At 42.1% G+C, this 72,089-nt stretch overlaps 1 long non-coding RNA gene across 1 annotated transcript; it reads left to right on the forward strand.

The window, feature by feature from the left end:
- The first annotated feature begins 27,997 nt into the window (after nt 1–27,997).
- LOC121040805 (uncharacterized) lies at nt 27,998–45,517 on the forward strand. Its single transcript, XR_005795457.1, has 3 exons — nt 27,998–28,174; nt 28,932–29,061; nt 45,361–45,517. It is a non-coding gene; the product is annotated as an uncharacterized LOC121040805 (long non-coding RNA).
- Nucleotides 45,518–72,089: the final 26,572 nt, after the last annotated feature.

Here is a 72,089-nt window from a genome sequence, read left to right on the forward strand (position 1 = left end):
TGTGATCTTTCTTTTCTGCTGACGCGGTGATGCCCACCACCGAAGAGTGTTTCCAGGGCCCTGGGAACAGTGTTGACGGTTTACCCCTGATGAGAGGATGGTCCGGACGTAGGGCACCTGCACATTTTGTGTGGGCAGGTCTCGGAGTAATGTGCGCGCTATTTACAGTCTTGTGTGTGTGTGTGTGTGTGTGTGTGTGTGTGTGTGTGGTTAACAAAGGGAAAGAGGCTGGTAACACTTCGGTGCTTTCATTCCCCAAAAGGAACCTTGGACAGCGTTTCTCAGCTTGGACGTGTGATTACAAAACACGTTTACTTCAGAAATACCCAAAAAGGACAGAAAAAACTTCCGTAGGGGGGATTAAAATATTTTTTTTTTTCAGTCATTTGAGTGTCTTTCAAACATCAGATCACCTGTATGTTTTCTGCATGTTTCTAATCGGGAAAGCACCTTGGCATCCCTTCGCTGAGTGAGGGTGGGCCAGCCCTGCAGGATCCTATCTCCCCCCCCCCCCCCCAACCCCCTCCCCCGGCCCCCTTGCAGCCCAGCTGATTGTGCCCAGGACAGCACCGCAGCCCCTGGCACTTTCTCCCCCCTGAACGCGGGCTCCCTCCTCCCTGCCTCAGGGCTTGGTGAGGCCCCAGGAGGGCATTCCCTGGGGCAGTGAGGGCAACCCCTCAGATGAATTGGGTGTCCCTAGGTTTTCCCCCCCCTGCCCCCAGGTCACGACCCAGTAGAGGGTTACAGCGGACTGTTCCTGAGGCGGCTGCTGAAGCACCCTGAGCTGCAGTGTCCACGCCTCGCAAATCCTGGGTATTTGTGCCCCAGTATTGCCCCCTAAGAGGGACCTCATGTGCCCCTGAAAAGATTCTGTGCCGCGCTCGGGGAATCTGAGGCTCTCCAGGAGCGTTAGTCGCTTGCTCAATAATCAGCCTTACCATCTGACTGCTAGATCAGAAGGTATTCACTTAGCAGTAATTAAGAGGAAAAGCTGATTTTTATCGGTTGCAATTGTTAGGGAAGATTTGAGTCGCACAGGCAGCCGCCCCCCTGCCCCTCAACGGTGCAAATGTTGTCCTATAGCGCCACCCACCGGCGGGTCCTGGGAAGCCGAGGGCTGCGCGGCTGTCTGAAGACTCCGCCCCCGCCCCCCATCGCCACCAGGTTCACCCCCCAACCAACCGCTTTCATCCCCTAATGGGGACTGTGAAGTCCACGCAGCTCACAGAGGAGGGGAAAATGATTCGTTTAAAAGACGTGATGGGTCTGAAAGTCTTTGGCCAAAAGCCAAGCAGATTTACAGTGGGGAGAGCAGGTGAGGGAAGAAAATGGAATGTTCTCTGTGTTTCTGTATGTATCGTGATCAGATTCCCTTCCGCTTTCAGAAGGTGTGTTTTAATTAAGCCCCTGAGCGGTGATGAGCTGACCAGTGCTTTTGAATTCTATGCATCAATACAAGTTAAATGTTAAGCAGTATGTTTCAGGGAAATAGTAAATCACAAGAATATTGGAGGGTTAGCTTCTCTTCAATTACAGCCGGTAAAGTGAGCGGTAGGGGAACCGCGTTGGAAATTTTCATTTTATCGTGTTAGTTCCACTTTCTCCGTTGAAATAGAGGGATATCATGCCACTCAAAGGAAAATTAAAAAAGAAAAGATACACCAGGAAAAAAAACCCTTCAAAATATTCTGAAACACCTAATAAAACCAAAGAAATTGCTCTTTAATAGGCCGTGGAAAATGTTGCAATTATTACCCAGTGAACCACATAAATTCTTTCAAGTTACATTTTAACTGTACAGTTTCGTTTCCCTGCCTTAGCAGTAGGGAAGGGAAACAATCTGGAGTAGAGCTCAAATTGAAGAAAAGAAAATGTGTTCTTTGATTCAGCCGCCTCCCATAGCTGCGCTGGCGAAAGAGTCTAACTTCGGCATAACCTGTATGTGCCCCATCTTGAAATAGTTCGGGAAACCCTCAACCTTGTTTTTTTCCCTGTTCCCGGGCTAAGACCGCAGCGGCTCAGAGCAGCTGATGTTACACCCAGACGGTTTATGCAGCTGTCATGAGGCCGAGGCTCCCGTCCAGGGGTCTCTCCCCTTCACTAAACTCTCTGGAACAAATACCAATATTTTTGTACTCGCTTTGCATGAGTATTTTACAATTATACAAAGTAAACATAATCTTTATAAATTTTGGAGACGACCCTCTGATGAAATCAAAGACAAAATATTTTGGGTTATAAAATTTAGTTCCAGATTTATAGTGGTCCTTCTGTTTACATCACCGTACAAATGATATTTTCCTAAAATCTTTCAGAACGCCATGGACTTCTGGTCTTTGGCTGACCGTTCTCAAAGCCCTGGCACTTAGAGGTTTGGCACTGTTGTTTTTCCAAAAGGGATTACAGGTAACCACAGGGTCCGAGAATAAAGAGCATTAAGACAAACCATTAATTCATTCCTATCCTCATGATGATAGCAGTATTTGTTCACTGTAATTTTTTTAGGAGACAAAAATACTGAAAAGTGTAAAAATATGATAAATACAATCTGTGATTGTTACTGAGCTTACCCAAACAAACCATAATTCCAATTTTGGAGTATTTCCTTCAGTCTCTAGATAGATGATATATGGAAAGATTGATTGGATACATACATACATACATACATGGACAGATATGATACATGACAGATACATACGTAAATAGACAGATGATAGATACATATGTGCATACATACATACATAGACAGGTAGATAGACACATACATACTTAGATAGATGATACATACATATGTACATAGATAGATGATAGAAACCTCAATCTCCATATTGCCCATATTGTATTTCCTCATAGTAAATAGGATAAGCTTATGGTGATGGCTCCAGAAAACATTCTTATTTCAATCTTTCCTACCTTAACATACGACCATCAAAAGCAAATAGACACAATTTCCAAACAAAAAGACTGGGAGGGGGGACAATTCACGCATTTCCTGGGCAGGCACAGACGGGATCTGAAGGGAGTGGGGATTCTCAGGGTCTTTCCACTGGGAATCAGTATTCTCAAGAGCAAGAGAAATCTTCATGGGAGCAGTGGGTGTGCACGTGTGTGTGTGTGTGTGTGTGTGTGTGTGTGTGTATGCATGCATGCAAGTGTGTATCAGGGGGTCTCAGACCCCAGGAGTCAGGACTTATTAAAGTCTTCAACAATAGGCTCTTTGTATCTTACTTTTTAGATTGCATCATGTTTTGTTAAATACTGATTTTCTTAATCACTGAGTTATTGTTTTGTGCAAATAGCGATACTTTCTTTTTGGATGATGGTGGGGATTTTTTGAGGTCCAGAAATTAAAATTTGCATAAACAGATCTATCAAAATGTTTTCACATCTTCCTGTTGGGGTTTTTGGATTAGCAAATTCCTCCTGACCCTGGTAACTGTGTATGCTCATTCATCTGGTCTTTGTGGTTCATTAATAGTTGTATGAAATATATAGTTTAGCTGGAATTTATTTTTGAATACTATAAAAAATAAATTATCTAAAATTATTTTTTTCTAAGTAGTTAACCTGGTGTTTTTTTTCAATGCTCATTGTTAGAAAATCATAAACAAACACAAAAACCAATTTAAAAGTATTAAGTTGTTAAGAAAATATATTTTTTTTGTTCCACTGTTTTCTTCGGTCCAATCCACTCTCATTTCTTGTATCATTTACACACTGTCTGATAGCTACCATACTGCCAAGAGCTCTTAATTGTTGTATTTATTTTATAATTTTTTTTTATTTGAGTATAGTTGACACACAGTGTCGCATTAGTTTCAGGCATACAACATAGTTGATTGTTATTTTTAAAATGTTGTTTCCTGACAGTTTATTTTACAGATAACTTGTACAGTCACATTTTAATGGACCTCAATAAAAAAGGTTTTGATGGGAAATAAACATTAAAAATTTAAAAATTGTACTTGTTTACAAATCTGTATAACATTTGAGGCATAATTTTAATATTTTAAAGCATGTCATGTCTTTCTATTTAAGCCATAATTAGCCTTCAGATAAGATTTAAAATTTTCCTCATGTGGATCTTATGTATTTTTTGTTAAATATCTTCATGGGTATTTTCTACTTTTGTGGCTATTGTAAATATGATTACGGACACCATTATATTTGCATAAATTATAATCTGCAGTATTAAACAATGCTCAATTTTGTCAAATCATTTTGCATAATAGATCCCCTGATCGAATTTTACATCATTTTATATTATGCTTTTTTTTTTTTTTTTTTTTTTAGCAGTTTTTCAGAATCTCATAGCACCTGCCTGGACCGACATGCTATTTTCACCTTTATGGAAAGGTGTGCTTTAGTTGCTTTTCTTATTGTATATGGTTCTCTAAATTTTCTAAAAAATTAGAAAAGTGATCAATGATAAACAGGAGGTTCCACATTCTTTCTATTTTTTTGCTTTAATGGAAATTAACTGAATTCTTAAGTAAGATGTCGGTTCTTTGCATAAAGAGAGGTGATTTATAATTTTAAGTAATTTCCGCTTGCAGTTTCCTAAGTGATTTTCATTTGTTTGTTGGCTTGTTTTAATCACGAAGGAATATGGGATGTGATCAAATCTCGAGCTCTGTTGAGATTGTCACATGTGAACGCGTGGGTCACAGTGAGGCATCTCCTGGCTGATTCTGTGTCTGCATGGTCAGAACGCCTTCCTTCCTTCTATTTTTATACACATGTTTTAATCTGTTGACTTTATTAGCATTTTAGATCAATATTGCAAACCTATTATTATTTGTATTTTACTTCCCTTTTTCCTGAAGCTGGCATCACCAAATTTATCTCCCTCCTTTGAGTTTGTCTTCTTCAATAGAAATTTTTAGTACATTTCACTGAATCGTTTCTTGTTCAACTATGAAACTAACAAAAACTTTAGGTTTGCCTCAGATACAACAACAAATACAAGTTTTGATAAGACATCTATGTATGGATAAAATTTTGCCTCTTAGTACTTTATTAATCACAACTCATAAAGATTTTTTGTAGATAGAATTTTTCCTGTTTTTCATGTAATTAATAGATGTTATGTACGTTTCAGAAAACGTATAGTTGAGGTGATTCCATCATTCGCTTTACAAAAGAGTCCCAGCAAGAAAATTATTTGCATTTGGGTTGTCCCATGCTGCATAACAAAGTTAGTGACTTAATCACTACAATCACTAGGATTTTTCTCTGAGGTGACTGAGCTCAACTGGATGGTTTTCTGTTCCATGTGATGTTGGCTGAAGTCAGAGTCATCAAGAAAATCATTTGGGATGGCCTTGTATATTTACACTCCCTATCACAGCATGATATCACTTGTTGTTTCTAGAGGAACTTTTTACATGAGGACCAGGAAACATGGACGAAGACGTTTAGGGGAGTGATATATGGCAGCAACAACCAAGAACAACTTAAATGCCCAGTTAAGAAGAATGGATAAGAGCATGTTCTTATAATGGAAAATGAAATAACAGTGTAGGTGAATGAACTACAATTACATGAAGAAATATGCAGGGATCTTAGGAATGTAATTTCGAAAAACAAGTCCCATGGCATAATCTCTGATATATATATTTGTATTAAATCCAAAAACATTGAGGCATAGAGTGATAGGTGATCAATCTTGTTTTAAAGTAAGGGGATGATGAACACACTGATCGGACAGAGGTTGACCTGACTAGTTGAGGGTTGGAGGAGGGTGGATGGGGAGCAGCTTCAGAGCTGCTATATGATTGGTGATGTTCTAGTGACTGAGTTGAGCGGTGGGCTCATGATGTTATTAAATCAACTGATTGCTTAATTAAATTCAAACAGAGGCATGAGCCATGGGCCAAGGAAGACTCTGTGTGACCTCATTGTGTGCTCTCTGTCCAAATTTTCACTGCACCTGTTCCTACAACAGCCAGCTACTCACACTCATTCATCCTTTCCATCGGTGCATCTCAGCCGTCCCTCCTGGGGACTCCACCAACTCACTCAGCCATTCTAACCCATGCACAACCTGGAAGAACAAGGGAGTTGGTACCTTATGGAGCCTCCCTGGACCAAAAGAGGCTGGGAGCCAGTGGACAAAGGTGGAGCTCCCAGCGTCTGCATTTCACTGGTTCTTGGTTCACGTTGGAGCCGAGCTCCTCCTGTGCCCACAGTGCTGGTTGGCTCCCTAACACACCCTTGATTTAACTTCCCTTGGCCCTCTGCTTCTTGGGTTCCTGGTGCCCCACGCGCCCCGGCACACAACCTCTTCTCCTAGGCTCTGCTTTGGGAAGAAAAATAGATACGCCAGTTGAAAACCAAAATTATTACTAGTCCAATCACATACACCTAAGTGTCACAATTTTTTCTGCACCTCCTCAGTCTACAGTATTTTTCAGCATATTTGATACATAATAAATTGCACATAAAGGGCATGGTTTAATGAGCTGTGGCATGGGAATACAACAATGAAACTGTAATCACAACCAAGAATATTAACCCCCAAATTTTCACCTTCCTTCAACACCACCTAAGAACATTGATCTTCTTTATGTCATTGTAGATTGGTTTGCGCTTCCTAAAATTTTTATGTTAGTGAGCCCATATGATATATAGTCTGGGGGGACTGTATTCTTTCACTCAGCATAATTATTTATAGATTCATCAGCTGATCTGTAATCTATCTTTTTGCCAATATCACACTGTGTAAGTTATTGCCGCTTTATCGTAGAGCTTGAAAACCAAGTCGTACGGTCATCCAATTTCATATTTCTTTTTCAAAATTGTTTGGCTTTTCTAAACTTCCACATTCCCATATAAATTTTAGAATCAGCTTGTTAATGTCAGCAAAAATAAGTTTCCCGGAATTTTTATTGAACCTATATATCAATCTGATGAGAATGGAAATCCTACCAAGTTACTCAATATATGACTATAACGTGTCTGTCCATTTATAGCTTCTTTGATTTATTTCAACCCTCTATTTGCACTTTCAAGCTAAAGATTTTGCACATCATTTGTTAGACTTCTATCTACATATTCAGGATTTTTTGTGAATGATGTAAATGTCACTTTTAAATCTAAATTTCAAATGGAGGTTGTTGGTATACTGATCTTCTGTTCTTTCACCTTACTAAACCCAATTATTAATTTCATTAGTGTTTTTATATTCTTTGGCATTGTCCGCATAGATGATAATATCACCTGTGGATAGATGCAGGTTAATTACATATTTTACAAAATTTGTGACTTTTTCTCCTTTACCTCACTATGCTGGCTTGGACCTTTAATTAGGACACTGAACAAGAGAGTGAGATTAGACACCATTGTTTTGTCCAATCTTAAGGGAAAACACTTGGCTTTTTACTTTAAATAAAATTTTAATTGTAGCTTTTATATAAATGCTTTTTATCGGCTTGAGGAAATTTCTTTATATTCCCGGTTTTCTAAGAGACGTTAGCACGTAAAGACTTTAATTTGGTCAGTTTGGTTTTTTTGCATGTATCAAGATGTTTATATTGTTTGAATAACTATGGTAAACTACAGTGACTGATTTTTGAAATGTTGGATAGACTTTGCATTCTTATGGAAAAGCAAGCCGTGTGTATTGTTGTATTATCCTTTTTACATATTGCTGGCTTTGATTTGTCAGTATTTTGTTGAAGATTTTTGCACCTCTGTTCATGAGAGATATTGGTTTGTAGCTTTCTTTCTTTCTTTCTTTCTTTCTTTCTTTCTTTCTTTTTTCTGCAGTGTCTTTGTCTGTTTACATATTAGGATATTCTCCCCATAAATCATTTAAGGAATTTCTGTTCCTCTTTTATTTTGTGTGTGTGTGTGTGTGTGTGTGTGTGTGTGTGTGAGAGAGAGAGAGAGAGAGAGAGAGAGAATTTGTGTTAGCTTTGATATTGTATTTTCATTAAATTGTAGAATTTTCCAATGAAGCTGTCAGGCCCTAGAATTCTCTTGTTGAAGATTTTTAAATTGCAAATTCAATTTCTTTAAAATATTTGTGACTATCTATTTCTTTTTAATGAGAATGATAATTTATTTCTTTAAGATAATTTGTTTATTTAATCTAAGCTGGCCTAATTCTTAGGCATAAAGTTGCTGTACTATTTCCTTGCAATCTTCTCGGTGCCTGTACTATGATGACTTTTCTTTATTCCGGATGCTGGTAGTTGATGGCTTTTTTCTTGTTCCGCTAATCAATCTGCCTAGAGAGTTATCAAAGACCCAGGCTTTTGCTTCATTGATCGTCTCTATTGTTTTTCTTTTTGCAATTTAATTGAGTTCCGTTCTCATCTTTATTATTTCTTTCCTGTAGCTGGTTTTGGCTTTAATTTGCACTCCTTTTCCTGGTTTCCTAGGGTGCAATAGGCCAGTGTTAGGACTAGAAAAAAGTGAATAGTGTCCCACATTCCCGAGTGGCCTACAAAAGACTCTCCTGCCATCCATTTAACTACAGCTGAGCATTTAATGAGCTCAATTTTTTAGAAGAGTGCTCTATTCAGAGAGGACCGTATTTCCATTTCTCTCACACTTATTTTTACTTTGCCTGTAGAATTTGGGGATTCCCTTCTTTTTAGGGTTGAAATAACACAAATCCTTTTACAATCTGGCTTTCCCCACCCACCCCATCTCTCTGATTCCACAATATGTATCTCATGAATTGAACAACCTATTTGATATCTTTCCTGCCCATCATAGAATGGATTTTCTGTCCGGTCTCTAGTAACTCAACATATACTTCTGAGACAACTTCTTGTTATCTTTGAAATTACGACATAAACTACCACTGCAACATATTCATACATATTTGGCTTTTTAGAATCGCCCTCTGTTCGGGTATTTGACAAGGACTTTTCATCTTCAGGGTAACTCTGTCTTCAAATGGAGAAACCAGTGTGTGTGACTTTATGTTTTTAACTGTATTTGAATACCATCCACATAGAAACGAGTCTCTCATTCATGGATCTGCATCCCTCCAGACCAACCTGAAACCTCTCCTTCGCCATCGTCTTCCGCAATCTACTCCCTAAAGTGTATGTCTCTATGTTCCCTGGTGAAGATTCCACTCTGCCCCACACCATCAGGGAATGTCAATTCCATCAGGGAATGTCAACCTCTTTCAGACTCTTCCGTTTCTTCCGTTTCCTCGGTGCCCCATGCATTCTTTTCGGCTAGCTTGGTTTCCTCTTGGTTTTGTGCTTTGTCATTTGTTGGGCCAATGTTCTACACATATTGTAGTTCTTGATATTTCCAGTTGTGTTCTTTTTTTCTTACAAAATTCTTCTTTTGAATTTTTTAATTTAATAAATAATATATGCTTGTACACATGAGACAATACAAATAAGTATAAAGTAAAAACTAATGTTCTTTATCCCCATCTAAGGAAAATCAGGTTAACAACCTGGTATGTTTGTGTGTCATAGGATGTATTTTTCCCTCAAGTGACCACAGCAACATAGCTGATCTATATGCCCTTCCAGATTCTTGCTGATCTCAATAAGAGTGGCTTCTATCTTACTCTTTTATTCTTTTTTTTTATTTGGCAGGTGTTTGTGGTTGCTTCAATTAATAGAATGTGGGGGTGCCTGGGTGGCTCAGTCAGCTGAGCATCGGCTCTTGATTTCAGCTCAAGTCATGATCTCACACATTGTGAGATCGAGTCCCGTGTCAGGCTCTGTGCTGACAGCATGGAGCCTGCTTGGGATTCTCTCTGTCTCCCTCTCTCTCTCTGCTTCTCCCCACCTATCTCAATCATTCTCTCTCTCTCTCTCTCTCTCTCTCTCCCCCAAGATAAATAAGTGAACTTTAAATATATTTATATTTATATAATGTTTTAGAAGGAAAACAACTTGACTTCCAGGTTTAAGTCATAGGGCAATATGAGTTCCAGATAGTTCTCTCTCTTTCTCTCTCTCCCTCCCTCTCTCTCCCTCCCTCTCTCTCTCTCTCTCTCTCTCTCTCTCCCTCTCTCGCCCGCCCCCCCCACCTCCATCTCCTCTGCCTTTGGAACACATCCACATGCAGAAAAAGTAAAAAGTGAGTCTCCAGTCAATAGCCAGAAGCCAACATGAATTTCCAGGCGTGTGAACAGATGAAAGTTAGATGCTCCAAGCTTCCAGCCCTCACATGTCCAGCTGGAACTCCAGTCACCATGGAGCAGAAATGACACAGCAGGCCTGCCGTGTCTCAATTCCCAATCTGCGAATCCGTGAGCGCAGTAAACAGCTGTGATGTCGCTGCTTTGGCGACCATTTGAGGCAGATTCGTTATTCCGCTGTAGTCTTTTATTTTCTTTTAACTGAAGTCTTACTGCTCAGCTTTCTCCCCAGTTTACCTTCTTTCCTGAACAAAGTCTCAAAGGCCATTAATACGGATGTAATTCTGACTGAAAAATCCCAGGAAGCACCATTTTCATGGTCCCTCTACAAAACTATGGTGTGGCGGGAGAAGCCAGAGGCATATAACCTGCCAGCTAATCACTTTCTTCCTTTCTGTCTTCCATGTTCAAGTGACGCATGCAAACACACACTTGAGCAACACTTATACACCTGTGCAACACTCACACACCCGTGTGACACTTACACACCTGTGCAACACTTATATCTTTTTGTGTCTTTGTCCATTTTGTAAAAACAGGGTCATATTCTATTTATTTTTCATATTTTATGTTTTACTTTCATTATACTTACATTGCCGAGTGTAATGCCGGTCTTTACTATATAATTGTATACTTATAGGGCCACAAATCCTGAGGGATCTATTGCTGAAAACATTGTTTGAGCAGTTTAGCTGGTAAAAGAAACACAACTCTGATATTTGCAATTGTAGAGATTTCTGAAATGGCAGACATAAACCCACCATAAGAATGATAGAAATGTGGTTGGCAGGAAGAATTTGTTCCCAGTGGGGTCAAAGATGCTCTATAACCCCCAAAATGGACTCTGTATGACACGGATTGACCAAACAGAGGACTAAGTGCCAGCCACGTGGGTAAGTCCCTCTGGAACAAGCTCACGGTTCCCCATAGAGGAAAGACACTATCAACTCCTTCCCTGAACAAAAAGCAGAAAGGCATATGAACCAGAAGAATGAGCCACAATGAGAACCACCAATCAGTCCAGCCTCATCAGCCGCGGAACACACACCGATCATCTTGTCCTTTCATTTGTTGTCGTCATGATTTTGCTCATTACTTGAGGTAAGAACATGTCCAAGGCACCAAAGAACATGCAATAACGTCGGTGTATCATTTCACAGTATCACCGTTTTCCTTTGCAATGGGTATTGGAAAATCAGAGTCTCGGTGTGGCGATGTTTTGCCAACACCCCACACGGCTACTGAATGGCTTATAGAGTTTTGTGAGGAGCACAGTCAGGTTGAAATGACTGATTTGCTATCAAAATCCAAATTGTCTCCAATCCCAAATTATTTTATGAGGCATGTTTAAGGATCTTCCTTCCACAGCCAAACAAAACAGGCCACACACAGTTAGAGAATTGTTTGCGTAGGCATATGTTGTGGGAGAATTGCCCCGTTTTCTGTCTGAGAGAGGAGAAGGGAGATGGAGGTACCCAAACCGGCCAGCCCTAGCCCCTTTCGCTTCTATCTTTTTACTCCACTAAATTCTTCTTCGTTGGGTTTTTCACCACCTGAAATCATGTTAAGTTTCGGTTTTCCATTCTTTCTTCCCTTATAAGAATATACGCTCCATGAAGTTATTCAAAACACGCATTTCCTTTTTCAGCATTATACCTTCAGTATATGAAACCTCTTCCGGGGCGCCTGGGTCGTTCAGTCGGTTAAGCATCCGACTTCGGCTCAGGTCATGATCTCGCAGTTCGTGGGTTCAAGCCCCATGTGGGGCTCTGTGCTGACAGCTCAGAGCCTGGAGCCTGCTTCAGAGTCTGTGTCTCCTTCTCTCTCTGCCTCTCCCCTGCTCATGATCTCTCTCTCTCACAAAATTAAACATTTAAAACAAATTTTTAGTTAGCTTCATCAAAGCTGGGACTTCAAACTACCACTTTTTGAAGACACTGAGAGAATGAGCATCCCAGAGAGTGTTTTTGGGTATTGGACTGACTGAAATTCTAAGCAATAAGAACAGGGTAAAACCGATTTCATAAACAACGGAACAGGCAAGAGCCCGTTCACACACTGAGATTCTTGAAGTATTTCTGGACGTAGGAACAAGGTAAACACTTGGACCCAAAGGCTCTACAGTCAAATCACGCGTAAGCGGTGGCCTCGCTGACGATTTAGGAGAAGTGTGGCAGCAGAAAACGGGGTGAACTCTTCAGGGCTCAGCGCAATGCTGCTTGAGACAGGAAAGATATGATCATTTTGCCGGGGGTGGAGATCCTTAGCCTCTTTGAAACTGTGGAGAATTATTTTCTCAATTTGTCTTCCTGGGGAAGATCTGTGTTTGATTAAAATGTGAATCTGCATGCAAGGCCAACATCACCAAAGGTGGACAGTAAATGGAGCCATGGACAAAGCAAGTGAGATGATATAACTTAACTCCAGAGGCTTAGAAGATTCACGTGTTTCTTGAATTAGTCTGACCCTTTCTGGCCAAGAAACTTAGAATGTTTATAATTTCATAAAATATGACTTTAGGAATGTACCTATTTTTGATCCTCAAAAAGAAAATGTGAACCTGATTGGATAACAAAGAGAATGCCATGAGATTTTTTCTAAGGCATCTCCAAAATGTTAATTTCTTATTTAATCCAAACATCAGAATTAGGCTTATTTGTTTGGATATAACTTTATGCAGAAGTAAATTTCCTTTTGGGGTTGTTGGGTTTTTGTTGTTTTTTTTTTTTGCACACACACACACACACACATATATATATATACACACACATATATATACATATATAATTCTTTTATTCAGGAAGACTGCATCACATTTTGTCGTGAAAAAGGGAGACTGATTTTTATAGTTACATTCTCTCACTAAAGGACTCAAAATAATACCGTTCAAGTGAGTTGAAAAGAGAAACATTCTGTATTTTCCCACAGTTTCTAAACACATGTGTATACAATAAGTTTATCGTGGCTTATTGCAAAATCTGGTCTCAGTTCTGTTCAGGAATGGGTTTTGTTATTTCTACAGAGAGCAAAGGGCAAAGGTCCTCTTTACATATTGTTGAAAAAAGGTATCTGGCCCAGAGGAATTTAGAGCGAATGTTCAATTAGTGAAAACCTTCACGCGAAGCATTGCGAATGCCAGATACTGTGAGGCAGGATCCAGTGAAAAATGATCTTCTAATTCATATGCGCCGTCCCGTCTACAGCGAAGCTTGGGACGGCTGTTTAATAAATCCGAGGCACTAAGTAACTACGGTTTCAAGCACTGTGGTAGACCAACTGTTGGAGAACCTAGCCCAACGTTCTCACTGTGGGCGGGGCTTTCCCGGACAGCCCATCCCCCCCGCCACGTGCAAAAAAACAGGCAGACAGTAACAGAGGAAGGTCATTGTGGTCCCTCCTTCCCGCTGACGCAGCGTCTCCTCCCTTGATTCTTTTTAGTCTAAAATCCACTCTCAGGACGGAAGACACAAGCAGTCTTTTCCCTCTGCACCGTCAGACATCAGTCCTACTCCTGAGCCCTGCAAAGAAGCAGTAAATACTGAAGAAGAAGAAGAAAAAAAAAAAACATAAAGAACCTATTTAAAAATATAAAGAAAACGGGTACAAATACTGGTGATAAAAATGTGTTAAAGAACAGAAAGGAGAGAGTGTGTGTTTCTAGGTACCTGACGCACAGTACAGAGGCTAGAAGCAAGCAGAAGGATGATATTCATCACAGAAAAAAATGAGTTTCCTTTAAGGCTGCGCTCAGCAGGGAAAACAAAAAAAAATTACACATTTAGGTCAGTCTTGAGGGGTTTCTGAGATTGTTTCAGGCTTAATATTTCTCCCTCTAACTCAACATTATACTCAATTAATCTGCCCTTGTCCAGAAGTAAAGAGAGATCTTAAAGAGTCTCATTCTTCCTTGCTGTGAGAAACTTTTTCCTTAGAGAATAAGACACACAGATTGCAAGATTAAACCTTCTTTTTTGGCTTTGAAACCTAAGCTGATATAGCGAGACCTTGCAACGTGTTACGGAGGAAAATGGGTAGAATGAAATCAGGGAACATAAATTACAGTGACTGAAAGCATTCACAGCCGATCCACAGGGCTGGGTGAGGTGTTTCTTACTTAGGAGAACTTACCAAAGAGAGTGATGTCCAGCAAATTCAACGCTAGCCTGGTCTAGGAAGAGAATAACAAGCTTGGCAATTCCAAACACCGCTGGCCTTAGAAGACATCATCAGAACTCCCCAACGTCCCAGACATCTTATTTTTCTCTGGACTTTGACCACTAGGGGCGAGTGCGGGGGTTAAAAGACACATCACCATGGTGAGCATTTAGAAATGCATACAACTGTGGAAACAGGAGACTGGATGCCTGAAACTAATGTGATATCGCATGTCAATTACACTACAATAAAAATAAATTAACTGATGTTAAAAATCCAAGTACAAAAGGGAAGCAACAGCACAAATAGTACTGGAAAAAAAATAATAACCAATTAGAAGAAGAAAGATAAAAATTCCCCTGGACAAGTGCCCAGAAGTGAGGGACCTAAGTGTATGCAGAAGGAAATGCCCGGAATAAATAGCAACATTTAAAAAAAAAAATGCAAACCCTCATCAGCAATCAAAAATGAAAACGCAAACAAGTTTGAAATACTGTCCCACGCTTACGAAACCGGCAGAAACAAATTTAAAATAAAGATACATGTGAGTCTTGGCACTGACCTTTCACAATAACAACTGTAAGGGAAATTTTTGCTGGGGTTTGTAGCCATTCTCTGCGGTGCTTTCCACAAACGATGACCTTCAATGTATCAAGTGTGCAGTTGCCACATAATGTCAGATGTTCAGGATTCTCAGCGTTTGTAGTGGCAGGAAACGCCAGAATTCTGCAGACGCTCTTGACTATTTCATTCAATGCTAATAAAAGGGAGATAAGTGAATTCTATTGTTCAGTGCTTCTACTCAGAAAGACAATCTTTCATTTTGCAAATGCACCAACCCTTTCACTGATCACTCCCTGTTGATTTGCCTTGTGTTTCCTCCAATGGTCAGTGTTCGAGTTTAGATTACTGAAAGGACCCACCTTCCTTCAGTTTTCTAGGTCTCCAAACCCACCGTACCTGACATGACTCAATAAATGTGGGCTCCCTTTCTGGTGACTGGCCCGTAGCGAGGTTTCTAAGTAAAGGGAGCTGATCGTGACCAGGTGAGCGTGGGAGACACGCACGTGCTCACGGAGTGATGTGAGGTGCTCCCAGGTAGTTTGAGCACCCACAGTCACGGCTGTGGTACGCAGGCACAAGCCTGCGAGCTTTTATTCAAACATTCAAACACTGAATGAAGCTTAAATGGTTGCCAAATTGCTACCATATTTCTCCAAATGTAACAAAAAATGTGCATGTACTGAATAATAGAATATCTGCATTTGAAATCTACATATTTCTCATGCAAAATAATCACATAGGAAACTTGTATTTGTAGTTGCCATGGAGAAAAATTCCAGAAAGCTTAAATACATTATTATTTAACAAGTCGGTAGGCTCGACGACAGGAAAGGTCAGGGCTTTGTCTGTTTTTTTTTTTTTCTCTCAATGAAATTGAATAAAAACCAACACCATACCCCTGTGATCATACTTTCAGTGCTAATAGGAGCAAATAAGCATGTAAGTTAATAATCCTAATAAATCACTTTTGGAGCAGACTGAAGTAATTCGGATCGCCGATATGTCTTGTCTGAGAATTTTACTCCGAGTAAGCCTTGAAACGAAGATCTCGTAAGAGTAAATATTTATAGGATCCTATCAGAAAGACACCTAGCAGTTTCCGGAGTTTAGATAGTTGAGCTCTGTTTGTAAAAAGGCAAGAAAAGAATTTATACTAGATGCTAATACATAAGAGAGACCCACACCCATCTTTGCAAGATTGCTACGATTTATACGTATGGCTGTATCTCGGAGTGGCCACCCGCAATCACTCTCAAGATGCTTGAAATATGTATTTTAATTATATTTAACCTGGGGGGTGGGAGGGGGACTCCTGCTTTTTACAAGCCACTTCACCAACATGCCCAAGCTTACTATGTGTGTTTGTTTCTCTGTGTCTTATTTTGTGTATTTATTTATGCCGTTTTATTGTTTTATTTTCCTGTTCAACTATCCCAGATTTCATCTCAAACCAGTAACTCGAAGAGTGTGTATTCTTTCCCATAGGCTGTGCCCTGAAAGTTTGTTCTTACTGATTTTCAGCAGCCAGCGAAAGTGGTTTTTAAAAATTCTCTAATCAGCCTAACGGAACCCGCTCTCGGAGCTCACAATCATTTACCGCTGTGGGTGAGCTCAGGCACAGCTCCCGTGGGAGTGAGGAAGAGGGGGAAATGTTCTCTTCGGACAGAACAGGAAACATCCACCCTGTGGATATCCCAAGGCTTGTGAACCCGGTGGGCCCCGGGGCCGAGGTGACTCTTCCCTTCACGGCGGTCCCCACCGTGTGGCAGGGGACCTCAAACACAATGACTTCATTTCAGGGAGTTTTAAGGAGTTATTAAAATAAGCCAACAGATTGGAGGTATTGGAATTAGCGTACCGAGAGAAAAGCTAAATATATTAAGTTTGCAATGTAGAATACGTAAACTGTGCCACATTGAGCACATACTGGACATGGCAGTAATTACTGGGGGCAGCAGGCCCCCTGACGGTGGTGCGAAAGAGATGATGTAAAACATCTCTCAGTATAAAATCATGCACCCCGTGAATCTGAGCAAAATAGAGATGTGTTTCAACAAAGAAAGCATCCAGGTCATATTTTTTTTTTTCTGTAGGAATTTCTAAAGGATGAATTTTGAGGAAACCAAATAAAGATAGAAGAATAAGAATATGAGAAAGGAAGATAATCAAATGTGAACAAAGACTCTTTTCCCCTAATAAATCCAGGGAAACATCATCTTGGGGGAAAAGAAGCCACAATAATAACATGAAGGTATTTCTCAATATTTTTTTAAAAGCTGCAAATAAAATACTAAACAATTATGACATGGAAAACAAGAGGGTGTTCAGAATGACATCTTCCTATGTGCCTTTTACCTATTACCAGTTAGGGGAAGATTTACTGTATTTATTTATTATATCGATTAACTTTAGACACAGTCACATGAGTATGTTAATCAATTAAGATTACTTAAATTATAGGTAATTTATAGTTTCAAACTTGTGTTTGGAAAAAATAAGTGGATGGGTAGACAGATGATAGATAGATAGATAGATAGATAGATAGATAGATAGATAGATAATAGATAGATGATAGATGCATGATAGATTGATAGATGATAGGTTGATAGATTGATAGATGGATAGATGCATAGATGGATAGATAGATAGATAGATAGATAGGTGATAGACAGATGACAGCTAGATCCAACAGATGTGAAAAAGCAGGGGAAAAATAAAACGACAGGAAAAAGAGGACACATAAGACAGTAGAACAGATCAGTGTGAGTGAAACCGTGGGGTCTCTGCCCACAGCCTCATGGATCCTTTTGGTTTTTTTTTTTTTTGTTTTTTTTTTTTTAATTTTTTTTTCAACATTTATTTATTTTTGGGATAGAGAGAGACAGAGCATGAACGGGGGAGGGGCAGAGAGAGAGGGAGACACAGAATCGGAAACAGGCTCCAGGCTCTGAGCCATCAGCCCAGAGCCTGACGCGGGGCTCAAACTCACGGACCGCGAGATCGTGACCTGGCTGAAGTCGGACGCTTAACCGACTGCGCCACCCAGGCGCCCCTCACGGATCCTTTTGTGATGTCCAGCCCTAAAGCTCACAGCCCTGGGTGTTCCTCTCTGAGCCGCCCCTCTGTAAAGACCAGGGGGTTACCTGGTCTGTGGGTTACCTCGCCCCCACCCTCCTGTCCCTGAAGGACAGCCCTTCACCAACGAGGACTAGGTGTGTGAATATAAAGTGATCCAGCTCTGGGCTCCTGGTCACACAGCTCTGAGCCCTGGTGCTTTGCTCTCAGATGCCCCTGAAAGGACTGAGCTAAGCTGACGTTCCGTCAGGCTCATTCCCACCCTTGCTCGGCCTCCTTCCCCTCCAAGGTCTGCTACTGAGGAGCCAACCTAAGACAATTCGTGACAGCAATACGGTCAGCGGGTGGCATTTGCTGTTAAAACACGGGGACTTCCCAATAAAAACCAGAAAAAATTAAAACGCAATCCCTCCCAGAGCTCTGATCTCAATCCAGCGAGTAGGGACCAAATGGAAGTTGGTGGCTCTGTGCTAGACCAAAGAGACGTGTAAGCACAGACCCATCCTGGCAGATGGACGTCATTACCTTGTCATAAAAGATTTGTCTGCTTCCAAGTATAGCTTTCCTGAGTCTGTATGCATCTAACGGAAATAACAGAAAGCAGAAGACTAAAAAAGTTACAAGAAATGGACAAGTTCAAACTCATAGTGTACATTTCAACATAACTTTCCCAGAAATTGATACACTAAATAAACTGAGAACACAGTAGATACAGAAATTCTGAGTATCATACTTAACATTTATGTCATAATGGAATATAGAATGTTCTGTACTCAATATTTAGAGAACAAGCTTATTTTTAAACAGTTTTTAATGTTTATTCATTTTTGAGAGAGAGAGAGAGAGAGAGAGAGACAGAGACAGAGACAGAGAATGAATGGGGGAGAGGCAGAGAGAGAGAGGGGGACACAGAATCCAAAGCAGGCTCCAGGCCCTGAGCTGTCAGCACACAGCCCGACACGAGGCTCGAACTCACGGACCGCGAGATCATGACCTGAGCTGAAGTCAGATATTCAACCAACGGAGCCACCCAGGTGCCCCTGAGAACAAGGTTGTTTTGAAAGCAGATGCAGAGAATTTACAAAAATGAACACAGAGTAATCTGCAAAAACAATCTCAATTATCAAGTTCTCTATAATCTACCTTGAGCCTTTGTAATAATACATATCAATACTGAAAAAAGTAACAAAGACATCCTATATTTTGTTAATATGAAAAAAAAAGCTTATAAATTTCTAAGCCTTTATCAAAGATAAACCGATAATGGAACTGTGAAAGAAAAATGTGGTTTCTACTACAATTTCATCGATGTAAATATTATGATCCCATTTCATAGCCAAAGAAGTTGGAAAGTAAAGGCACACTTCAGTGTTTTGCTCACAGACATACTGCTGAGGAAACAGCCACACTAGAAAATAAAGTCTCATCTTCTGCTGTGAGAAACTGTTCCTTTTTAAAAAAATTTTTTTTAATATTTATTCAGTTTTGAGAGAGAGAGACAGACACAGAGCATGAGCAGGGGAGGGGCAGAGAAAGAGGGAGACAAGACACAGAATCCGAAGGAGACTCCAGGCTCGGACCTGTCAGCACAGAGCGCGACATGGAACTTGAACCCACAAATCTGTGAGATCACAGATCTCTGAGCTGAAGTTGGACATTTAACCAACTGAGCCACCCTGGTGCCCCAAGAAACTGCTCCTTTCTATTACAACGCTATTATAAGTCATAAAATGACTTTATTTTATCTAATGAAGTTAATTCTTGCGATCTGTGTCTATTTGCACGGAATACCCTGGGATGTGATTGGCTCATCACAGCAAATATATGCCGGCCTAAGACAACCCAACTTCTCTCATGTTTGAGTTCCCAGGAGTTGTGTTAACATTTGCCATGTGGAAGCGGGAGCACTACAGACTGGGTATCTGTCCTTTTCTGTTTACACTCGTGAAAAACAGCAATCACCGTCCCGAATAAAACCGTATTGCTTGGTAGATTCCTGATTACATACAAATATCACTGATTCTGGGTGAATGTGGTGAAATTTAAGGTTTCAAAGAGCGTTTGCAATGTCTTCACACGGCTGCACTTCTTTCCATGGTGACCTCGTCCTCTCCGTTGGCTTCCAACGTGCCAAACGCAAAGGACACCCACCTGCTGTGCCCTGAAATCTCCCCCTGAGCCCCAGACGGCCCGGGGCCTGCTCGTCACCCTGGCCTGGATGTCCGCCAGACTTTTCAAAACAGGCAGGACCCAAACTGAGCTCTCGAGCCCCCACCGCCCTCCCCATGCCCAGACCTGTTTCGTGGCCCTTCTTTCGGCAGAGGGCAGTTCTCTGGCCAGAAGGCTTGAAGCCATCCCAACGCCTCTGTTCCTCGCACCCCACAACCAGTCGCTGAGGGAGCCTCTTTGACTCAACCACCCATTATCGTCAGCATCGGACTCCCTGTCACCTCCCGGAGCTCTTACCCACGTGTGACCCAGGTGTGGGCTGTGACCGCCTGCACCTGGGCGTCTGCGGCAGCTCCCAAGTAGCCTTCCTACTTCTGTGCTTGACCCTCAGCGGCCAGATGGCGGGCTGCATTTCACTTGGCGGGTGTTGAAGTCCTTGCACTGGCCCTCGGGGCGCCTCCAAAATGCCCCCAGGGCAGCCCAGCACTCTCCCCTGTCTCTTGCTCCTTTCCTGCGTGGAGTCAGCACCCACACTGGCCCCTGATGACTTTGATCGGACCTCACATGCTCCTGCCCCAGGGCTCTCCCTGAAACCCTCCACCCCCACTCTCCGCACTGCCTAAAGGCTTTGCTCGAAGGTCTCCCCCCCAAACGCCTCCACCCTGAGTACACGAAATGGTGTTATGACCTGCCCGCCCCTGCTCAGGCTCTCCCTGGTACCCGGACCTGGCTGGAGGTACTCCTTTCCTCCCCATCACTTACCACGCTGTAACACACATTAAGGTCTACTCGTCGTCTGCCTCTTGTTTACTCTTCCTGCCTCCCCTTTCCAAAAGACACAAGACAGGATTTAGTCTTAAAAAAAAAAAAAAAAACCTGCATATCTATGATTTTGAAATACCCCTACACTTTACCCAATTACCCCGGTTTTTAGCTAAGACCAAGTGTTGTTCTGCATATGAATTGCAATCCTCATAATCTATAATCAATGTTGTCTTAGCGTCCCGAGCCTCTGGAGGAGTCGGCCTGAGCCTGCCGGACTCTGACGAAAAACACATCTGATGAAAAGGCGTATAGGCACACTTCTTTCACTCAGCACCACGATTAATGTGTCAGTCACCATTTTAATTTTGTTAACAAAATATTACACGGTGATATCCTTTTTGGACTAAGTTAATAGAAACAATTCTTTTTTTACCCGTTTTCACTGAGAGGCTTTACTGGAACATACCTTACAAATATATTAACTTACACATCTTTCGTTTAGGCCGAGAAATATCTAGACAGGCTTTTTCAGAAAGCAATTATTAGAGGCAGTAACTTAATTACTGAAGCCTCTTGGAAGGCACAGCATTAATGTCCTAAATGCCGTATCAGTAGATACAGTGTGGGATGTGGTACACACAGATTGAATCACAATAGGAGGTCACAAGGAAGCAGAAAGAGACAGCTATATATCTTTCCTGCTTCTCTTTAAATATCTATTTTTCATTTCAGAGTTTCTCATTCCCTTAGGTGCAGTATGAACTTAAAAGCCACCTAGATTCTTCATAGGACTTTTAGAGTATATGATAGATCAATAATTTGTTGGTTTGTTTATGAAATATGCCAACTTACTAGGACAGAGTCATTTTTAAGAGGAAGCCAAGATCAATATATATGTGCATAGATTTATGGGTGTTTTTGTTACAATCAGAATAAGTCTGTTTAAAAAACTCAAAACGGCAAGGCTGGCTGTTTTCAGTATGATCTATTGGCTCATCGGTGCCACTTTAATTCCAGAGACTAAAAATATCACGTCTGAGACTTTTATTCTGATAAACTCCCCTTGAATGTAATTAATTTTAACAGCCAGGATTTAAAATTGCAGACAAATAACAACCCAGCTGTAGCTTAACGGCATAATCTCTAGGATCCGCTCTCTTTCTTGGGAATGTCAAATATTTGTTCGTGCCGATGAATTTTAGAGCTACAGCCTTCTGAATTTTCATCCTGCATCTTTCCCTTCAGAGAATTAAAGGAAAGAAACGGAGAGTTATGGCCTTAACTATGGGCGATGACTCAAAGAGCAAAGCGGAAATTTGTTGCCATACAGCCCAGCGTGTATACTTGTCTTTGTACAGCTGGTTGGACAAAGCCATGCCACTCGGGGCAGAGAGGGAGGAGACCCAAGTGAACGTCTTCGTTCTGTCCAGTAATTTCGGTGATACTTTCCTTTTGTGGATCTACTGAACCCAAGGACCTGGCCCCCCCAGTATGGCAGAGTTCACCCAACCACACTGATCGGCATCAGATAAGTCAACTAGGTTGAAGCAATAGGACGAGAGACATTTCGATGCGACGTCTGTATTCCCAATCACCCTTCCTGATACAGAGGAATCTCAGGGATACCAAGGGAGTAGATTAGCACTCCCAACCTACAAGGTGGGGAATGTGGTGGTGACCCCGTATTGGTTGTTCCTAAGCATTTGCACAACGCTCTTCTGTGAGTCTCGCCTGGCACGTCAATAAAACACAGTTTCTCTCACATGTCCCCATCCTCAACTCACCATAGATCGCCCAACAATAAGGTAAACAGAGCTTCGTTTTACTTTCCAAGTGTTAATCACAAATCAAAGGGGCAAGACTGTTGTCTTTAATGCTTAAAACCTATCGCGACTAATTAAAATTGTGAACACATCCAGGGAATATGGACTCAAGGCCATTTTAGCCATAATGATGCTGAATAAGCCACTAAATGATTTCTTTCCATTCTTTTTATTCCTGCTGATTTAATAAAAGGGTGATTTGCCAATTAGACCAACCCCTTTGGGCGCCAGTGAACAGATCTGTGCCCTCTTCTGTTTATGCAAGGAAAGATGTTCCTGGCTGTTGACCTGAGCTCCCGCCATGTCCTCTGGGTCAGAGATGCTCATGCGCCTGCACTTTTTCCTCCAAAAACAAGCTAAAACAGGAAGCTACTCATCTGGTATTTATTACACTAAGGTGTAAACATACAACTTAGCACCCTCAGCTGTGTAGATACGTAAACGTATGGCACATACCTGGCTTCCTGCTAACCTGGCCCCTCCTCACCTACCCCTCGGTGTCCCTTCATACTTCCAATGGGACGTTACCTGTCATATCTCACCCACTCTTGATTGCTCACCTAAGTCCTTCCGACCTTGCTGAACGCCTGCCTCCCTGACACCTGCAGTTAGTGTCAATCCTAGCTTTGCTGGGCACCTCTAACAGATTGTCGTGTCCAATGTCATGAGATATATTCTGCCTTGCTTCATCCATTAAATGCTTCAAAATTTAAATCCTCCCCTGGATCGTAAGTTCTTTAAAGTAACAATTCAAGAATTCAATAAGTTCAACAGGAAAAAAAAAAAAAACATACAGAACACTCCAGTATTTACTTATTCAGTCATTTAATTATATCGGTGTAAACTCATGAATATTTCACTTATACTTTGCATTGTAACCCAATACCACATTCTTTATGTTGTTGGTGAATTGTTCCAGGCTAGGCATGGGGAGCTGGAAGTTGGCTCCTGTGTCCCTTTGACATAGTCTTATCATAGCTGCTTTCTGCTGTTGCTTTTTGAACACCCTCCTAATTTCTGGCACTTTGTGATGCTCCAGGCTCGTCTGGTAGATATGCTGCTCCAGCTCTGGAACCAGGCATTTCTCCAAGAAGCCCTGGATCCTTTCAGTGGAGGATGGAAATTGGAAACACAGATCTGAATGCTGGGTGGGCTCGTGGCTGCCGGGGCAGGTTTTTGCTTTTTACCCCCTGTTTACCTTTGAGTGTATTCTATTTAACCTCTCTGGATTGTTGTATTTAATTTCAAAATGAGGGGCATACTGCAGTAAAATAGCTCTCTTAACCAATTTTTAAAGTAGGCTCCACGCCCAGTTTGGGGCTTGAACCCATGACGCTGAGATCGAGAGTCACATGCTTTACTGACTGAACCAGCCGGGTTCTCCTCTCTTAATCCCTTTTGACTTAACAAACTGTCCAAATTAACCCCCATTCTTCATTCCCATTTTAAACCATCTGACTGATGACCACACAAATGAAAAATTTGATTAAAGCATGTAACCTTCAAAAATCCTACAGCAGGAAGGATTCAAGGAACTCACACTTAGAAGGAAAATCAGGGGCACCTGGCTGGCTCAGCTGGTTAAGTGTCTGACTCTTGATTGGCTCTGGTCATGATCTCATGGTTCCTGAGTTCGAGCCCTGCATCAGGCTCTGTGCTGATCGTGTGAAGCCTGCTTGGGGTTCTCTACCCCTCCCCTGCTCTGTCTGTCTCTCTCCAAAAATAAACCAAAAAAACAAAAATTAAACAAAATATTCTCTCTCTTTCTCTCTCACTGCCCCCCCTGCACCCACTCATGCTCTTTCTCTCTCAAAAAGGGAAAGAAAGAAAGAAAGAAAGAAAGAAAGAAAGAAAGAAAGAAAGAAAGCAGAAGGCAAATTAAACGAACTGGAAAGATTCCATATTCAAATTACAAAGTGTCTGCGAGGTCTCACTTCTTTATTAAAAAACACATACACAGATCATACATTAAGCCTTAAGCGTACATTTCAAGAGGGTCTTGGAAATTGAACACAACAGATCATATTCAAAGAAATGATTTCTTCCCTTTTCAAAAGATTGGAAAATAAGTGGACATTTATAGTTTTAATTTTAAAAAACATGGTTTCCCAGGTTCGATGTTGAAGACAGTGAATGACCTGTAAGTAGGGAATGGCCATAACCATTCAGATGGGTTTGCACAGGCTTGGACAGTGTGAAAGTGCCATGTGGAGGGAGGAGGGCCTTGGGGCATTATCACAGGTACTACAGCTCAGTGCTGGGTCAGGTATTACCCCTCGAGATGCTGGAACGGGGGCAGCTCTAGAGATTAGGGGAGGGCAGTATAGAAGGGATTGAGGGAGTATCTAGGGACCTCCTGCAGTGGCTAATTACCAAAGGGCATGAGAATATTTTAGCATTTAATCCTCCAAATGCTGTGCTGGTGCACTGACTGACCGACTGACCCTCCATCCAGCCCGTGAGTCTCACTGACATTTCCGTGCCCTAACCGACCCTTTGCATAACCCATGGGTTAACTGGCAGAACAGGGTCTACTTGTCCTGTCATACGGGGTTGTTGTGACCCCCTGACACGTAACAGGGGATTTTCCAGGGTGAGCACGTGAGGCCCTCACCGTCACTGGCGCCTCATCATCCTGGTCGCCTGCCTTGACCGCACAACCAGAGCCCTTCCTTGGCCGAGTTATTTCCTTAATGTGTCTGCAAATTAAAAGTGTGCAGATGTTGGTGAATCGTTACAAACTTCGTGATACTTGGGTCATTCTTAACCTCTTGTGGTCTGGTTTTCTCTTCTCCATAAAGGGAAGAAAGATGCTGAATTTAATTGGCAAGGATTAATACATAAAGATCACGCGTTCTGAAATGTTTGTGAGAAACACTCAGTAGTTAGGTAGAGCCAATGCACTCTGTGTATGCACAAAGATGTGCACAGTGGACACGGTAGGCAAGTAAAGGGAAGACGGAACTGTGGTGCGGTGGGTTCTCAAGCAGAGGTATGCACGTGGTGGCACGGTTGCAGAATAGAAACATTATACAAGTAAGCACTGTCCCTTTGTCAGGAATTGGTCAAGATGCCTCCCCGGTGGTTCTCAGCACAGCGTGGTAAAGCTGCCTCTTTCGCAGGTAGACCTAGGGCAGAAGAAAGGGCCGTTCCTTGCCTGGGCCATCACTCCTTCCGGGGGGCACCCGAAATGGGAACCCAGACACTGGCTCCAGGCCCGTGTTTGTCCTGCAGGACGGAATGTGGAAACAGGGCTCCTGGAAGCACAGGTAGCAACGGTCCTTGTGGAGAGAGGAGGAGTCAGTCAAGGGAAGGGGAAGGGTCTCAGGGCAGATGTGGTGCTGTGACAGCCGGCACTCCACGTGGTCGGAGCTCTCTCCTGAGGGGCTGGCTGCCTTTGAGGGTTCGTCTTGGGACGGATGGGCCTGGAGTAAGTAAGCAGAGAACAGCTATTGACATCAACGAATCTGTGTCGCTTTTATCAAACATCTTCCGTTGTGGTAAAAATAAACTCACCAGGTGCTGCAAACCACGGTTCTCCCGAAGACTTGGGGGTGGAGGGAGGGAAAGGTCTCACTGGCGTATAATTCAGCACCTACTTGTTTTTTGGTTTTTGTTTTCCTGAAAAACACGGAAAGACCCCAAAAGATGAGCGGTATGGGCGCTCTGTGACGCGAGAATGGACGTTTGTCAGAAGATGCTGACAGCGAACTTGTTAGTTTGCTCGGCTTCGGCAGCAAAATGCCACAGACTGGGTGGCTTGAGTGACAGAAGTTTATGGTTTCTCCAGTTTTGGAGGCCAGAAGTCTCCACAAGACTGGTCCCTTCTGAGGCTGCGAGGGAGCATCCGATGCCTGCCTCTCCCCTGGTTTCCAGGGGCTGCTGGCAACCCCTGGCATTTCTTGGCCTACTGATGTGTTGCCCCATCTCTGCCTTCATGTTCATAAGGCCATTCTCCTCGTGTGCAAGTCTGTATGCAAATCTCCCCTTTCCATAAGGACACCAGTCATATTGGATTAGGACCCACCCTAATGACCTCGTTGCAACTTGATCACCTTTGTAAAGATCCCCCCTCTCCATTAAGGTCACATTCTGGGGTGCTTGTTAGTCAGGACGTCAACATATGAATTTGGGGATATGGCTAAATTCATAACAGCAAGAGCAGTTAAGATCACATAGTAACCATGAATTAGAAGAGTAAGGTAGTTCTTTTTTTATTGTTTAATGTTTTATTTATTCTTGAGAGAGAGAGAGAGAGAGAGAGAGAGAAAGAGAGAGAGCAGGGGAGGGGCAAAGAGAGAGGGAGACACAGAATCGGAAACAGGCTCCAGGCTCCGAGCCGTCAGCCCAGAGCCCAACGCGGGGCTCGAACTCCCGGACCGCGAGATCGTGACCTGGCTGAAGTCGGACGCTTAGCCGGCTGCGCCACCCAGGCGCCCCAACCTACGATATTTTAGAGTCGTGTTATATGGTCTTTCCATTCATGGGGTCGTGACTATATTTTGGGTGTGGCATTCTCAATGTATACGAGAAATAAAGTCCTATCTGAAATGCATTTTACTTTCATTGGGAGTTGAAGGAATAAGGTTTATTCTTATGTCAAAGTAATTTTGCACAGCTCCTCACGATAAGGTTCTGAGTAAAATCATGTTTATTTTGGATAACTTAAAATCACCATTTTTATTTGACATATTCATGATAGGAAAAAGTCTATTTTATAGGCCAGAAGAACAAAGAAATATTGTAAAAATAAACTTTTAAAAATGGATATTTTCCCCGAAAGAGAGACTATCCCAAATCCACCAATGGGTGTCATTTAGAGCAACTGTTCACAAATTGTTCTGGGAAGTGTGTTGGTCCCTGAGGTCCCTCTGGGTGACCCCCAGGCTAATCTCATGTAGTATTGATGCTTATAATATGAAAATGTCTATATTTTAGTTTCCAGAATGGATGGTTTATGAATAATGTATAATATTTAATAAAACCAGACATTGCCTCATTAATGTCTCATCAAAAGTCGAATGGATCATTCCCTTAAATCTGGCATTTTTGGGTCATGTACTGCATAAGATTGGGTAGATGGATATCCACCCTTTTACCCCACTAAACATTTTAATAATCCAGCGAATCTCAGGATTAATTTCTGGAAGGTTTTAATCACTAATCAGATTAAACTCAACATAAGAAACCTATTGAGTTTATTAATTCATTCGCTTTGCAATGAGTGCTTTTGTTTGCCTGTTACATAAAATGCTTATGAACAAAGCAAAGCTTGCAGGGAGAAAAGGACTTTTGCAAAAGGCACACCACAAAGTAGGATGTCAGAGCTGCTGCTTAGCACATACTCGTTAGCTTGCACTGTTTGAGGCTCCCCACAATATTCGGGGGGGGGGGGGACAGCGATCATTTGGTATGAGAAAATGATGCTGGAAGAATACCCCGTCAGCCTGTGATACCCGGGCGTCACTCTACAGCCAGATCCCAATTCATCCAGAAGGTAAATGATTCCCATTAGTCACCCTATATATGACCTGATAAATTATTTCTATTCACAACAATTATAAAAGCTAAGGTGAACTTGTAACCTCTCTAGGTGATCGCAATAAATCACTAGTTTCGTCCGACCCTGGCATTGTATGCCTGCAGAATCCGCATTGATCTTAAAGCTTCGTCACCGACTTCTAAAAACCGTAATCCCTTGGCCTTTTCCCAAGATGGCATATGCACATATCTTTTTAGACCTGAACGTGACTTGTGTTTCCCATACATGCATTATATGTGCTCTCCTCCTCTTTCTGCATTGGCTGTGGGACATGGTGGGGGTAGACGGGGAAGGAAGTGGACTGGGGGGGAGGTGGGCTTGGAGGTGGAGGGGGCTTGAGTTGGACGGAGCTGGCATGAAGGGGAGTGGATGGAGGGGCTTACCTTTGATGTGTGGGCTTCGTTCAGGGAGAGGCTGATGTAACATCCCTGAAGCAACATCTCTCCTGGAAATGGGGCCAACGGGTTGTCTGAGTCAAGCAGCTGCCTCTGGGAATCATAGACACTGGGCTCTCTGAAAAGTCAGCTTCTGGAAGCTGCCAGAACCCGCGATGGTCCTCGCAACCTTCAACCATTTGCAATCTCGCCTGAGACAATTTGCTGCATTTAGTAGAATCATCCAGGAGAACATTATGCCTTCTCCCTGCCCCCCGAAGCATCCTCAATACGCTCTTTCATGACCTGACCTTGCCTTTCCCTCTCTTCATCCCTAGCTCCCAAGCCCGTCTTCGATGCCCACGTGTCCTGGCCCTGGGGTCCACTCCTATCTCGCACACGCCACCTTCTCCGTTCTCTGCACTGAGGCCAGTGCCTCGTCTCTGGCGATTCTCCAGGACAGTCTAGGTGAGCCCCTCCACTGGCACCTCCTGGAGGTCAGACAATTTACCAATTTCAGCTGGACTTCTGTTACCTAGCAAGGTGCTCCAGGAGGGACGGATGACTGACTGAATGCAGCTGTAAGGGAGACAGAAGGCAGGGCACTTGGAATAGATTCGACCCAGGTGGTGAAGGGACTCGGGCGGTGTGAGTCACTCAGTAAATACCTATTTTCTGGGCATGGGGCTGCAAGGGAAGAAAAGCCACATCACTTGCCTCCAGGGAAATTACCAGGCTATAAAGGAGATTATGGACTTCACCCTCAATCACAGAATTCTTACTGATGTTAATATTTAAATTTACGTAGTTTTTAAAACCCAGGGCAATGGCGTAATTCAATCTTTTATGAAGGAAATTACTCTGATAATGAGGTGGGGAGAGAAATGGGTGGGGAGTTGGTGGAGGACAACTCTGGAAGAGAGTGAGGGAAGTTACAGATTGATTTTGGCAGTATGGGCAAGTGGTAGTGAACAAAATGGCGGTAAGGTGGAGAGGAAAATACATTGGCCAAAGAAAGGGTTTAACATTTCCACGAAAAATTCCTAACGAAGCCCCTCGTTACATATTACAGAGACCCCTTTTTGCCAAATGCATCTTTGTTTTTATAATGCAAATCACAAAGTACTGTAGAATACCTACCAAGGAGACATCGATTCCCTTAATTAAGGTGTATCTATACCAGAGTTATTTTTGACTCTCTTATAATTTGCTGATTCTCTTATCTCCTACTCTGATTTCCCTCTGGCTCATTCTCTCCCATTGCATTTTTCCACCAAATTCTATTTGTGAATCAATTTGTCCCTAAGAATAGAGCAGCCTTTGCAAAAATGTGTTCAGTACACAAAGAATGGAGAGTACAAGCAAGTAAATCAAAGGTGATCCAATTAGTGATTTTTTTTTTTTTCTGGGACAGAGATATTGAGTCTTCATTTATTGTGGGGAAAAATACAGGGCACCAAAAAAAAAAATCCCACGGTTCAGTATCCTTTTTAAATAAAAGTGCAGATGCACTTAGAAAGTTACTTCTTAATCAGCTAACAATGAGGGCTCAGAAGCAGGTGTCTACTGATGAAGGTATTTATAGCAGGCCTAATATGTGATTCTGAAATGCTTTCTCTGTAACCAAATCAACTGAGCAAAGCATAAGTGAACATCACCAAAGCAGTACAAACATCGTTAATATCCTGGAGGGTGTGAAAATAAGAGGGGCTCATTTGATCCCGCTCTGTGGTCCACCATCTTCCAAATCCCCACGAGTGCAGGGGGGGCCTCTAGTTAAGAAGAGTTGGGAGACTTCTGTCCCCTCTTCCACCACAAGGATGTTTCCATCACTGGCCATTGACGCTTTAAGCACAATCTAGAGCCTCACAGAGCTGAAGTGATGAAGTCTTTCCTTTTTCATTCCCATTGATCATAACCTCTCCCCAAGGTGATTCCAGCCACCTCCTCTCCTGGTAACCTGCCTAGGAATCCACCACACTCCAGCATATCCCAGGTCAGCCTGGATGAAGGGTATCCAGCTTTGGGTCAAAGAGTTTCCGGTTCCTTCCTAAACTGGCCCTGGACATCGCTGGACTAAACAATTAGAGAAAAAACACGCCAGTAAATCCCAAAAGCACAAGAAGACATGTGCTCAGTGATTGAATCAAATCACATGAATCGAAGCAGAAAACACTGGGAAATGGGGTTCTTCTAATAACGCCCCACATGGAATGAATGGGTCGCGGTTTGGAAATGACTCACGGCCACTGTGGGGACCAGCACATGGGGTAGAATGTATCCCCTCCCAGCTTGCCACCCAGTTGAGATTTTTGCAGGTAAATGGGCACTTCTTTGGTGTAGTGTAGCTGTTTGCATGACTTGGGTGAAACGTGCTGGGATACCAGGTAGCACGGAGGGCAGAAAGAATTATCGATCTTTCGTCCTTGCTTGTGTCTTGAGGAGCATTGAGCCCTTGAAACCTGTGATGATGAGGAAGACAGGGGTTCAATATTTCACGCAGAGAATCCAAAGAAAAGTTCAACAGCAATGACATCTTCCTGGAGAATATTTTTTACAAAGCTATAAAAGAGGGCACATATCTAGGATCATTGATGCCTTTATTACAGTCTCCAGATAAACTAAGGGAAGATTATAGTCACTATTCCATCATGGCTGGCCTGGCTTCACTTACATTTTGGTTACAGTTTCAAAAAAAAAAAAAAAAACCAACCTTCTGAGCGAGTAAATTTTGTCATTTGTCACAAATACAATGCAAAGCAAAGGCAAAATAGCTATTAAACTCCACAGCCCCATCGCAGCACGCAGAGATTAAGGTTATAAGATAGTTGAAGTCAAAATTGCAACTTGCGTCATAGGTTTCGCGTTGGTTATATATTTTCCTCTCCGCACATCCAACAAGAAACTGCCCAGGAGTTAAAGAAGATGTGTGATAAATATTCACCTCCTTGATGGTGTGCGTCCTGCTTTTTCGGGTTTTATTTTATTTTTCATCACCGGTGCTACAAGCAGCTATGGAAACACTGCACTGCTATAGACCAGGATATTTGTCTGCAGGCAAGAGAAGCCGGTACCAAAGTATGTGTGAGAACAAGAGCCCACAAAATAATGTTTGGAGAAGAGAGAAATGAGGCTACGTTTGGGATAGAAGATTGGTGTCCAGAAAGTAATCAAAGCGAATAGCAAAAAGGAAGCCATTAGAGGATTAACAGCAGAAGAGTGTCTGTGGAAGCCGGAAAAGCGATGGGCATTCTATGGGGCTGGAGAAGGGCGTAGAATCCACCTGCCGAAGCAGAGAAAGCCCAGAAGATCAGTGACACACATCAGTCAATCCCCCCCATCAAAGCACCGGCTTGCCACACTGGTAGAAACAATAACACTATTTTTACCACGTGGCATATTGCGACCGGAAGCTACACCCAACACTACGGTGAATTTCAAGGCACGACATAGTAATGACATTTTTAGAAGGAACTGTAGTTACATATGACTTTAAAAACATAACGAGGGGCGCCTGGGTGGCGCAGTCGGTTAAGCGTCCGACTTCAGCCAGGTCACGATCTCGCGGTCTGTGAGTTCGAGCCCTGCGTCGGGCTCTGGGCGGATGGCTCAGAGCCTGGAGCCTGTTTCCGATTCTGTGTCTCCCTCTCTCTCTGCCCCTCCCCCGTTCATGCTCCGTCTCTCTCTGTCCCAAATATAAATAAAAACGTTGAAAAAAAATTAAAAAAAAAAAAAACCATAACGAAAATTGCAATTTTAGTCGTAAACACGGAGATCAAGACAAAGTGAGTTTGGCCACTTTTAGGCCAGGTTATGGTCCAAGGAAGCTGTTCAGCCTTTCTCTGCATGCAGTTTCCATCACTTGAAAACCAGAGTCTGGAAGAGCCACGTGGCTCAGGCCTGAAATCCTCACTAGAGGACATCTAAATCACTGAGCACAATGATCATGGTGGAGCTGGAAATCCATAGAGAAAGCGGAGGGACCCGTGACAAGCATGAAAACACAAATCTGACCTTTCTCTAACTCTATGGTTCTCTCTACCTGAGACTCCTGTCCCCGCACCCAGGTGATCTGGGGAAAGTTAAAGTAATGTATCGGGTAGGAGCTGTAATCAAGGGTTCCGCAAGCCTGAAATGACACGGAATAATGGGGTGATGACAGAAGGACTGGGTGTTTTAGTTACTTATTGTTGTGTAAGAGGTTACTCCAACACACAAGAACTGAAAACAGTCCTGCCCATGAAGACGTCGGTGGCTCTGGCTCAGGTCCATCATGAGGCTGCGGTCCTCATGCTGGCATGTGCTCTGTCATCTGTAGTCGCAATGGGGTTGAGGATCCACTCGCGACGCTGCTCCCCCACCAGGCTGGCAACCTGCTACTGACTGTGGGCGGGAGCCCCCTTGCGTGCCCTCACCGCACTGCGGCTGACTTTCCTCAAGGTAATGGATTCGAGACAGCAAGTCCAAAGCCGCCATGTCCGGTATGACACGTAAGCTTCCCTCCGCCGTGTGTTCAGTTTACCATGAATACAGAGGTCAGTCCTATTGGCTGTGGGTGGGCTGCAGGGGGCTGGGAGCACCGGGAGGAGAGGATTCCTGGGGCCACCTTGTGGGTTGACCATCACACCGGGCGACATTCCTCAGAAGACACGCTCTACGAGGGACCCTGGAATCTGCACACCAAGGTCCCCTATCCAGCAACACACACATGAAGCTATGCAAAGAACCGTTGAAACACAGGACTCTGAAGTCACTCTCAGGGTAGCTGCCCACACCCCTCACACCTTTGAAAGCCCCCTCTCGGCCAGTTCCTACCACCACGATTTTGTTAAGGTAATATTGTTTCAAAGGAGTTTGTGACTTTGATGCAACACCAGAGTCCCCTGATTGCCAATGACCGTCCAGACGCTGAGTCCACAGACTCCTGCACTCGACCTTGGGCCGACATCACATTACCTCTGCGCCGGGGCCTCTAATCTTTCCTGAGTGTCCTCCCGTCTCTCCCTCACCATACTGTGGGATTTCTATTATTCCATTTTTCCTGGAGATGCCCTTGGAATTCCTTCAAGTGCCTGTCTTGAAACTTGTACCTTCAGTGATTCCTTCTGGCAACAGGCTCTGTTTGAGTGATCACGTCTATTCTTGTGAAGTCACCAGTGACTTCTACTCAAATGAAATCAGTGTCTTCCCCTCTAACGCAGACCTCTGGGACCTCAGCCGAGCCCCAGACCCACCTTCCACCTCCCTGTTGCCAGCTTCCTTTTACGTGTCTCCCAGACTCCTGAAGATCACACTGTCCCCAACATTGCCCCTCACCCTCTCCCGACTGTCAACTGAATAAACTTCTCCTACTCCACCTGACATCTGTGACTTCTCGATGCCTTTGCTTTTGGTACTCCCCACAGAAATCTGGTTTTGTAGTTCATTTTAACCCCAAACGCACTGGAAATCCATCTCATTTTTTTTCATTCTCATTGATCCATGTGTCTGAAGATTCAAAGCTCCTCTACTGATGATGAGCCTAGAGATTGGCCACACTTTAATTCCTCTTCCAAAACACTACCAGAAATGCTTTTGCTGAAAATCCATGTTAAATTGGTAGTATCTTTATAAAGTATGTCGATATTCCGCATTGCCATTAAGATAACATTAAAACCTATTGGCCGGACTCAAGCTCCCCCATGATCAGGGCCCTAGTTACCAAATGACTTTTCCAAATTTATATTCTCATAGCTTTGCCTGCCTTCGTGGGCACTCCCAGCTCCAGAACCTCAATCTCATACACACTCATGCACATACACATACACATCCACACACATATAGTATATATACTGAGGGGCCAGCTCAAGTCACCGGAGCACAGGAGAGACCTGGCCCTGTCCTAGAGGCTTACAGATCCCAGCTCAGCTAGGATAGGGCCCAGAAACAGGGGTCAAGCAAGACGATAGGTTCCTGGCATGCTAATAACATGCCCTTGATTTCTGGTTCTAAAGCAACTCCCCCGAACTTGGGGACTTCTCATTTTAAAGGCTTACTATGCTTGGGACGCCTGGGTGGCTCAGTTAAGCATCTGACTCTTAATTTTGGCTCAGGTCATGATCTCATGGTTTGTGAGTTTGAGCCCAGAGTTGGGCTATGCACTGACAGTGCAGAGTGTGCTTGGGATTCTCTCTCTCTCCCTCCCTCTCTGTCTCTCCCCTGCTCATTCTCTCTCTCTGTCTCTCTTTCCTTTCTCTCTCTCTCTCCCTCCATCCCCTGCTCATTCTCATTCTCTTTCTCTCTTTCTCTCTCTTGTAAATAAAATAAACATTAAAAAATAAAATAAGGCTTGCTACACTTTTTCATAAAGAAAATGTTTGGCCATTATGTATTCATATATACTTTTTTCTGCATTCTGTCTTTCTTCTTCTCTGGGATTCCTGCTGCATGTGCATTAGACCTCTTGACATTGACCCCAAGAACACCTGAGCTTTATTAATTTTTTTAATTTGTTTATTCTGTGCTCTTCAGATTGGATAATTTATCCTTACCAAACTTCAGTTTTACTCTTTTCTTCTGGTATATTTATTCTTCTGAAGGATTCATCTACTGATTTTTTTTTTTATTTCAAATACTCTATTATTCAGTTCATGTGGTTTTACTTGGTCATATCTTATAGTTTCTATTTTTCTGTTGACATTTTATGACTCTAGTCTTTGTACCTTATTTTCCTTCACATCTTTGAGAATAGTTATAACAACTCCCATAAAATTGTCTGCTGATCCCAACATCTGAGTCATCTTGGAGTTATTTATGCATTGATGATGTTTGTCTGTGTATTTTTACTTTGCATGGCTATTAAGTTTTGATTTCACCATAGACATTGTAAAGTTATGTTGTAGGGACTGTGGATTCTGTTACATTCCTCTAGAGAGCATTAGTCTTCCACATCAGCAGACAGTTTACTTAGCAGAAAGCAAATTCATAACTCTGCCTCCCCTGCACAGGTTTATCTCTCTTGTAAACTTAACTAGACCACACCCTCTGCAATTCTTTCTACTCAGGCACATGATTCTTCATTTTCCTCTGGGCATGGTGGCCCTGAAATCTGTCATCTGATTTTTTAGACCAGTATTATTGTCATTTTTCTATCCAATTTCCAGTTTTCCCATAAGGTGGCACTAATGAGTGTGGGGGGGGGTGGGAATCCTTGGGTGAAAAGTTAATTTTTTTTAAAGGTGGAAATCTCACTCACAATCACTTGCTTCTTTCAACTGTCACTCCATTCCATTTTCTTCCTGACGGCGATCACTGTCCAGTGACTTCAGACAATTGTTTTTTTTATCTTTTTCCCTCGAGTTTATGACTCTGTGCGGAAGGGTTGTCCCACACGAGCGGACCTACCGTTTCTGACAATGGAACTTCCTTCATTCTATATGTTTCTTGAGGATCACTTCGGAAGTGAAACACCAAGTGCTGTGTTGCACACACTGACATTTATTCTGTGGTGCAAACAATGTATCTGTTGGGGGTGCAGAGAATTTATACCCAATGGAAGCAAAATGAACCACTTAGAGAATATTAATGTTCAGTTTCTCCATTTTATTCCCAACCACTCTCCTCCGTATCTTCATCCTCCTTACCCGTCACTCACCAAGGCTGCATTCACCGCCCCCCCCATCTTCTTTCTCGTCGGATAGTTGTTATGGGCTGACATCGAGAATTGAAAGGCATATTGTCTCCACTCTCCTGGTTCACTAGAGAACTTTTAAAAAACTGTATGCTATTCACCCTAGGTTTTTCCAAAAGGGAAAGAAAAAGAAAGAAAGAAAGAAAGAAAGAAAGAAAGAAAGAAAGAAAGAAAAGAAAAGAAAGAAAAAAAAGAAAAGAAAAGAAAAGAAAAGAAAAGAAAAGAAAAGAAAAGAAAAGAAAGAAAAAGAATTTTGTTGCTAAGGTGGTGCCCAAAAGTGAAAGGATAAAACTGTCTCATGCTCCCTAGTCCCCCTTTCCCTTCTCACCTTCTCAGGATGGGTGATCCACAGCAGGGGAGCTGCGGGGGTGGGGGGGGGGGGTGTCTTCATGCATCATACTCAAGTGCACCTGTTGTACAATGCCAGACCAGGAAAGAGCCGGGAGAGGAGTGGGGGTCGGGGGTGGGGAGGAGTGTCCCAGGGTGTGACAAGAACCACAGACTCTTTCTGAGACCAGCTAGCACTCCCGGGACCCTCTTCCACAATCTGTGCCCAGGAGCGGAGGGATGTTAGTTTCACCGATTCCGTTCCTCAAGGTTGTCCTTCCTGCCGAAGTCTGAGGGGAATCAGACTTTACGAGTAACTTCCCTCTAGGACTGAGCCAAAGAGGCCAGAACTCACGACATCTTCAAGTTACATAGGGAAAGACCTTCAACTTTATTTTGTCTGATTATATTAGTCAGTACAAAACATGTCTATTCATGATATATTTTGCACTAAAACTGTATGTATTCTCTCTCTAGACAGTGTTGTGGTGGCCTGGGTCGCTTTATCTCTGAAGGCTGAAGTCATCAAAAGAGGGACTTGGTGCCCCTCGGTGAAAATCTGCCTCATCTTTTCCACATTAAACCCTCCCTACATCAATCACTGCCCTGGCCGTAGCTGGGACTGTCTCCGTATCAATACTACCGAGAGCCCTACGAATTTCATCGAAATTCCCCCTTTAGGGGAAAACATGGAATTCACCCACTCAGTTTCTTTTTCTTTGGCACACGAGGAGTTAAGCGCCAGATAACTTCAGAATGTCAATTAAAAAGGGATAGTGTCCGCTTAATCACAGGGCTTTTCCTATCTATTTTTTCCAGTAGTTACTTTAAAACTGCTAACTTCAAATCACAGTCCGGTGCTGTCTTCAGAAGTTCACTCAATCAAAAGCCAAGTGCTGAGTAATCAAAGATCTTAAATCACTGGAAGTTCTAACCCTAACCACGAGAGGATTAAAAATCCACTAGCCAGAACTCAGTTCTTCGATCCGGCCAGTGCCAATGCATAATGAGAAATCCCTAAAACCCCAGATCACAGCCGTGTCCTTGCCCACCGCAGAACTAAGTGGAAAACCTCTTTAATTCCTTAAGAGATCCTATCTGCCTGATGAAAATAGGTATTGGCTTCTGTGTAGCCTGATTAGAAGAATAGGGGAGGATTAGCAAGGATGCAAGAGAAAAGCTGGGCCTTGCTCATTTACATGGCATCACTACTGACAGGTGATGTTAACAGAAGGGAGGGGCTCCAAGGCAAGCTGAATTAAAGCAGCATTTACGACCCCGGTTATAGAGAGATTAAGATCCATTTATTTCGCCATATCCAATTTTTAAAATCTATTCAGCACTTTGATGCTTCCTCATTTCGTTATCTGTCACCGACAGCCAAGCTGTTTGGAGAGATGTTTATTTTCATTCAGAACAAACTGTCAACTGATTGTGACTCAAATGTTTAAGTGTTTGCAGCAATTGTCTCTTCCTGCGTGTTGGGATGAATGAAAATTACTCCTATTTACTTAGAGTGTAAATATCTAAACTCCCACGTTCCTCAGCACTCTGTCCTTGCTTACTTATCGCCATATAATGTGTATATACAGTACGTTATAGTACAGACACACATATGCCACGTGTGTGCTAAAAATGCATACGAGACACAGGACAGCAGAGCACCATTTGACAGTAGATCATTTACTGAAATAATCTCCCATTTTGAAATATCACGTCTTGAATAAGTCTGTACGCATTTAGCATTACGATTGGATGTTAGAATTCTCCAGAAGGAATAAACCTTCAGAACGATCTTAGATTCTCTTGGAATCTCTTCAGTAGAATTTGGGATTATAGAATATCTTTGCCTCCTCTGGGGCTCCTGTCACTCGCTCCCTTTGAAAGCGTTTTTTTTAAAGGTGTCAATGGTTTGAATAATTTACTAACTGTAAGTTATTGTAATAATTGCAAAGCGCAAAGTTACTTTCAACGAATAACAAGTAACAAATCCTATTCGAAAATTCCTTGTTCGACATTAGCCTACAAGCAAAATGCCTATCCATTTGGGATTTCGTTTTCAACTCTATCCTTTTAAACAAAATTGATTTCTTTGCCCAGACTGTTAGCTCTAAATTCAGAATACTTCGCTATAGGATAAGAATATCATCCTGGGGCGTCTGGGTGACTCAGTCGGTTAAGCGTCCGACTTCGGCTCAGGTCACTGTTCATGCGTTCGAGCCCCTTGTCGGGCTCTGTGCTGACAGCTCGGAGCCTGGAGCCTGCTTCGGATTCTGTGTCTCCCTCCCTCTCTGCCCCTCCCCACCCCACACTCTGTCTGTCTCCAATAAACACTAAAAATTTTTAATTTAAAAAAGAATATCATCCTGTACGAAGGCTTTAAGATATAGTGCGTTTGGTAGCACGTCTTTTAAGAAAAGTCTTAACTCAAGGTCACAAAGATTTTTCTCCTGTTTTCCACTGGACACATTATAGTTTTACGTTTTGCATGTGAATCTGTGATCCATTTAAAATTAAGTTTTGTGTCTTACATGAGGTGGTTGAGAGTTTGGTTGGTTTTCATTGTTATTTTTTTTTCCGCCTGTTAATGTCTGTATTCTTTTGCTAATGCTACCATAGCGACATAACAAACAGGCTGAGTGGCTTAAACAACAGAAATTTACGTTTTCACAGTTCTGGAGGCTGGAGGTCCCCGATCAAGATGTGGGCAGGTTTTGTTTTTTCCAGGTCCTCTCTCCTTGGTGTGCAAACAGCTGTCTCCTCACTGGGTCCTCACGTGGTCTGTGTTGTCTGTGTCCCGATCTCCTCTTCTTATCACACTGGTCATGGACTTGGAGCCCACCCACCTGACCTCACTTTACCTTAATTACCTACCTGAAGTCCCTCACTCCAAATGCAGTCACGTTCTGAGATCCTACAGTTAGGACTTTAGCGTAAGAATTTGCAGGGGGACATAGCTCGGGCCGGAACACTATCCAATAGCTTTGACAACGTTTGTCGTAAGACTCTTTTTCTCCAAGAATTCCCCGTACGCCTTTCCTGAAAATTTGTGCCCACGTCTGTGTAGTCTTATGTCTAAATTCTGTATTCTGTTCCCTTGACCGACCAGCCTATGATTACACTCACACAACATTATCTCAGTTAATGTGATTCTATAGTAGCTGTTGGCATTAGGTAGCATGTGTTCCCCAACCCTCTTTCCCTTTTGAACATTGCTGTGGCTGGTTTGTATATAAACTTCAGAACTCCTTTGTCAGTTGGCACAAAATAGTGTGCTGTATTGTCGATTGGCATCACACTGAATCTATATATTCTTCTGGGGAGAATTGACATTTGAATACGACCCATGACATTTGAGCAATATTAAAATATCATAGCGCTCCCAGTTCCATGAGCAAGGTGTATCTTTCATCATGTTAGGCCTTCCTTGATCTATCTCAATATTGTCCACTGTATGCAAGACTTGCAAATCTTCTGTAAATTTTATCGCAAAGCATTTCATGCTTTTACAATGCCATAAATCCTATTTTTATTTATTTTTTTTAAATTTCTGATGGCTTGGAACTAGAAGGTCAAAATACAATTGCTTTTGGCATGCTGTCCTTGTGTGCAATCACCTTGCTAAAACATTTATCAGTTGTTGTTGTTGTTTTGTAGATTCCATCAGATTTCTACAGTGACAATCCTGATATCTGAGAATAAAGATGATTTACTTTTGTTTTTGCAATTGAGATGCTTTTTTTTATTTATTCTTTTCTTATTAGTATTGCACTAGCTAAAACTCTCAGTGTACTTTGAATAGAAGTGATGAGAACAGGCATCATTTCCTTATTTCTGATTATAGAGAGAGAGCATTAATTTTCCCAACATTAAGTGTGATGTTAGCTTCAGTGATGATGTGACATTAAGGTATGATGGAGGATTTCTACGGCTGGCATTTCAAGTTCAGGATGTTGCCTTCTCTTTTTAGTTGCTGGGAGCATTTATCAGTAATGAATATTAAATATTGTCAAAGAGTTTTCTGTTCCTGTTGAGATGACCTCGTTTCTCTAATTTAGCTTTTTAATATCGTGAATGATATTGATTGATTTTAAATGTTGGAGCATCCTTGAATTCCTGCAAGAAACCCCACATGGTCATGATATATTGTCATTTAGTATATTGATGATTTGATTTATCAATAATGCGTTGAAAAAATAATGCATTGATTTATGTATCAATTTTCATGAGAGATTTTAATACACGGTTTTCCATGTTTACACTGTTTTTGTCTACTGTTATAATCAGAGTAATCCTGTCTTCACAGAAGAAATTGGGAAATGTTACCTCATTTTCATTTTTTGGAACACTTTGCAGTGAAGTTAGTATTATAAATACCACGTGCTTAAGGAAGACTTATGTTCACCAATGAAGCCATGTGGCTCTGGGATTTTCTCCATAGAAAGATTTTTAAGGTAAAATTTAATGTTTTAATAGGGCTACTGAAGTTATCTATTACATCTGGAGTAGGTATCATAGTCTGTGTCTTTCAATAAATTTTTCCATTTTCTCTAAGTTGTGACAACTAACAGTATAAATTAGTTCATGTTAAACGTGTATCTTCCACAGATATTTATCATATTGATTTATCAGCTACAGATATTTTAAATATCTACAGATCTTTATCTAAATATGCTTTTAACGTCTGTAAAATCTAGAGTGATGTGCTCTCATTCCAGGTAATGGCAGTTTGTGTCTTCTCTCTTCTTCCCTTAAAAATCGGCTGTATTTTAGTTCATTCTGAAATCTGTAGCACTAACCCTTTCTGGCCATTTCCCTTGCTGAGCTGTGAGGTCCTACGCCTACGGTGGAAGTCGAGGCATTCCAGCCATCACTCATTTATCTAACTGCAATTACAGTGTATCTCCAGCAATGTCAGAATTGCTAACTCTCAACCATGGGAAACAATTCTATCAGCCTGTACGTCGTGCTTACGTACACTTTCTTTTGTTTTTGGTTTTCCAGGTTCCACTCCTTTTCAAATGAACTAGTTCAGTGCTATTTCCCTGACCCCATTCAATGAAGCTTTTTTGTACATGTGTCATACAAATTATTTTGTCACGTTCTGTATTCTATGCTGGGATTCCTAGACCCAAAGGATTCCTTACGAATTTGTATATACTGAGGTTCACTCTTTGTGTTCTGAAGGTCTCAGTTTTGATGAATGTGTAGTATCATGGATGTGCTATCATAGTGTCATACAGAATAGTTTTGATGACCTAAAATACCCTCTGTATTTCATGTATTTAATATTCATCCCTCTTTTTTCTCATGACAATTCATCTTTCTACTATCTTGAAATGTTTGCCTTTCCCAGAATATATATGATTGGAATCACAGTATATAGCCTTTACGGATTAGTTTCTTTTTTTCTAAGTTTGTTTGTTTGTTTGTTTGTTTGTTTGTTTGTTTGTTTAGAGAGACAGAGAGGGAGAGCAAGAGAGGGACAGAGAGAGAGAGTGAGAGAGAGAGAATCCCAAGCAGGTTCCTCACTGTCAGTGTAGAGCCCACTCCGGGGCTTGAACCCACGAGCAGTGAGATCATGACCTAAACCAAAACCAAGAGTTGGATGGATGTCGAACAGACTGAGCCAAACCAGGCACCCCCAGACTGGTTTCTTTCTTCATCTCACACATTTAAGATGCCTCCATGTATTTTCATAGTTTGATAACTCATTTCTTTTTATCGCTGGATAATGTGTCTTTTGTAGTTTGCTTATCCATTACATAGAGTCATCTTGGCTCCTAGTTTGGTGGTTATGAATAAATGTGTTATAAGAATCCACATCGAAGTCATTGTGTTGGTATAGATTCCAGATTAGTTGGCTAAATACCTAGGAGAGATAATACTGGATCGTATGGAAAGATTACGTCTGACTTTGTAAGAAACCGCCGACTGTCTTCCAAAGTGGCCGTAAGGTTTTGTTCTCCATGATGAATGACAGTCCCCATCGCTCTGCATTCTTGCCGGCATTTGATATTGTCAGATTCCTGTTTTGTGTTGATCTATTGCCATTCTAATAGGTATGCAGTGGTGCTTCTGCTATCTTGATTTACTGATTTCTTATTGGCATCTTTTCCTATGTGCATTTTCCAAAAGTGACTTCTTTGATAAAGCATCTGTTCAGATATTTTGCCCACTTTATATTTTTTGACTTTTGGGACTTCGCTAAATGTTTTGGACACAAATGCTAAATCAGAAATGTGTTTCACAAACATTTTCTACATCTGTGGCCTGTTGTTTCTTGTCTTGTTTTTTTTTTTTTTTTCCTTTCCAAGATTTTAAATTCAAGTTCATGATCGCATACTGTCATATTGGTCTGTGGCCTATGTTTCATTATTTTTACACTGTCTTTTGCCTAAAAGACATGTTAATACATTTTAATACATTATAACTTAGCAATGTTTTATTTCATGGATTGTGCTTTTTGTGTTGTATCTAAAATCTCATTACCTCACCAAGGTCATAACATTTTATCCCAGAATTTTATTGTCCTCAAAGTTTCATTGTTTTGTAGTTTACATATAGGTCTATGACCTACTCTGAGTTAATTTTAGTGAAAAGTGAAGATGTGGTAACTACAGTTTAATGTCTGATCTTTGTAATCATGTCATCTTTAGATTGTTTGTGGCTGACCTGGCCTGGATAGGGATTTATAAATTTTGCCATTTTTTTTTCAAAGAACAAAATTTTCATCTTGTTAATTTCTTCCTATAGTTTTCCAGTTTTCCATTTCTTTTTTTATTTTTTTTTAATTTTTTTTAATGTTTATTTTTTATTTTTGAGACAGAGAGAGATAGAGCATGAACGGGGGAGGGTCAGAGAGAGAGGGAGACACAGAGTCTGAAGCAGGCTCCAGGCTCTGAGCTGTCAGCACAGAGCCCGACGCGGGGCTCGAACTCACGGACCGTGAGATCATGACCTGAGCCAAAGTCGGGCACTTAACCGACTGAGCCACCCAGGCGCCCCAACCAGTTTTCCATTTCAATGATTTCTTCTCCAACTCTGATTATTTATTTGATTCCACTTGCTTTCGGCTTAAATTGGTCTTCTCTCTGTAGCTTCTCAAAGTGAAAGCTTAGACTCTTGGTTTTTGATCATTGTTACTTATAATTTATGCATTCAATGCTATAAATTTCCCTCTAAGCACAGCTTTTACTGCATCCGCCAAGTTCTGCTTGTTTTCCATATTCATTCAATCTAGTGTATTAAAATCCATTTTAAGATGCTTTCTTTAATTTGTGTATTCTTTGGGAGTGTGTTTCATTTCCAAATATTCAGGAATTTTCCAGCTATCTTTCTGTTACTGACTCCTAGTCTAATCTCACTGTGTCCTGGGAACACGATTTGTATGATTTCTGTTGTCTTAAATTTGTTAGGGTATAATTTATTGGCAGAATCTATTTTGGTGAAGGGTCCATGAAAGCTTGAGAAGAACATGTAGTCTGTTTTTTGGGATGAGATAATCTATAAATGTCAGTGACACTGGGTAGTCAATACCGTTGTTCAGGTCAATGCTGTCCTTACTGACTTGTTCTTCGTTTTGTTTGCTTGATTTGGTTTTGGTCTGCTTAATCTATCAATGACTAAAAGACAGACATTGAAGTCTCCAACTATGACAATAAAGTTGCTATTTGTTCAGTATGATCTGTTTTTGCCTCACATGTCTTGAGTCTGTTGTTACCTCTACACATACAAGGGTTGTTATCTTGGTTTGAAAAACTGGCCCCTTCATCATTACATAATAACACTCTTTGTCCCTTAGGATCTACATCACTTGAAACCAATGGAGTTCCTTAAGTTTTCTTTTGAAATATGCTTTGTCCAGGTTAGATAAGCTCTATTAAGTCTTTTTCCATGGAAAACAGGTCTTTTTTTCATCCAGAAAGCACAGGGATTATTCCTTCCTTTTCCCTGCCACCGATCTGAGAAAGATCCTCACTGTAAGGAACCGGAAGAGTGCCTAGAGGCAAAACCCAGGCAGGGCGCGTCCCCTCTGTCGCTTACATTCAGTCTCATCAATTTGTCAACTTTTCTAGGTAAGCTTTCCTACCAGTTTATGGCTCTAACACCTGCTGCCCCCGGTCAGTGGATCCCAGCTCTGACTTTCGGATTCTTCTCCCTGTCCAGATTTCACAGTGCCGGCTTGCCCAGAAACCCTTGTTCTCTGATGGGCCCGAGAAAAGTAGCCACATTTTTGTTTGTTCGCCTGTTTTGTTGGTATAAAAACTGATATGACAGCTTCCAAACTCTTTACATCTTGTGGCTTAAGCCACAAATCTATAATAACTTTCTAAATTTCTTTTCTGATAATTCTAATATCTTTCTTAATTCTGGGTTAGTTTTAGTGGATTGAATGGGTTGTATTGTCCTGCTTCTTTGCATACTGATATCACACATGTCTACCTTACCTTTTTTTTTAGGTACTGGATATTCTTGCATTCTTCTAATATTTTTAAATTTCCTTTTTGCAAATTTCTTGTAAATCCTTGGATTTTTTTTTTTCAGGTCTCCCTTTCAAGATCTGCTGGAATGGCCCAGAGTAGTATTGAGGTAGATCTGCATTTTCTCCATTACAAAGGGAGCATCCTTTTGATGCTCTACTTGATGGCCTTTGGGTGATGAGATTTCACAGTCTGTCTGTGGGAACAGGTAGTATTCCTCACCCTGTTCGGGTGTTTGGCACGTTTCCTTCTAAACCATTCACGTGGTTCTTTTCCTCTCTCTTATAGTTTCTTCATCCACAGGCAGGGATCAGCACCTTCTGAGTATGTGAGGACGCCATTTGCAGATCCAAAGTTCTCCTGGACACTCTCTCGCCTCAGGACTCTGAATATAAAGACAGATACCATATGTTTTCATCCTATGTGGATCCTGAGAAACTTAACAGAAGAACCATGGGGGAGGGGAAAGAAAAAAAAAAGGTTAGAGAGGGAGGGAGCCAAAACATAAGACTCTTAAAAACTGAGAACAAACTGAGGATTGATGGGGGGGTGGGAGGGAGAGGTGGGTGGGTGAAGGGTACTGAGGAGGGCCCCTGTTGGGATGAGCACTGTGTGTTGTATGGAAAACAATTTGACAATAAATTTCATATTAAAAAAAATAAATTCTATCTGTCTTGATTTTCCTAGATTTTCAGGTCCTTCTGTTGGACTCAGGGACCCACCAGGTTCCTCTGGATTCCCCTTCCCTGCGCCATGGTCTGGAAACTCTTAGGGCAATCACTGGACTCGCCTTGTTTGCTTCTAGTCCTCAGGAATCACTGTTCTTTATTGCCTGTTGTCCAGTGTCTTAAAAAAACGGTCGCTTTACAGGGGCGCCTGGGTGGCTTGGTCATTTAAGCGTCCAGGCTCAGGTCATGATCTCGTGGTTCGTTGGTTCAAGGCCTATGTCGAGCTCTATGCTGACAGCTCGGAGCCCAGAGCCTGCTTCGGATTCTGTGTCTCCCTCTCTCTGCCCCTCCCCGGCTGGTGCTCGGCCTCTCTGTCTCTCAACAATAAATAAATGTTAATTTTTTTTTAATGGTTGCTTTACATACTTTGTCCATTTGTTGTTGTGGTTTTAGAAGAAGTTAAATCCAGTTACTCCATCTTGGGTGGAAGCATGCATCCCCGTTTTTACGTATTTTTATCTAATTCGGGACATTCCGTAAAAGTCCCTTTGCTTGTAATTTAAAAATAAATACTGAGGGAGAAGGAATTTTTGTGTGTTTTGTTCCAGACACTTAGCATTTGCTGAGATCAGGAAAGATTTGCTGAATAAATTTGGTATTTGAGGTTGGGAGGGCTTAGCAATGTCCCAATATTTCTCTTTAAGGTCATCACATGAAAAGAATCAGTTTTATACATCTAACTTGATAATGAGAAGACTTCTTTTACTACATATGTAAGCTTTAAAAAAGCTGAGTAATTGCATAGACGCAATTTCACAACCTTGCTTCATCACTTACTCTATCTTTAAACGTGATCAGCTGTCAGAAATCCCTGCCTGGCACCCACTGATGTTGGAATTAAAGTCAGTTAGTCAATTAACTAGTTGATTAATTAAAGTCATGGACTGAATTGTGTCCCCTAAAAATTCATAGGTTGGAGCCTAACCCCCTGTGTGATGGTGTTAGAAGGTGGAGTTTGTGGAGGGTAATTAAGGTTAGATGAGGTCTTGAGGGCGGGGCCCCACAGTAGGATTGGCGCCCTCGGAAGAAGAGACACCGGAGATCTTGCTTCCTCTCTTTCTGCCATGTGAGGACACCGTAAGCAGGTGGCCAACCGTAAGCCAGGAGGAGGGTTGTCACCAGAACTTGACGGTGCTGGCATTGTGGTCTCCATTTCTAGCCTCCACAACTGTGATGGGACAAATTTCTGTAGTTTCATTTGCCTTGCCCACGGTACGTGGTTATGACAGCCTGAGCCGATGCATACACTTTGGTGGCAACACTTTGTACATTGTGCTTCCTGTATAGAGAGTAAGATGGGTTCCTCAGGCCATCTGTATTCTGCTAAAGGACACAGTCCTCTGCCAGGCTAAAGGAGGGAGCAGCAGGGGTAGAGAATTTTCACACTCCTGGGAGTAACCCCTGTGTGGCGTTCTCTGGGCAGAGCATTTGGGAGGGAAATGTTGGCACAAAGGAGGCACCGTCTTTAGACTCACTTCCAAAGAGATGTTGGATGGACCGTGCCCTGAGTGCACCCAGGGGCTGAGGCGCAGCAGGCCGGATGAAGTAGCCACTTTTCAATCCCGTCTCCAGTCGCACGAATAATTTGAAAGGATGAAGTGTGAATGCATGGACAGGAGCAGCTGGAATCCTCCCCCGGTCTGTAGTCAACCTTGTCTCCATGGACAGCTGTGACCTTGAAACCACGGGTTGTTATGCCCCATCATCTCCTTTCTGTCGCACTTCCTACACCTGGGAGCGTGGAGTGGCCATCAAGGACTCTGACATGCATTTCTGTTCTCCTTTTTCTCAAGGCCACTCTCTGTTTTCTAAAAACATCTATAGTTTTCTCTACTTTGCCAGACCCATCTCACATGAAAGGTTAAATTCTCTTCGAAAACTCACAACTATGGTGTTTTAATTTCCAGGTTACAGACGCTCCAGCATGATCACAGACAAATACCGCTTTTAAAAACGCCATTAAATATTGATTCATTTACTTGACTGAGAAAATGTCCCTGCCTATCTATGAATTTTAGAAAGGACTTTTTCCCCCATAAAGCCTAATACTAACAACAACAAGAGCAACAACAACAAACAATCAACAAGCAGACATCTCAGCTTTCGGGGAGAACCCAGGCGTAAACAGGGCACCTCCCCAGTCTAAGACTGACTGCTGGCTGGGGACGCAGGGCCTGAGTCTCCTCTTTGTGACCAAAATAGCGTGAAGGGGCTGGGGTTATCTGGTCCCCAACTGTGTGGTTTGGGGTGGGAAGGAAGGAGTTTTGATTGTCTAAAGAAGCCCATCCCCTGAGGGCGTTTTAAGACATCTGCTGCTAACACAGCAGTGGAAGTGCTTTGATAGGCTTGGTGGTAGAGGGACAACTTTGGAATTTCTGGGCCCACGTTCATAGTGTTCTTTACTTCGTACAGTTTTTAGCAACACGATAATGTCTCTAATATGCTCCTACTGAGACGCAGGCATGGCTGAAACATGCTCCCTATCTTGACAGCGTTGATTTTATGTGTGCACATAGACGGAGGGAATCAAATCACCATACGTACCATACCAGCAATGTAGCCCAGCTGTTGGTCTAATGACTATGCGGCCGAGAGAAGGGCACGTCCGGAAAACTTTCAAGAGAAGAGGTTTGGGCAGGGTCTCGATAGATGGTCCAGACGGAGAAGAAGGTGAGGATCTTCCATGCAGAGGGAACAGCAGGTTTAGGATGACCGAGGTTTGAAACACGACTCCCAGGAAGGGTGTGGGACCTGACCCTGGATTTTGGGTGAGACGGTGATAGAAGACGAGTGTAAAGAGAGAGCTTACGGACTCAACGTCTGTTAAACTGGATTTCATTGAGTGGTTCGTTGGGTTTCCAAACATTCTTTTTTGTTGTTGTTTCCTTTTTTTGTTAAGATATGGAGCCTGTTTTAAAAGACTTTGTTCTTATTTTTTAGAGCAATTTTAGGTAGACAGCACAATTAAGAGGAAGGTACAGAGATTTTCCATACATCTCCTTCCCCTGCACCTGCACAGCCTCCTCCATTATCAGCATCCCCACCAGAGTGGCACATTTGTTACAGTTGTTGAACCAACACTGACACATCATTATCACCCACAGTCCGTAGCTTACATCACTCTGCTCTTGGTGTTATGCGTTACATGGGCTTGGACAACTGTTTAATGAGATATATTGATCATATAGTATCATGCAGAGTATTTTCACTGCCCTAAACATCCTCTATTCTGCCTAATCATCTCTTCCTCATGACCTCACCCTCGCAACCACTGATCATTTTGCCGTCTCCATTGTTTTGCTTTTTCCAGGACACCATAGAGCTGGAATCATACAGTGTGTAGACATTGCAGACTGGCTTCTTTCACGTGGTAATATGCATTCAAGTTTCCTCCATGTCTTTCATGGCTTGATGGCTCATTTTTTTTTTTTTAGTGCTGGGTAATATTCTATTGTCTGGATGGACCATGGCTTATCCATTCACTTACAGAAGAACATCTCGGCCGCTTCCAAATTTTGGAATCTATGAAAAACAACTGCTGTGAATAACAGTGTGCAGGATTTTGTGTGGACATGAGTTTTTGAATCATTTGGGTAAATACCAAGATGTGCAATTGCTGGATTGTATGGTTTGGGTCATGCTAATAGATGTGCAATTGTATCTCATTGCTTTAATTTGCATTTCCTGATGACATATGAAATGGACCATCTTTTCACATGCTTATTCGCCATCTGTATATCTTCTTTGGTGAGGTGTCTGTTGAGATCTTTGACCCATTGTTTGATTGGGTCATTTTCCTACTGTTGAGTTTTAAGAGTTCTTTGTACAGTTTGGATAACAGTTCTTTATCAGATGTCTGTCACCAATATTTTCTCCCAGTCTGTGGCATGTTTTTCATGCTCCTGACATTGACTGTCCCAGAGCAGATTTTTTTTTTTTAATTGAGTCCAGTTAATCCATTATTTCTTTCACGGATCATGTTTTGGGTGTTGTGTCCAAAATGGCATCCCCATGCCCCATGTCGCCCAGTCACCCTTTTGAGGGCAGGGGGATAAGATGATATGAGTCATTTTTCCAGGACAATAGGAACAATGTAGAATTGAGGAGCGCAAAGTCTACGACCGGGTTGCAAGTTCTTTACGTATAAGAACTTTAAATAGCAAGTCCTTGAGCACATACAGGTGCACGCTGCATCGAGTGCTTGTTCACAACATAGAACATAGTTAATGCTTAATGTTGATTCATTATCATGATGCCCTGCACACCGAGAACCACAAACAGGCCAGAGGATGTAAAATGGCTCTGCTGACAGTATTAACAAACAGCCCTTGCAAGAATGGGTTAGTGCCAAGTAGCCGACGGATCATACAAATTTAATTCTTTACTTGATTCCAGGGTAATTTCCCCATCAGCAGCAGAAGGTGGAGAAGAAAAACCTCTCACTCAACAGTTCATGCTCCTCTTGTCTTGGTATTGATATTAATGCCAACAAAATTAGTAATTTGACAATTAGTTCCCCACTTACCTGAGAAGACATGAAAAGGAGAAAGAAAGTATTTTAACTAGATTATAATGTGGCTGTGACAAGTCGGGATCCTGTCATGTTATAGCCTCCCAACGTTAACATTTTCATGTCTGCTTGGCAGGTTATTAAAATAAATGAGGGTGCATTGGGCTGCTGCTGTGCTCGCCTCTAATGGGAGTTGAGGAATTTGCAAGCCACCAATGTAAATTGACCGATCTCAGAGACTGAAAGGATTTGGCTAAAGTGGACAATTAGGATCATTTCTGCACAGCTGAGTGAAATATTCCTTGTTATTTTAATAATTCAGGCCCAGGGTAATTTTCGGAGGCTGAGTTTGTCAAGATAATGTGCCCGTGCTTGTCTGCTTGTCATTTTTAACTCAATCCCACATGTTACAGGTGCAGCCTAGCTTACAAAACAGGAAAATCATTCACTGGAGAATTTGCATATGGAATACAGATACTCCGCACTTAGGGAAAGCAGAGCGGAAGATTGACAGGGAGCCGTGGTGTGAATGCCTCACCATGGTGGAAAACTGAAGGGCGGATAGGGGCTGCACTGCTTTGTTGATACAATTATGAGCGTTATTGGACACTATGCATATGCAAGTGAGGACCACGTACAGCGCCATTTACCTCATGTAACCCACCCTGTTTGGGTTGAGACGCGTGTGAAGGCTGTGCACTCCCTCGCAGAAGATGCAAATACTTGCTGTTGGCTCGATTTTAGCACACGGACTGATCGAATAATATCTTTAACTTTTGATGGCAAGACGCATTTAGAGAATTATACATGAGTCCAAGATAGAGAAATTCTGACGCTGGAGAGTTCATCAGTGCATTTCTGCAAGCAGGAGCCTGTTTGGCTAGATGATATGGTCCCAACAGATTAAAACATCACTCGTGATTACAATGATCGGTATAAGAACTAGAAGTGACCTCTTCTGTGTACAGCAGGCCCAGCGCTGGATGGAAACAGTCACGTTAATTTGAAATCAAGAAGTCATTAAAATAAAATTCTGATTGAAAGTCTGCCTCCTGCCAGCCCTGCTCTGGGGCCCTATGATCAACGGGTGATGAATGAACTCAGGTCAGGGATGCCCTCACTGTAATCTTTCCAGCCCTCTCCACACAGCTTCCTCGGGGCGGCTCGGTTTCTATCTGGTTTATTTTTCAGACTTCCAGGCAATAATTTATTTAAAGATAGAATTTACAGTGAAATATCATCAGCGCCAACAAAAGTATTAAAACCAGTGCTTTCGGAAAAAAAGAGAGGTTGCAAGGTACGTTGACCTAAGCAAGAAAACACAGCTGCCATTACCAGCTAGGCATTCTTCCGCATGCAATGCTCTAGCACAGTAATGTGACCCTACATCTGCTTACGTGAATTTATCAATAAATTTGAAAGGGGGTGTGGGAATAGCACTTAATCCAGTACGTCGTAAGCTGGAGATGTCTAAAACAAGGGGGTTATGCCAAATAAATAACTTAGGTGTTGCGTGGGAAACCCAAACATTTCATCTGTTTCAATGTGGTTACAGCATCAGTTGCTTTTGCCCCTGAACTCTGATGGAAGATGGGTTTGTGTGCTAGAAAGCTCATAGATTACTTTTCCCCTCAATCAAATCTCCCTTTAACCCTGATACATTTCAACTCCCAGGCTGTTTTTTTATTGCGTCACCCAGCATGAGGGACATCTGTGTTGAGACGCTCAACTACGTGGCTCAAGAGAGAAGAGAATCCCTCCACCCATCCCAGCTCAGCCAAGCCACTGAAAGCTGGAAGAGAAGCCATGTTTTCAAACAGTGGTGTTTTGAAACGATCTTCAGTATGTTTTTCCTAACCCAGTGTCCGAGTTCTGGGAGATGCCGTTCTTCTTTGGAATTCTGGGCCAGCAATAGGGGAACTATAGAAGCTGAATCCTGAACAAACAAACCAGCAACACGGGCGACCCAGAGCAAAGCTGACGGCTCTCCACATGTCACACCATCCCAGAAGAGCATCCCAGCCTCCTAGCCCCCAATCACTACCTCGCCCCCTACACATAGCTCGGCATACAAGCCTTGCCAATTTCCACGTGAGTCAGTAAAGGCAATAACTTAGCGAATGAGCTTAACAAATCCTGGCTTCTCATTCAGAACCTGGGCATCTGGAGCAGATTGCCTGGGTGATCTCTAAAGCGACTGCTGACCTCATAAATGGTTAGGGGCAGGCCCCAGATGGCACAAACCACCCACATCCCATTGGCACAGTGACTGTCCTGTGACCCTAAACTGAAAAGGCGTCTATCTGAGCAACAAAGCACCCATGTGGGTTCAGGAGGCTAGTGGGGGTCTAGCTGGCCTCTGTCACACAGGCCAGCAAAGTGGAAAATAGTGACGTTGCATAACTGAACACAAGCCCCAGTGGTAAAGAGCACAGGAAACAAAACCCAAAGTTATGCATCAAAGGGTGCAGGACACATGTAAACAATATAATGGGGACCCCTGCCCATGCCAATCTTCAATGTCATGCTCCAATGACACCTCCAAGGGCAGTTTGGAAGCAGCAGCATCTTAAAAAGTAGACAGAGGCACCTGAATGGCTCAGTCGGTTAAGCGTCCAACTCTGGATTTCAGCTCAGGTCATGATCTCAGGTTTGTCGAGCCCTGCATTGGATTCCATGCTGAAAGTGCAGAGCCTGCTTGGGATTCTCTCTCTCTCCCTCTCTCTCTGTCCCTCTCCCACTCAATCTCACCCCCTCTGTCTCTGTCTCTCTCTCTCTCTCCCTCTCAAAATAAATAAATAAACTTATTTTTTTTTAAAGTAAACATTTGAGGCACCTGGGTGGCTCAGTCGGTTAAGCGTCTGACTTCGGTTCAGGTCATGATCTCGTGGTTTGTGAGTTCGAGCCCCACATAGGGCTCTGTGCTGACAGCTCAGAGCCTGGAGCCTGCTTTGGATTTTGTGTCTCCCTCTCTCTCTGCTCCTTCCCTGCTCACACTCTGTCTCTCTCTCAAAAATGAATAAATATTTTAAAAAAAGTTTTTACAGTAGACATTTAAGAAAGAAAATTAAGAAAGAGCTTTGAAACTTTAAGGATTTACTTTTATTATTATTATTACCATTTATTTTGGGGAGAGAGAGAGAGAGAATGCATGGGTTGGGGAGGGGCAGAGAGAGAGCAGGACAGAGGATCCAAGTGGGGCTCAACCTCATGAACTGTGAGATCATGACCTGAGCCAAAGTCAGACGCTCGACTGATTGAGCCACCCAGGTGGCCCAAGGATGCCTTCCTGGTGTTTCTTCACCAGCCAGACTATGACCTGCCCCCCTGCACTGACCTTGTTGCACGTTTTCCACATCATTGTTCCCAATGGCACGGGGCTGGGCGTGGTGTCAGCTGCCTCATGCACGGCGTGTCCTTGGGTCGCCCGCAGCTGGGAGCATCCAGTGAGAACAGTAGTGTAATAGATAGATGCTCAGTATTAGAGTGTATTCGGTTAGAGCATTAGGCTCTAGCAGATGATCAATAACTGAGTAAAACTGAGTTATAATTGACTAGCAAGAGTTTTTCACAAGCGCCTCCACAAGCTTAATAATTAAAACTTGCCACTCAACGTTAAACTTGGCCAGCTGTGACACAGACAAGGGGGCTCGTGGAGCTAAGGATGCTTTGCAGACTTCTCAGGATTGACCCAAATTGTCCCCAATTATAGGTAATCAATCCTGTGACTATTATGTTAGGACTCTGTTCAATTAAACAAATTCCCACTGGGAAAGTCTTCTCTTCTTAATTCAATCGAGAGAAACAAATATCACTCCTGATTTGAAAATCCATAATAAATTGGGAGACATGAGCTGTCGATGCCCAAATATCTAGGAAAGGGGTCTGGCACTGGAATGAGAAGGAGCAAAGAACCGGGCCATGATCAGGAATCGCTTTCGAACCTGATTTCATCAGCTCACAACGGCCTCATTTCGTCTCTGGTGTCCCAGAAAAGACATCCGCTTATGGCTGAGCAGCAACGTGTCACCCAAAGGAATCAGCGGAGACGTACTTGAGTCAAGGCGTGTGCTGCCTCTTGGGTCCAGCTGCAGCCCCCCCCCCCCCCACCCCCCGCCACGCTCCCTGGAGTGTACCAACACACAGGAGACATAACGTCACGATGTTGCGTGTCCTTGGCTCACCCTATATTGCCCCAATACAAATTAAACCCCATAGAATCTGCAAAAACCAACTCTGAAGTGTGTTTTTAACATTTTCTTAAAGTCTTAATCTAGTCTATGATGGCAACTTTAAATGCATCAGACTCTCGGGTCCCCGAGTATTTCACAAGCTGCATTTGACATTCTTTGAGACTCCCCCACCGCTCAGCTAAGCGGGCTGTCCCCTGCACACCACACTGACGGAAATGTGGGGGAGACATCACGAGCGACAACGGCTTAGGGATGGCGGTCCCTGTTAATCAGTTTTCTCCTCTCGTGTCACTTGGCGGTCCTCACTCTGTGTTGACTTCAGGGAGGAAGCTTGGTATTCAAGGCAAATACTTATCAAAACACAATTTATTCAGAACAGCTTTCAAATGCAGGTTCAGAATATTTGCCTGAATAATCACTCAGGCTAAAGTATGGGGGAGCTCAAAGGTTTTCTCCACTGATTACTCGCTCAATGCTGGTACTTTAATGTGAATTTTAACTCAAATTGCATCTGGTGTGTTTCGGCTGTGCACCTAGCCTCTTGCACATTCTATGTTCTGTTTAAAACTTTGCCTTTTTCGGTTGTAGAGCGTGGTCCCCACCCGTCTGGCCCTGACAGTCAGCCTCACAGCACCTGCTTGCAGCCTTTCAGCGGCTTTCCATCCCGGAGCTGTTCAAAGGCGCTCGCTATAAACACTCCCGTTCAGATTAACCCTCTGAAGCCAGGACAGGAACCCACGGATGAAACAATGGCATCTGACTCCTCAGTGACGTCCGGTTACGTTTGAGAACAGGACAGATTTGGACATGCGGTCGAGATATATTCTCTTAACCTTCAAGCTCTTAAGAATACCAATCATCCTAGTTTACTCTTTCTTCCATTTACAGCGTACTACGTGTGGAGGGAGGGGAGGGGGCTCATAGGAGGGTAAAGGCATAGAAAGGCATCATCTCTCCGCCCAGGTGGTTCACATGCACATTGAATTTATAACATTTGCGAGGAAAGGCATGTCTACTCTCCGGCAAGAGCTAAGGTGCTTCTGGAAGAGGGTGTTGGACCTGGGTTGTGCACAACGTGGAGGATTCAGACAGGAAGGAGTTGAAGGTGCAATGGCATAGGAACCCGTCGGCCATGTTTGGGGAATGACATAGAATATGACTTGAGCTGAGGGCAGCAGGGGTGATGGGTGTTGTTTTGGGAAACTCAGGTTGAGGAATAAGAGTTTTAGAACCATCTGGTGGAGAGCAGGCTGTCATTACCCACAAAGCGCCTGGGCTATGAGGTGAAGGGGAGAAAGGATTTGGGCGACATGGGAAACAGTCATATTACTGGCGCTGTCTTTATTATTCATGTTGGAATTAGCACCGTCGGGCTTTCCTGAACTCTGGGGAAAACAACCACATGGGACAGTGAGTCAACCAAGGAAACAACACCTGTCAGGCCTTGGAGATGAGGGTGAGGACCCAGAAGGGAGAAGAGGTCAGATGCCAGAGCTGGGCATTGGACACACGTCCTGTGTGTATTTGCTGTGTGCATATGTGCTCTGCACACGACACCTGCCATCCAAACTACCCGAGGACAATCCTGCTTCTTCCTCTTTTGGGAGGAAGTAATCAAGACTCTATGGCCTTTCAGAAAAGTACCAGGATGTTACTCTTTCTGCCTTCATCACTGTGTCTCTCCACAGAGTACCGCCGCCAGCTTCTCAAGAATAAACTGGAAACCCATGCAACGTCCTGAATCACCTTTTGAGCACACATATAGTGACAATGAGTGAGAAAAGGCGGTGCGGTTGGCCTCAGAGAATTTTCCAGCTGTACGGCGGGCTCCATGCACACAATGCAAAGCCAGTTCTCTGCAACAAGGGCATCTTCCCAGGCGCTCCTACTTCCATTAGCTCAGCCTGTGAATGCTAATACTGGAATAGGTAATTTGGTCACAGAGTCATTCCAAAGTGAGAAAGAAAGAGCAAGAAAGGGGCGCCTGGGTGGCGCAGTCGGTTAAGCGTCCGACTTCAGCCAGGTCGCGATCTCGCGGTCCGTGAGTTCGAGCCCCGCGTCGGGCTCTGGGCTGATGGCTCAGAGCCTGGAGCCTGTTTCCGACTCTGTGTCTCCCTCTCTCTCTGCCCCTCCCCCGTTCATGCTCTGTCTCTCTCTGTCCCCAAAATAAATAAACGTTGAAAAAAAAATTAAAAAAAAATTAAAAAAAAGAAAGAGCAAGAAAAAAGAGAACTTGAAAAACATTACTTTTATTTATTTTTTTAAAATTTTTTTAAAAATTTTTTTTCCAACTTTTATTTATTTTTGGGACAGAGAGAGACAGAGCATGAACGGGCAAGGGGCAGAGAGAGAGGGAGACACAGAATCGGAAACAGGCTCCAGGCTCCGAGCCATCAGCCCAGAGCCCGACGCGGGGCTCGAACTCCCGGACCGCGAGATCGTGACCTGGCTGAAGTCGGACGCTTAACCGACTGCGCCACCCAGGCGCCCCGAAAAACATTACTTTCAAGACACTAACAAGACTGTCTGGATCGCCAGCCATCAGGGGAAAGATCAACTAATACATCAAAACCTCCAAGATACGGACGCCTCAGAAATGTCGCCTTCTTCCTGGAAATCCTGTCTTGTCAACTGGTCAGAAGATTTCAGTGTTTAAACAACCTCACAGCTAATCTGACATTGATATAAAACTTGCCATTTACATGAAAATGCCAGCCCTCACCCAGGACCTGATGCGGCTTCTCTGTGAGGGGAACGGCCTGTGTGTATCTCGTGGATGTGGAAAGGGGAGCACGCGGTGCCTTTTATTTCAAATAGCTTCAATATACAGAGAGAGTTGGGGGAGAGGGTTAAGATGAGAATACGTGACCGACTAACCGAACTCACGTTAATGAAGTCCGTCATCGAGCGGCCAGCAAGTGTCAAATAAGGGTCTTTTAGCAAAGAAAATGTAGTTTCACTACATTGATCCAGGGCCTGCTAATGAACATAAAATATGAGTCAATTGGCCCCTTTAAATCTATTAACAGAGGCGGGATCTATTCAGAGGCAGAAGTGGCCGCAAGAGTTGAAATCGCATGTGCCTTGCAGATGTCTCTGAGCCTTTATTCTCCTATACGATTGTTTGTTCATAGAGCCCGTGGGCTCCTAGGCTGTGGTCTCTATTAAAGTGGAAAATAAGAAAGAAAAGGAGAACGACCATAAAGAAAACAAAGATGATAGAAATCCCTGAGAAGCTTTCCATGGAACACAGCACGCGTGTTAGTTGTCAAGGCCAGACTGCCTCTGACAAGTCAAGGCTGGCTCTGAGAACACGCTCTACCGAACAGGCTCCTGGGACTGAGTCACCCAGGGTTAAGCCTGATTTGGGCACGTGGGGTTGCTTTTACGGCCACCGTCACCATGTGGGCATTTTCGTGACATCTTCAGCATTTATAATAGCAATCTTCCAGTTTTCTGTAATTTCTGACCTTGCCTCAGTTTATCTAGAAGCATTCTTATGGTCTCCAGAAAAACGAGACTGTTTGGGCAGAAATGTAAAGAGATCACACAAGGCAATACTGTTTTGTTTTTCTTCTTTAAGACGTGGCTCTGGAGACTCCAAAGGGATGAGCCTTAGGAGGATAGGGTGAAGGGGTACAAGGCACAGAAGATCAGGGCCAGAGCTGGGTGGGGAAGGGGTTGGCATGGAGGAGGGCCAGGGATGCTTGGAAGGCAGCAGAGGGGAAGTGATGAGACAAGACCTTGAACAAGGATCTGACCCTGGGATCCCGAGACGGGGGACGGTGTGGACACTGAGTGACACCAGCACCAAGGTGGCTTTGACAGGAGGTCTGGGGAAGGCAGTGTGACTGATGCCAGCCAGTCAGTCCTCACCAACCAGATGCCTTGTGGCTCACAAGACTGAGGAGCCAACTCTATCACTCACTCCTTCCCTTTAGTGGAGGCTCCAACCACCTCCCACACTCCATCATCTGTCAGCTGCCTCGGTGCAACTGTCCTATGTGGACGCTGCTTCATGAACAGACCCAGATACTCCTAAGCTCCCCCATTCCACATACACAACAAAACTTGGATAATAAAGGGAAAACAATCAGGTTAGTTTGCAGGGTGACCAAAGTAGTGTTCCTTGTGTTTCATAGTAGAGAACTCTCTATTCGTCTCTTCTACTGATGATAGCCAGCATTTTAGAGCTTACAGGTTGTAATATGTGTTCAAACTCATTTTATTATTTTACCAGTATGATTATTCCCATTCCAGACATGCAGAAACTGATGTTCAGACAGATGAAAGACCCAGTCCGTTGTGAGCATTTTTTATTTCATTGAGTATAAGAACACGTTATGAAAATGGGGAGACAACTGGTGGGAACAAAGGCACATACAGCGCCCTCTAGGGAAGGAGTCGGGAATGTGTACGGGGGTCAGCGCATTATCAGTGTGTTCAGATAGAACACAATCTTAAGGGACAGGTCAGCTGACCCATCCCTGAGACTGTGGATCACAACAGGAACTTTCTATCTCCAACAAAATCACATAAGAATACCAGGGCTCAGAGTGGGTGGAACTTCCAGGGCTGGGATGGACCCTTTTCTCCTACCCCCAAGACCTCTTGTTCCAATGGTGCCTCTAAGCAAAGTCTCAGAGCAGACAGATGATGTTGCAAAGAGAACAGTCAGGAGGGAAACTGGCCGCTACTCAGACTCGGTGCTCCTCTCTGCTTACCTATCTCCAGCTTCACAAGCCTCAGAGCAGGGGCGTGCCTAAAGACCGTCACACTGGTCCATTGCATGGCTGACATCATACAGACTGGACAGTGAGTAGGACACTCCTATTACAAAAAAAGAAGCACCAAGCATGGTAACCTTTGTGGATTCTGAAGACAGTGCCTTCCACACCCAGGAATGTCAACGTAACCCAAGGGTTAATTGCTTTGAGTGGTGGCAGATCAAAAATGGTACCTTTAGAAGATCAGACTGTGGTCCAAGCAGCCCTTACATTCAGACTCTATGACACAGAAGACATTATGGGTTGGAGGCATTAGCAGTGGGGAAAGGTGCAGGTCATGTTTATGGAAAGCCCTGATGGGAGAATCCCAACATATGACCCTGAGTTTCTGGAGCCATAGCATCTGCAACAGAAAATGATATGCTTCTTGATAGAGATGTTAGTATATTACTGGGCTCTGGTAGGTGGACCACTTGGCTATGGGAAAGAAAGATACTGTGAATCCAGACTGTGCCTTATAGGTAGGGTTCTGTCACCCCTACCATATCACAAATGTATATGAGTACCATAACAATTTGTTGTAAAATGTGAATGCAACATCCAGGATGAAGGCAAACAGGACCAGAAGGCATGTGTGAGTTTCATGACCAGGTAACCCAGAACCAATGGCCATCTGCCTTGTTGGCAGGAACACCCTTACCCCAGTGCCTTTGTATAACTCTACAGTGGTCCCATATGACCAGCTAAATGATGGGATGGCTTAGGATATGGATGCAAGCTGAAAACAAATGTCAGCCACAAGAATCACATCCTGGGATGTCCAAAGTAGACAGGAGAGAAAGAAAATCTTCCCAATGAGTAGAATTGCGACTTCATGTGGGAGGAAAGTAGAGCAATATGAGAATGCATACTTAATTCTGAACAGCTTCCAACAGCCTGACAGTTGGGGCCTGGAAAGAAAAAGAATTTGAATATTATAGGCAAAGAGCTCTGATTAGGGCAAATCAATGTATGTATACACAGGGTCAAGCATGATATGTGAAGATATTTGTATGACATACTAGTATTCAGTGGGAAGGTGTCTACCATGGAAGAAACATTGAACACCTAAGTAGACAAAATAACTCAGCAGTCAGCTTTAACTAGCCATCATCATTAGTCAATATGGAATTTGAAAAAAATAGGCATATGAATAGACTTCATGATTGTAGAGATGGAGGTTATGTGGACCCAGCATGGGACAGAACTTACCAAAGCTGATTTAGCTACTGACTGTCCAACATTCGAGGGACAAAGACCAACACTGACACCCCGGTATGGCACTATTCCTTGAGGAGACCAACCAGCCATGATGTGGTCTGGCAAATAGACTCCAATGGACGTCTTCCATTCTGCAATGGCCAGAGGTTTGTCCTCACAGAAATAGCTACCTACCACAGGTAAAGATTTGTCTTTCCAGCCAGTAGATCCTCAATCAGTCCCATTCTCCAGGGAAATATGGATTGCCTAATCCCACACAACACAGAATCTGATCAAGAAACCTATTTTACAACAAGGAAGTATGGAGAAGGGCCACGGAGCACAGAATCCACTGGTTGTTTCATATGCTGACATTTCCAGGAGCAGTCAGCCTCAGGAAGTTCTGGAATGGCTCTGTTTCTTGGCCTATGCTGTTCTTATGTACTACTCTATAGAAGGCCACTTGTTGGCTGAGGTGGTGATCGCTATCACAGGGGGTGGGGTCATAGTTCTCTGTTCTTCATTATTGAGAAAAAAAAATCTTCTCTTCTTAGTCTATGGTAAAACGGAATATAGGGTGGTAGAGGCAGGGTGATGAAGTCGTAAGTATCCTCTGGAAGATGGGTTCTCAAGCTGACGATGCAATGAGACCATCAGAAGGACTTGTTTGGCCCCAACCCTGACTTTCTTATCTAGTAGGTCTGGAGTAGAGCTCAAGAATTTGTTTCTAGCACATGCCCAGGGGACACTCATGATACTGCAGCCTGGAGACCATGCTTTGAGAACCAGTGGTCTGAGAGGTATTGTAGAGATATTTGCCTGGCTCACCCTAATGCGTGGGATTAGACCCCCCAGTATCACTTATGTCTGTGTCATGTAACTCCATCCCCTTCCTAGAGTAGAACCATCCAGGTACACAGCTGGCACATGCTGTCCACTTAGTTGTTGTCCCAGGAACATGAGGTTAAAAAGGGAGAGAGAGGCAAGACTATGAATTGTCTAAAAGAGCCACAGTGATACCTACTGCTGTAATCACAAGGTGCCAAACTACAACAACAGAGATCCCAGATCTATCCTGGGTCCGTTCTAAGTCTAGATGTTTTTGTTGAATAGAACTGGTCGCAAGTAAAATCCATTTTAGTGTACAAGAGAAATGTTTCAGTTTTCATTAGTAGGAATGAGATTTAGATTATTTAGCAGAGACATTGGGAAGACCGACAAAGAGGTAGTGACCACATTCTCACAACAAACAGGGAGGCAGAATAAAGAACACAGTTGGAACTAACATACATAAAGGAGAGAAAAAGGCTCTGTGCCTGTACCAAGCAGGCACTGCTCCCAATTGCCCTAGTTAGAGAAATTTTGTTTGTTTGTTTTTGTTCATGTGTGTGTGTTTCTCTCTCTCTCTCTTTTATTTTTATTTTTATTTTTTATTTTTTTGTATATTGGCTAAGGACACCAAATATTCTTGTTTGCCCAGAACTGAGTGGTTTCTCTGGACACGGGATTGTCAATGGTAAAACCAGGACAAAACAGTCCTGAGCAAACCCGGAGTGTTGCTCAGAATGTTCAAGGTGATGCCATCAGGGGTGCTTGGCTGGCTCAGTTGGTAGAGCATGCAACTCTTCATCTCAGGGCCATGAGTTCAAGCCCCACACTGGGTGTAAAGTGTGCTTAAAAAAAAAAAGAAGAAGAAGAAGATAATGCCATCAAGTTGAGAAAAGCTATATGTAGACTTTTACTTGCCAAGAGTGTACTGGGTAATTTGGCCCCTACTTCCTGCTAAAAACAAATCAAAAGCTAGACAATATAACAAAGAAAAAAAACTTTTTAAAAGGATCACATATCTAATAAAATAATGAGACATCATTGGCCCAATGTCAGATTGTGTTCCCCAGAAGCAGGTCCTAAAATAAGGAATCACGTGCAAGTGATTCATTAAGGAATTGCTCTCTGAAAACACTTAAGAGAGTGGGGAGGTCAGAGACAGAATGGGAAGAGCCAAATGATAGTTTCTTTTAAGGCTTCAGCCTAAACCTTCAGGGAGCTGTAAAGTTCAACTTATGCTCTGAGTTTGTCTATTCTTGGGCCAAGCACCTGTGCTCTTACACTCCCTCACCAGTGTAAAGGCATATCAAGGGCCAGACCTTTTGGATCCTGAACCTAAAGATAAATTTGTGTGGTGTTATTTCTCCCAAGAGAATCCCAGGTACATATTCTTAGAAGTAAAGCTCACAGGACAGGCAGAGCAAAAGGGCCAGTGAGTTTGAACATGTTAATAGAAACTTCCCACACTGAAATGCAAAGAGAAAAAACAATGAAAACAAATAGGACAGAATATCCAAGAACATTGGAGGAATTCTGAAAAGGATATGACACGCTTAATGAGAACACTGGACAGAGAAAAAAGAGAGAAGTACCAGAAGTAGTACTCACATTAATACTATCTAAAAAGTATCCAAAATTAATGACACGCACAAAATCGCAGACCGAGGAAGTTCAGAGAACTCCAAGCAGAATAAATGTCCAAAAACCTGCAAATAGGCATATTCAAACTGGAAAAAAAAAACAAAAACAAAAACAAAGGCAAAGAGAAAATCTTGAATGAAGCCAGAGGAAAGAAATGCCTCAGTTATAGTGGGGCAAGAATAAAATTACATGAGACTTCTCAGAAATCACGCAAGTGAGAAGAGAGTGGAGTGAAATGTTCAAAGTGTTAAATGAAAAAATTCCAACCATCTAGAAATCCGCATTGTGTAAATTTACCATTCAAAACTGAAGTAGAAATAAACATTTTTTTTCAGGCAAGCAAAAAAGGTATTGTGGAGTCAAAACACCTATTTTATAAGAAATGTTACAAGTTCTTCAGAGATAAAAGAGGTTATTTAAGCCAGTAATTCACATATACATAAGGAAAGGTAGTTCATCAGAAAAAGAATAAATTAAGGCAAATATAATATTTTATTTTTTCTTATTGTTAATATAATACATAACTCTTCAAAGTAATAGCAGTGAAAATGTGCTGGGTGACAATGGCATGTGGATGAGTGTAACGCATGACAGCAATGTTATTTCCTTCTAACATTGAGAAGCAAGAAATTTGAGTATTGAATTATGAGTTACCTGCGAACCAAAATGTTATATGAAAGTAGACTTAGATGTAAATGCATACTGCAAATTCTGAAACAACCATTACAAGTTTTGGTGATTCAAAACCACACATCTAAATAACACATGGGTCAAATAAAAAGCCTCAACAGGCATATAAAAATATTTGATCTAAATGAAAAAGCAAAAGCAACTTACCAAAATGTGTGTGATGCAGTGAAAGCAGTATTTAGAGGACAATTTATAGCATTCCATGATTATATCAGGGGAAAATGCGTAAAATAAGTAACATAACCTTCCATCTTCATAAGCCTGAGGAAGAACAATTTAAAAAATAAAGTAATTTACATAAATAAAACAATTTAAAAAATCAATAAAGCAAGCAGAAGAGAGAAACAATAAAAATTAAGGTAGATATAAATGAAATTATAAATGGGAAAACAACAAGGTAAGTCAATGAAACCAAAACTGTTTTTGGAAAGACTGATAAGATTGATGACATTCTAGCCAGGATAACAAAGATGAAAAGAGGTGAATAATGTGTTAATACCAAAATGAAAGAAGGGTCATTACCACTGATCTTCTGGGTAATAAAATAATAATAAAGGAATATTAGAAAAAAATTATAACCACAAACATGGACCAATTACTTAGGAGACATAAACCATAAAAACTCACACAACATAAATTAATAATAGAAAAAGGCCTCTATTAAAGAAATTGATCAATAATTAATAACACTCCAAAAAAAAAAGAAAGAAAGAAATCACTAGGCTTTGAATGTTTCACGTTAAATTCTATTAAATTTAAAGTAGGAAATCACATAAATTCTCCAAAATTGCGTCCAAAAACAGAAACAAAGGAGACAATTTATCATTCGTTATGTCAGGCCACCATTACTATAAAACCAAAACCATCTAAAAAATTACAAAAAGAACAACTACAGACCAATGCTTCCAATAGAGACAAAATATTGGCAAATTAAATCCAACTATTTATAAAAATAACTATACACTATTACAAAGAAAGATTTATTTCAAGTGTGCAAGGCTGATTAAACATTTGAAAATCAATTAATGTAATGTACCAACAGGGTAAGAAAGTAAAAATATATGACGAATAAATTGATATAAAAAAACGATTGACAAAATTCAACACCTATTCTTTTATTTTTAATTCATTCACTTAAATTCAAGTTAGTTAACTTAAAATGTAGTTTTGGCTTCCCAAGTAGAACTAAGTTATTTATAACTTACATATAAAACCCAGTGCTCATCCCAACAAGTGGCCTCCTTAATGTCCATCACCCATTTAGTCCATCCCCCCACCCACCTCCCTTCCAGCAACCCTGTTTGTTCTCTGTATTTAAGAGTTCCTTATAGTTTGCTTCCCTATTTTTATCTTATGTTTCCCTTCCTTCCCTTATGTTCATCTGTTTTGTTTCTTAAATTCCACATGTAAGTAAAATCATATATTTGTCTTCTCTCTGACTGACTTATTTCACTTAGCATAATACACTCTAGTTTCATCTACGTTATCGCAAATGGCAGGATTTCATCCTTTTTGATCGCCAAGTAGTATTCCATTGTGTATATTTACCACATCTTCTTTATCCATTCATCAGTCAATAGAAATTTGGTGTCTTCTCATAATTTGGCTATTGTTGATAACACTGATACGAACATTGGGATGCATGTATGCCTTTGAATCAGCATTTTTTTTCTCTTTTAGATAAATACCTAGTAGTACAATTACAGGGGAAAACAGGTAGCAACCTCTTTGACCTCAGCTGCAGCAACTTCTTGCTAGACATGTCTCTGAAGCCAAGAGAAACAAAAGCAAAAACGAACTATTGGGACCTCATCAAGATAAACAGTGTTTGCACAGTGAAGGCAACAACAAAACTGAAAAGCAACCAATGGAATGTGAGACAATATTTGCAAATGACTTATTGGATAAAGTGTTAGTATCCAAAATCTATAAAGAACTTATCAAACTCAACACCCAAAAAAACCCCCCAAATAATCCAGTGACTAAATGGGCAGAAGACACGAATAGACACTTTTCCAAAGATGACATCCAAATGGCTAATAGATGCATGAAAAGATGCTCAACACCACTCATCACCAGGGAAACACAAATCAAAACCACAATGAGATACCACCTCCCACCTGTCAGAGTGGCTAAAATTAAGAACTCAGGAAACAACAGATGTTGACGAGGATGTGGCGAAAGGGAAACCCTCTTGCATTGTTGGTGGGAATGCAAACTGGTGTAGCCACTCTGGAAAAGAGTATGGAGGTTCCTCAAAAAATTAAATATACAACACCCATTCTTGATAAACACTCTCAGGAAAATATAAACAGAGGGAAATTTTCTCAACATGGTAAGGAACACTCAAAAACAAACAAACAAAAATACCTAGCTTACATCATACTTAATGAGAAGCAACTAGATGATTTTCTCTTAAGATCAGGAACAAGGCAAGATGTCCCCTCTCACCATTTCTACTCAACATCGTACTACAACCCCTAACTAATTCAATAAGGAAAGGAAAATAAAAGATATACAGACTGAAAAGGAATAAAACTTTTCGTTCTGCCTGTGTTTATGCAGACAATCCCAGAAAGTCAACATTTGCAACAACAACAAGCCTCCTGGTAATAATAAGTAATCATCATTAGAGCTGCAAGATACCAGATTAACATACAAAACTCGATTGCTTTCCTATGTACCAACAATAAACAATTGGAACTTAAAACCCAATGACAATACAATTTACATTAAATATAACATGTACACATAAAAATATAACATGTACACATCCATCCTAATAAAATGTGTACAGAATTTACATTTAGAAAAGCACAAAAATCGTATTCATGAAATCAAAGACAATCAAAGACCTAAACTTCACAGTGAAGGAAATTATCAACAAAACAAAAAGGCAACCTACTGAATGAGAGAAGATATTTGTAAGCGAGGCATCCAAGAAGGAGTGACTATCCAAACTATATAAAGAACTTATAGGACTCAACACTAAAAATAAATGCATAAATGCATAAATACATAAATGCATAATTAAATAAATAAATTAAAATGGGCAGAAGATCCAAATAGATATTTTTCTAAAGAAGACATTCAGATGAGCAACATGAAAAGATTCTCAGCATCAGTAATCATCAGGGAAATGCAACTTAAAACCATAAAGAAATATCGCTTTATATTTGCCAGATCAAAACGTAAAAAATAACAGGTGTTGGCAAAGGTGTGGAGAGAAGGGAACCCTGTGCACTGTTGGTGGGAATGCAAGTCTTTCTGGGGCGCCTGGGAGGCCCAGTCTGTTAAGCATCTGACCCTTGATCTCAGCTCAGATCATGATCTCATGGTTCATGAGTTCAAGCCTTGCGTTGGGGCTCTGTGCTGACAGCATGGAGCCTGCTTGAGATTATCTCTCTCTCCCTCTCTCTCTGCCCCTCCCCTGCTCATTCTCTCTCCCTCTCTCTCTCTCAAAACAAATACATAAACTTAAAAGAAAAAGTAACAGTCTTTCCAAAAAATGGTGCCAGAAAATTGGACTTCCATATACAAAACAAAACAAAACAAAACAGAAAAAGAAAAAAAGAGTCGTCACAGAACTTGCAGTTTTCATAAAATTTAACTCAAGATGCATCATAGACTTAAACGTAAAATGAAAAGCTGCAACGCTCCCAGAAGCAGACATAGGAGAAAATCTAGTTGGCCTTTGGTGAGACACTGGGTGTTTAGACACAGGATCAAAACCATGGGTCTGTGAAAGGAAAAACGGAAACGTTCTGCTCTGTGAAACTTAACTGTTGGGAGATTGAAAAACGAATACACAGGCTGGGGAAAAATATGTGCAAAATCCATATTTGATAAAGAATTCTGTCCAAAACATACAAAGAACTCTTCAACTCAACAATAAGAAGACCAACAATCCAATTAAAAGTGTGCAAAAGGTCTGAAGAGATATCTTGCCCAAGAAGGCATGCATATGGCAGGCAAGCATATGAAAAGACCTCCAACCTCAGATGTCATTAAGGAAGTGAAAATTAAACCAATGATGAGCTGCCATTGCACACCTATTAAAATGACTAGAATCAAACAAAACGAAACTGGCAAAACAAAATTGACAATAACAATTGCCCACAAGGAGGCGGAGTGGTTAGAACTCTCATTCACCGTTTATAAAATAATGTAACATGGTTTTCCATCTTCGAAACAGTTTTATAGTTTCTGCTAAAGCTCAATGTAGTCCTACCATGTCTTTAAGCAGTTGCGTTCCTAGGTGTTTACCCAATGGAGTTAGAAATGTCCATATGCACAACACCTGCAAAAGTTTTGTAGCAACATAATCTCCAAAACCTGGAAGCCACCAAGGTATCCTTCAATCAGTGAATGGAGAAATAAACTGGGATACATCCTTACAATGTGACATTATTCAGCAATAAGACGAAATGAGCTGTCAAGCCAGGAAAAAAACATGTAGGCCCCTTAAGTGCATATTGCCAAGTGGAAGAAGCCATACTGAAAAGGTTACACTATGTGATTCGGACTATATGAAATTCCAGAAAGGGCAAAACTGTAACTGAATTTTAAGCAGAGCACAAGTGGCCACGGTTTGGGGTTGTGGGTTGGGACGAATAGATGATTCACAAGGGATTTTTAGAGCAGTGAAATTCTTCTGAATGATACTCTAATAAGGGGGGGGGGTCCATTCCCCCTGGGCCTTTCAGGTTTTGTTTCCTGTAAATTCCTGGTTCCAGGTTGTCAATGTTTCCACTGAGTTCTTATAAACATTGCATTATGGGAATGCTACCTATGAGGGAAGCTTATTTTTGTCTGTCATATGTTACATCATTGAAATGCCCTTTCCCTAGTCCACCACTCTTCTGTGACTTTTCAGAGTGCTCAGTTCAGAGTGAACATTTGTTATACAGAAAGCCTTCATCTTATTTTAATGCAGTGAATGTTATGGTTATTTTTCCCCACTTTCCTCTTTTTTATGCTTTATAGAAAAAAAAAAAAAAACCCAGGCACACACAGAGGACACACTGTATCTCCCAAAGCAACTTGAAGTTTTGTTTTGCTCATTTAGGTCTCTAATCTATCTGTAATTCAATTAATTTAATTTTCCATGTGGATAGCCAATTATCCCACTGGTTTTCAGGGACCTATCTGCCATGTGTTCCTTTCCTACATGAACATACAAGTGTGTGTTTGTGTTTCTGTTTCTGTACCTTCTACCCTGTCTGATTGGTTCATTTGTTCATCTCAGTTCCTACATGACATTAAATATCACAGCATTATCATTATTCTTGCTGTTTGATAAGGTGAGATCCTCCCTTTATGATTCCTCAGAACTCTCTTGGCCACTCTTAGGCTATTACTAAAAGTAAGGATGAAACTATCTAGTTTTGTAGAAAAATATGAAGCATTTGATGTAAATTTAATTACATGTATGATATAAATTAGAGAAAAAAATGATGTGCTTGCCCCCTCCATCACTTTGGGATGTCTATTGATTTGTCTTCTTTTATGTCTTTCAATAAAGTTTCATAGGCTCTAGAATGAAGCTCTTACATATTTGAGTGGTGTATATATATATATATATATATGTATATATATATATGTATATATATATATATAGTTGTTGCTATTTTGGGTGGGATTTTGAAAATTACATTTTGCAACTGGTTGTTGCTTATATTTAAGAGCGTTATTGATTTTTTCTTTATTGATATTATATCCAACAATTTTCTGAGCTCTCCAATTAATTCTTACCATTACCTCCAGATTTTTCTGCATTTCCCATGAAAATGAAGAATTCCATGAAGACAATCATATTATTTAAGAAAAAGCGCTCTTTTATATCTCACCTTCAATTGTTTTGCCTCAGAGTTCATATTAGAAGATTAATATAACTCACTTCAAGAGAAAAAATAATCCCTCAATCAATGCAAAAAAAGATAAAACGGAAAAAAAAAACACCCCCATCAACCCACGAGGCTCCCTGGATTTCACACTTGGTAGGTTGGAACTAAGGACCACAGATGCTGGGGTCAGGTCAGCAAACATATTTACCATTTGGACAAATATGTAGACAAAGAATTTAAGTCCCACCTTGCCATTTTTGCCCAAAGTCACAGCTAGCAAGTCATGAAAACACACTTATGTTTGAATATGAATGGAGGCAACCTCTATTCCGCAGAAATGGAAATAAGTCCATTGGACCAGAGTCAGCAGCCACAGCCCAGGTACCCTGACATGACACCAATGTGTCACTGTCAGGCTCGAACTGACCATGGCTATCGTTCCCTGGCCCATTTTCAGTTAAGAGCATTACTTTTCACTTCCCACTATAAATGTTTAAAGAACGCACAGCGTGCCAGTTGAAAATGTTGGCTATGACTTTGCTCCTTGAGCAAAGCTTACATCATGACTTGTGATGAGATCCAGCTACATGGGGCTTGGCTTCCAAACCCCACGCTGGCTCCATATCTGGCCAAGGAGGCAGCACAGAGAACATCCAAAATAGACCATGAGGCTGTTCTGAGGCTTTGCTGAACTGTGCTGTCATTATACTGTTCTTATTAAGTGTTTTGAGAAGATTGACATGGATTTGCATTTTATCTGAGAGCTTCCTGGTTTCATTAAAAATATCTAGTTTCTGTTCAATTTGTTGATATCTACTGGAAAATATGCCTCAGCCTAAAGGAGCAGTACAAAACCTCAGTCTGAGGATGAGTTGGAAAAGCAGGTTGCTGGTTTTTCTCTCATGTCAATCTTCCCCTATCCTTGACAAGGGACACCCCAATTTTTAGCTGGGCACATGATCGCACAGAACCAAAATCCTGTTTCCCCACCTTCCTCACAGTCAGAAGTAGCCATTTGTCTCTTTTCTGGATAATAGCGTGCAATCAAATGCTGTGCTCCTAGCACAACCTTCCTCACCTTTCAGATGCAACGGCCAGAGCTCAAGAAGTCATCTGGAAGTGGAAAGGTTTTACCAACAACGTTGTAGGGGAGGAAGAATGCACCTTACTTCCCCCAAATCGTGGATCTCTGGGATGTCCACCTCCAAACCCCTTTCTCATGTGAAAGAATTAAACTTATCTTTTTATCGAAATCACTATTATTTTGTGTCTTCTGTCACTGAGAGCCACACCGAATTCTCACCGCTACAGGTGTCTACCATAATGCAGGTCTATCGTTTGTATTGGCAAAACGTTGACAACATTCCCTTTAAAGATGGGGCAAGTGTCAAAAGATAAAACACAGCTCTGCTTGAAAAGCTTTCTTTTGGTAAATAGAGCCAATTCCCCAAAAGCTATTAGAATACTTTGCTTCGTGGTGTTATTGCCCTGACCTCACTTCCTGCGGTCTCTCTACTTGCGATCTCTGCTGTATGATAATAAAACCAAGGTGAGCCCTTCACCCCCACGCCTCACTCTAATCCCATCATGGATTCTCATCATCTTCAGGAAAACTTACCATCCCAGTTCCTCACCATAACGAAGACACATTCTCTTACGTCTCCATGGTTTTGCACAACCTACCCTATCTGCATGAAACAATCAATCCCAGTTGACCTCTTTCCAAGACTCAGGGCTTAAAAAAAGTTTTAACGAGGATCACCCCATGCTGGGTTCTGCAATTCCTCTGCAGAATCAGACAAGCCTTCTCCACCTTCTTGAAAGTCCCCAGTGCAGAGACACCCTCTCTCTCCCAAGTTTCTACGTCTATGCAGAATGCTGTTATTTGCTGTGTGCCGATAAAAAAGTAACGGCAGGACGCTCCAGCCTCCACTTCTCCAGTACACGTGGAGTTTAATAAATCTACAGAACATCTGGAGTCCGGATGTTAAGTGAGATGGTCATGGGCAAGGGTCACTTGGGGGACACTTGACCTTTTGCTTCTCTCTTGTCCCATTTTTCTTGTCCCATTGCCTCATGGCATTCGTCTGCTGCCTCTCCCATAGGACTTTGCTGCCGAAAGTCATGTCTCTCTTGATTTCATCTTGACAAGCATGCTCCTTTCAAAGAATTCCTTTGAAAAAGAAACGTTAGAGTGAATACCATGTTATGTGTATCATTGTGCATGCCTGGCTCCTCCGAGGGCATAAAATTCCTCGAGGAAGTTTGATGTGCTTTATGACAACCACAGAGTGCCTAGTACATAGAAGGTGATCAATCAATATTGATTGGTGGAATAAATAAAAAACTTCATTCTGTGGATTCATTCTGGATAATTCTTTCTGTAACATAGCTCTTGATTTTGTTTTTATCCTTGTCCCATGCACCTTGTAGACCCAACAGAAATGGACGTACTTGAAGATGTCTCCTATGAAATAACCAACAAATACGCACATTCCTCTGGACTACACAGTTCTTCATATGATTAGTACACATTGTATGTAAGCTAAGGTCCCCTGTAACTGACTGTCATTGTAACTGGACTGGAACTAGAATCATTGTATAATGAGAGAGAG

This window comes from Herpailurus yagouaroundi, unplaced genomic scaffold, assembly GCF_014898765.1.
Source record: "Herpailurus yagouaroundi ecotype Mexico unplaced genomic scaffold, PumYag 29, whole genome shotgun sequence".
Taxonomy (NCBI): domain Eukaryota; kingdom Metazoa; phylum Chordata; class Mammalia; order Carnivora; family Felidae; genus Herpailurus; species Herpailurus yagouaroundi.